This window comes from Lissotriton helveticus, chromosome 9, assembly GCF_964261635.1.
Source record: "Lissotriton helveticus chromosome 9, aLisHel1.1, whole genome shotgun sequence".
Classification (NCBI taxonomy): Eukaryota; Metazoa; Chordata; class Amphibia; order Caudata; family Salamandridae; genus Lissotriton; species Lissotriton helveticus.
Window position 1 is genome coordinate 170,572,846 of NC_136070.1, and position 72,089 is coordinate 170,644,934.

Genomic DNA, 72,089 nt, shown 5'->3' on the forward strand with positions numbered 1-72,089 from the left:
AGGCAACAAGAACCATCAGTCAAAGAGGGGAGGGCTAGTTCTTCTCTACCGGGTTACATTGGGGCGCTACCGGAACTGATCGAATTGGTAGTCTACAGTGTTTCTGGATGTTTCAGACCGAAGCTGGGGTTAGCATGAGAGCAGCACCATTTCGTAGCTCCGTTGTGGCCATTCCGCAACCAATCATGGCAGCCGCTCTTTATCGTTATTTTGGGCGGGGTGGGTGGCGGAGCCGAGCTGTTTTGCAGCCATCATTGTGTGGAGTTCAGTTCATCTCACTAGTTTTGTATTTGTCATGAGGGGTTGTTCCTAATGTTTCTATTTTAGCGAGGTCAAAAAGAGATCCCATTAGTGGCCTACTGATTTTGCTCGATTCCTTTTCTTTTTTTTTACACGATTTTTCGTTATCTGCAAAGACTAAACAGAGTATTGCGACTCTGTGTTTGTTTGTAAATAGAGAATGAACCAAAGAGAACTAATTCTAAAACAGTAAATACTTGGATAACAATCAATCAAATGGAGAGAGAAGCAGGCACGACGGATTACAACGGGGACAAAGGCCTGCGTTAACTACCTTTCACTATCTGCAAAGAGAGAGTACTCCTAATAGAAATGAGGGGGGGGGGGCACCATTCAAAGCAGATCCGTGTGCATAAACACGAAAATGTTTTCACTTACCACGTACTTGACATTCGACAGCTTATGATATTTGCTATTAAAAAACCATTGAAATTCACTGAAAAAACCATAGGTTATAGACCATATATAGTTAGGAATTAGCATTTACAAAACCTTGAAAATTCACTGAAAAAACCATAGGTTATACACCATATATAGTTAGGAATTAGCATTTAAAAAACCTTATTTTACTCACACAAAACCATTGAAATTCCATATATAGTTAGTTGCACTAACTATATATCGCGCACCCGCAATCCACTGCTGATCATGTCACATATTACATCATTCATGACATGGTCAGTGACATCACTGATGACATCACTGATGACATCTCAAATGACATCACTGATGAGATCACTGATGACATCTCATTTGACATCAATGACCACATCACTGATGATATCATTCATGTGACAATACAATGCATCTCCTCACGTTTTAATATAACCTCTGTTTCACCCAGTGTTAAATACAGAGTATAATTTTTGAAACCATTGACACACCAATACTAGTTACTACATACGTACTCACTGATTCCTACGTCTACACACACATTCACTCATTCACCCATACAATCATTCATACATACAATCACTCATCTTTACAACACTATCATATGCACTCATACACCTATACAGACACTTACACTCTGCCACTCATCCATGGAGTTACTCACACACCTAGTCAGTACTGTAAAGAATCAATCACACTTCCATTTTCTTGTCTATACAGTTAAACATAGAGCACCTTACATTTTCAAACATATACTAACACATACTTACTTTCTTATACAATCATTGATACAAGTACACATTGATCTGCACAGAGTCACACACCTCCCAGCCAGCCACTCACACACTCAGTCTCCTATACAAATACTTGGACAATCAATCAATAACCCATATAGTTAATCATATAGCTACTGATCAACACATGCAGCAGTTTACAGAACAACAGACATAATGATGCACAAATTAAGACAGTTTACTCACTAACCCATGCACTCAGTGAGACACATTTAATCACTCACTCATACATTCAGTCATGCACCTACTAAATCCTTCGTCCAGACACTTATACATCTACTCATTCTTCAATATGTAAAACATATTTAAACTTTACAGAAACACACAGTCACTGGATGATGTCATCAGTGATCTCATCAGTGATGTCATTTGAGATGTCATCAGTGATGTCATCAGTGATGTCATTTGAGATGTCATCAGTGATGTCATTTGAGATGTCATCAGTGATGTCATCAGTGATGTCACTGACCATGTCATGAATGATGTAATATGTGACATGATCAGCAGTGGATTGCGGGTGCGCGATATATAGTTAGTGCAACTAACTATATATGGAATTTCAATGGTTTTGTGTGAGTAAAATAAGGTTTTTTAAATGCTAATTCCTAACTATATATGGTGTATAACCTATGGTTTTTTTCAGTGAATATATATATATATATATATATATATTACCTACTGGCGGTCGCCAGTAGGTATATATAGTTAGGATTTTTTCTCTATGGGATTTTTGAAAATTCTATGTCAAATAACTTTAGCGTTTGTGGACGGAATTGGCTGAAATTTTCAAGAAAATGGCACATTTTGTTTCTGAGCAGCCCCTGAAAATTGGGGGGGGGTTCGTCCAGGGGGGGTCGAGAAAAAAGGGGGGTCCCAAAAAGTGTTTTTAACATTGAGTTTTCCATAGGGCGGTTGGCCTCACTTTTAGCCCGAACGGCTGAATGGATTTGCACGAAACTTGGCAAAATTGTAGGGACTGGTAGCCCGATGTGCCTTTTGTAGGTCTCAATATATGTGCTACAGTGGATTTTGAGAAATTAACGTTTAAAAAAAGATATATATCTGTAACAGCGGACCGGGCAGCGCTCCAGTACGCGTACTTTTCGCGCAACGGAGCTTTGTGAAGCGAAGCTGATTGGTTCTCCGGCGTCTGTAAACATTCCAAACAGTCCGTAGCGGCCGCCATCTTGTCTCTCGGTAGGATCGAGAGACAAGAGGAGGCCAAAGCGAAGGGGCAAATGACCATAAGGGGGCATAGTAGATCCTCGCTGACCCCCTAGGTTTGATGTGGAGGTTTTAAAAGGGCCCCGCGGGGCAAAAAAAAATAATAATAATAATAATCGAACAGCTGAATGGATTTGCACGAAACTTGGTAAAATATTAGGGACTGGTAGCCCGATGTGCCTTTGCTAGGTCTCAATATGTGTGCTCCAGTGGATTTTGAGAAATTAACGTTCAAAAAAAGATATATATCTGTAACAGCGCTCCGCTTCGCGTAACGGAGGTTTGCGAAGCTGATTGGTCATTCTGTCACTGGGCTATAGTTGGGCTACATCTGGCTGATATTTGGGCTACATTTGTTTTTTTTGTCTCTGGCGGCCATCTTTGGGCTACATTGGGCTACATTGGGCTTCATTGGGCTTCATTGGGCTACATTGGGCTACATTTGGGCTCCAACATATATATAGGCCAATGTAGCCCAATATATATTTTTCAAAGTTAATTTTCGTAAAAACCACTGGAGCATATATCTTGAGACATAGCAAAGGCACATCGGGCTACCAGTCCCTACAATTTTGCCAAGTTTCGTGGAAATCCATTCAGCCGTTCGAGCTAAAAGTGAGTCCAACCGCCCTATGGAAATGAAGGAAATGAATGGGTAATTTGTAATTAGCAAATAGCTCATCGCAAACTAGGAATGGTAAAGAATCGCTATTTATTCCTTAAAGTTCGCTATTTAGGAAATGCAAAAAACTTTGATGATACATATGGCGGTTCATCTCTAACAAGATAAGAAGCATAGGAATAGATTTATGATGACTGGCGCATCACCAGGGATGTGTTAATCATTCTGTGCCGCTGTTCCGTCACCTATGGTGTGCTGCATTTACAATGCGGCGCATCATGGGGCAAAAACAGCACAGATGCGTGATGTATCTGTGCCGTAAAGGTGGCGCATTGCTGGAGTTGTATCGCAAGTGTGATGAAGCTCCAGCAAGGGTCGGGGGTGCCCCTGTCGCAGGGTTTCTGTTCTCACACAGAACTGTGGACAGAGGATTGGAACCTCGGCGAATTAGGGTGCCCCAAAACTCACCTTAGTAATCAAAAACCCCTTAGCAAGCTAGGTACAGTGTCACATTGGATATAACAAACTCTCAATGTTTAGACAATCCAGAATATGAACTTATAGTACCTCAGGATACGTGGAACTCATGAACAGTCGGTCGTTATATATTTCTTAGAAACCAGAACATGGAGTTAAGAAGAACACATGTGTATTTGAAATGTTTATTTACTAATGCCGTCTTCTCAGGCGTAGTATCTTAGATAATACAAGTACACATATTATCAGTAGCAAAATTACCAGCATAGTTACTAGTACATAAAAAGCGAATGGTGACAGTATGTTAACATGCTGTAAATGAATAAGAGTTAGCAACACTTATAAGCAGCCACGGGCCGTGGAGGGAGTTACGGTGGGGTAGGGAGGCGGGGAGGGGGAGGGGCAGGGTGGAGAGGGCTCCACCCTGCCCCACCGTAACTCCCTCCACGGCCCGCGGCTGCTTATATCTCACCCTCCCTAATACACATATTATATTATTTGCTAAGAAGGTCTCTTTGTGTTGGTTTAGGGCGTGCCCATACTTTAGTGTCTTAGATTTGAAGGAATCACATCAGCATACACCAGCTCTCTCTTCATGTGAACCGCATCAACTCTTGTGTATGTGTGTTCGGCAAAGCAATATAAAACCCGCCTCATGCCCAGAATTGGCAGAAGCTGCACTTATGTTATGAGTATGAAGTCGTGGAGATCAGACCTCATAACAATTCTGTATCGTGTTGTTCTTGAAACTTCAGCACTCGCTGTACAGATATAGTTTAACAAGCAAAGCAGATAGTAGAGCAATAACATATTATTCTCATGTAAACCACGATGAACTACTAGGTTGAAAGCTAAAGCAACAACTAAGTGTCGTGTGCAGAAGTTGCAAAAAAGGAAAAATGGTGTTTAAACCGGTAATGAGCCCATGCTAACTTAACACGGTGTAAAGATATCCAGGACCTAGATGACACCTCCCCATGATCCGGAAACGAACTGAATAAGATAATAGAAGTGCCATCTCATGAGAGCAGATTGCAACTTTATATGTGGACGGTCCGCAAGGTAAAACATTGAAAACTAGGAAAATTTAATGCTAAAGAAAAATAAAACAGCCAAGTACTTTATCGAGTCTTAAGCCAATAGGCAAGCTAAATAATAAAAACTTGACAAATAAGTCAATGAATTGTCAATGAAATGCTAGTACTCAGCATATCAAACATGAAAAAGGTCTATGACATAACTGTGTATGCAAAATAAGCTGCAACAGCCTCCAATAGGAAGTCACCGTCTTCATCCGAAAAGAGTTCAGCCATCCAATTTAAAAGCGGAAAAGAACATACGTGCTCTCCCAGCACCGGATCCTCTATCACCATCAGAGGACAGCTCGGTGGGTTTTCAAGAAAGCTCTGTTCCAAGAAAGACTGTGTTGCCGCCAGTAAATTCCAGGGACCAATTAGTCCATGCATCAATGCCACAGCCATAATCCTTTCGCCAGGACAAACCAACTCGTGAGTAATGATAGGAGTCATCAGCTGATTAAAGTCGACGTCAGGAGAAACCGGTCCGCAGAGACACAAATCAATGGCCCAATCGAAATCACAGGTCAGGCAGTGAAATACAGGCTGGACACAGGTGAAGTAGGAGAATCGAAAAGATAATCCATATGCCGTGCTTAATATCGCCAACGGCATTGTGCCATAATATTCTAGCATGCGATTGCGGAACAGTGTCAGCAGCTGCAGGGCGGGAGCTTGCACAGGAGGGACATCCATATTTAAAAATGTAAAAAAGCACAAGAGCGTCCGCTGGTAATGCAAGTAAAAATGGGAATCCACGAAGCACAGTGGAAAAAAATAGAATGAAAGAAAGCAGGGATGACTCCAAAGATTTTCTCAAATGAAGTCACGAGACCACTGGTAACAACTTTAAAAAAGCGCGCCAGGGCCTTTGTGGAGGACGCGTTAAAGATAGTCCGAACCATCTTGCTGAAATGGAAAGGCGAATCAGTATTGAAAAGGGTCTGCACCTCTGTACGGGTGTTCGCTATGTGAAGCACGAAAGTTTCACGGGCCGAACTCAAGGCCACCTCTCTCTGAGACAAAAGAGCTCTTATTCTTGCCATGCCGTTGAAATCTGCTCCCAAGGTTGGTATTTGTGGCCAGATTGAAAACTCCCTATGTTCATGTGTGGGAGGAAATAGAACATTTCTGCAGCAAATAACCCGTTCACTTACTGTTACGATAAAAGGAATACTTTTAATTAACCCAGAACAATCTTCATTATTGAGCATCAAATAACTACCATTTTCCAACAACTTGAACGTGGGGATGATAGCAGGAACTGGCGTGCCTTGCAACACGCAAGCCATATTTGGTCGGTGTTTGTTGCATGAACCGTGTAACTGTATGTGCCTACACATTAGTGAATGATCTGGCGTCTCAGTGCATTCCTCTCCATTCAGATAAACTTCTTGATCATCTTTGAAACATCTGTATGTGTATGGAAGCGACCAGACCTCATGAAGAAAAGCACTACCTAAAGGTTCATAACGACCTATTGGTATATATTTCATACAATTTGAAAACTTATATAAAGCAAAAGGCAGCGTTATTAAACCGTGGATAAGGCACGTTGCCAAAAAACCCGCAATCCTCTGCTGATGATGTCACTGAGCATGTCATGAATGATGTAATATGTGACATCATCAGCAGTGGATTACGGGTAATAGTATCTCTAGTTTACTCCCCTATAGCTGTCTTTCTTTTAACATAAGTGTCTGTTTCCTTCCCTTATACTTACTGTTCTTTTTAAAAAAAAAAACATTTTGGTTCACTTCCGGTTCGCGTACCGGCGAGCGAACTGGGAAGCGAACTACAAGAAATAGAGGTTGGCACAGTTCCAAATATTGTACCAATTTTTTAATAACGGGGAGGTAGTTCTGAAAAGAACTTTTTTTTTATTGTTTTTGTTGTTTTATATTTTTTTTATTATTTTTCTGAACATTTTTTTACTTTTTTTGAATTTTTCTGAACAGTTTTATATTTTTTGGGGTTTTTCTTGCAGGGGTCAATGAAAACGATTCATTGTAAAGGGCTCAACAGGAGCAACAAAACAAAAAAAAGTATTTATTATTTGGGGCGTTTCGTACAAACTTGCATATGATAGTCAATAGCTCTGTTGATCAGAGTGATGCTTCTTTCTCCGTAGCAAATGAATCCATTGCAATGTACGCAGACGTGTTTTACTTCATGAAATCTCGTTTGAATATTTGGCACCATCTCCCTGCCCTCTGGTCCCGTTACTTCCGGTACAACAGATCTTCTGGCCATAATAGGGAGATTATCTAGGTCGTTACGAAACTGTGCAGCACTGTAGTTGTTAGGATGCCACCTAGTCATATGGCGATGCATTGTGTAGTTTCCGAAACTGTATTTTTTGTCGGTCCCTCTGGACAGTCTATCTTGACATATAAGGCAAGTTACGTATCTTGCATTTACTTTTTTCTGACCTTTGGGAATTTTAAAAAATTGCCAAATGAAGTTTTCTTTCTGGTGAGACGTCCTGGGCTCCTCAGGCAAAAAGTGCCTCTCTTCGTGCTCGTCGTCCTGTTCCTCTTCTTCCTCTTCTTGCTGAATTATAACTTGAGCAGGTGGTCCACTCTTCCTTGGATGTGGTGGAGGTGGTGGGGAAGCACCAGCTGAAGCTACTAAAGAAGCCATTGCTCACTGGTAACAAAGGGTCTTTCTCTCACAATGATGAAAGTCAGAGTGAGGAAAGAAGGAGGGATTTTCATCATTTGGGAAAAACAATAGTTCTCAACCAATGAAAAGTGTTCATTTTAGATTATATGACCTAGTCTTACATCATTAGGAAACCAAAAGTGAAATGAACCAATGAAAAGTGTTATTACCAAGTCACATGACCTGCTGTGTTTACGTTAAGCGCTTTGCAGGGCCTCCCGGTTTGCTTCCAGAAACCTGTGCTTTGCGACTCGGTAAGCGTACCAGTTCGCTAACGTAGCACGTCATATGACGTATCACGCGACAACGCGAAACGTCATGCGGACGGGAGGCGTCACGATGTTGTTTTCTAACGCGGCAGTTGCGGTAAAGAAACGTTTACCGGCTCGCGGTCTATTTCGCGGCATCAAGGTCAGCTAACGGGAAGCTTCCCGATTCGCGAAGCGGGAACGAAGAAAAAAAAATATTTAAAAAAAAAATTATTAATAAACATATAAAATATATTTTTGGATTTAAAGAAGAATACATTTTACAGCTACAGATATTAGCTGTTAAAAAACCAATGAAATTCACTGAAAAAACCATAGGTTATAGACCATATATAGTTAGGAATTAGCATTTACAAAACCTTGAAAATTCACTGAAAAAACCATAGGTTATAGACCATATATAGTTAGGAATTAGCATTTAGAAAACCTTATTTTACTCACACAAAGCCATTGAAATTCCATATATAGTTAGTTGCACTAACTATATATCGCGCACCCGCAATCCACTGCTGATGATGTCACATATTACATCATTCATGACATGGTCAGTGACATCACTGATGACATCACTGATGACATCTCAAATGACATCACTGATGACATCACTGATGACATCTCAAATGACATCACTGATGACATCATGACACACCAATACCAGTTACTACATACGCACTCACTGATTCCTACGTCTACACACACATTCACTCATTCACCCATACAATCACTCATACATACAGTCACTCATTATTACAACACTATCATATGCACTCATACACCTATGCAGACAGTCACACACTGCCACTCATCCATGGAGTTACTCACACACCAAGTCAGTCCTGTAAAGAATCAATCACACTTCCATTTCTTCATCTATACAGTTAAACACAGAACACCATACTTCAGTGACATCACTGATGACATCACTAATGACATCTGAAATGACATCACTGATGACATCTCAAATGACATCACTGATGACATCATGACACACCAATACCAGTTACTACATACGCACTCACTGATTCGTACGTCTACACACACATTCACTCATTCACCCATACAATTACTCATATATACAGTCAGTTATTATTAGAACACTATCATATGCACTCATACACCTAGTCAGTCCTGTGAAGAATCAATCACACTTCGATTTCCTCATCTATAGTTAAACACAGAACACCATACTTTTCACACATATACTAACACATACTTACTCTCTTATACAATCACTGATACAAATACACATTGATATGCACAGCGTCACACACCTCCCAGCCAGCCACACACACACTCAGTCTTCCATCCATCCAGTCATTCTTCAATATGTAAAACGTATTTAAACTTTACAAAAACACACAGACACTAGATGATGTCATCAGTGATGTCATCAGTGATGTCACTGACCATGTCATGAATGATGTAATATGTGACATCATCAGCAGTGGATTGCGGGTGCGCGATATATAGTTAGTGCAACTAACTATATATGGAATTTCAATGGTTTTGTGTGAGTAAAATAAGGTTTTCTAAATGCTAATTCCTAACTATATATGGTCTATAACCTATGGTTTTTTCAGTGAATTTTCAAGGTTTTGTAAATGCTAATTCCTAACTATATATGGTCTATAACCTATGGTTTTTTCAGTGAATATATATATATATATACACCAGATTCCTAGCAAAAGGATTTTGATGCGCACTCAGATAGAGGGTAGAAAACACCAAGTTTTATTTTCAGTAGTCGCTACGCGTTTCGAGACCCACCGGTCTCTTGATCACACGATACTTTCATGTCTACCGCTGCATGCACAAATAAAGTTTCAAAGTGAGTAAACATAAAAGAGGCATTAACAACCATACGATGTTAGCTCTATACCATGGCGGCCATCTTGTATGAGCGCTATTTATCAATCGTAGTGCTGACTATTGTACACCTTTGATTGATTGTTTTGTTGTATTTCAAATATTATGCTTCATATCTTATACATCATATCTAATTCGACCAGTGTCCATATTATGTGCATATCAACCGTGCCGAGCAATAACAAATTAATTTTTGTAACTGTTATTCCATTCCTTGCCTCTACTTTGCGCGAGTACAACATTGCATGTATTTGAAGCGGATTGGTGTCACTACATCGCGGTTTTTTACAACGCATTCCGTTACATCGGAATTTTTACAACGCAGGATCCATTACATCGGATGCCATTACAACGCATGGCATTACATAGCAGATGCTATTACAACGCATGGCATTACATCGTAAGTATAGGTAAGTATAAAAAATGTAATTAAGTTAATTTAATTAATTTAATTTAATTAATTGAATTAAAATACATTTTAAAATAGTAATTAATTTTATTTAATAAATTTAAATCTATTTATTTAAATTAATTTTAATAAAAATTGTAATTAATTTTATTTAATTAATATAATGAAATTAATTTAATTTAAATATTTTTTTAATTGTAATTAAATTAAATTAATTAAAATATTTATTTTATTTAATTATTTTAATTAAGAAATGTAATTAATATAATATAATTAATTTAATATAACCTAAAAACACCCCTGTACCCCAAAACCCAAACTCTGCCCTGAAACCTAAAAACACCCCTGTACCCCAAAACCCAAACCCTGCCCTGAAACCTAAAAACACCCCTGTACCCCAAAACCCAAACCCTGCCCTGAAACCTAAAAACACCCCTGTACCCCAAAACCCAAACCCTGCCCTGAAACCTAAAAACACCCCTGTACCCCAAAACCCAAACCCTGCCCTGAAACCTAAAAACACCCCTGTACCCCAAAACCCAAACCCTGCCCTGAAACCTAAAAACACCCCTGTACCCCAAAACCCAAACCCTACCCTGAAACCTAAAAACACCCCTGTACCCCAAAACCCAAACCCTACCATGAAACCTAAAAACACCCCTGTACCCCAAAACCCAAACCCTACCCTGAAACCTAAAAACACCCCTGTACCCCAAAACCCAAACCCTACCCTGAAACCTAAAAACACCCCTGTACCCCAAAACCCAAACCCTACCCTGAAACCTAAAAACACCCCTGTACACCTGTACTTATTTTAAAAATTACTTTAATTAATATAATAAATAATAAATTAATAATATTAAAAAACATAAATAAATATATTTAATTATAATTAATATTAATAAAATTAAAAAAAATTAAATACTTACCTATACTTACGATGTAATGCCATGCGTTGTAATAGCATCTGCTATGTAATGCCATGCGTTGTAATGGCATCCGATGTAATGGATCCTGCGTTGTAAAAGTTCCGTTGTAAAAGACTCCCGTTGTAAAAGTTGCGATGTAACGGTGCATCACCATTTGAAGCTATGTACATAATAGTATTTACATCAACAGGTGTTCCTATTTACTGTTCGGTCATGCAATACAATAACAATTAAATATTCCATTTGGTTATTTTAACCACATTGGATCAATCTAGTACGCGCAAATTTTGGCATGGCCAGGTTATTTAGCGCTAGTGATACCACTTTCTTGAGGTTTGAAAAAAACATCTTTCCTATATACGGACTAGTGCCATAAAATGAATTGCATCATTAGAAAAATATACATAACAGTACTTAAATCAACATGTGTCCATATTTTCTACATATGATCATGCAATGCAGTAACAAAAAAATGTTTACTCCACTAGGTTATTTTGACCAAATTGGATCCATCTAGTTCGCGCACTTTTGGCATGGCAAGGTCGCTAGCGCTAGAGACTCCACTTTCTAAGCTATTGAAAGAAACCATCTTTCCTGTGTTCGGACTAGTGCCCTTAGATGATTTGTATAGAAAACTGTATACATAACATTAGGCTCGTTAGAGAGCAGTACTATATACCCTTCAGTATTTGGTCGTAAATTGTGCCTCTTGTACTATAAAATTAATATAGAAATACACCCATAGAATTTACCACTGCGCCCAAAATTGTGATGATTTTGTGAACTTTTAGACCTATATTATACAATATATTCATTCACAGTGAACATAATTGTAAAAGAAAATTAAAAAAATGGTGCTGAATTGTAACCCTTCACTTCTTGTCCTGGACTTAGCCGTAGGTTAAATCTTATGAAGAAAAAGGGTAGGAAGCCGTGCATCTTTATAAAAGTGAGTAGTGAAAAGGCACCTTCCTTTTCCTCCTGTAAATTAAACAGAATGACAAAATTGTTAAAACCATATTAAAACCTATGTATTCATATAATCATCACATTTCATGTAAAACAGACTTATTTCTAACAACAGGATTTAGACTTTCATCATGTATCACGTAAGTGGGTTGCTAGCTCTTCATCAAGATTGTGCCCGCCTGGAAATCTAGTCTCGAGCTGCATTATCCAGTTAGATTCTCTCTTTCTCAAGGCAATGAGTCGGTTGCCCCCTCTACCACTTGTGTGTACTTGTTCTAAAACAAAGTATTTCAGAAGAGCATTATCAGACTGATGATGTGTCTGAAAGTGACGTGCTATGGGGTAGTTTTTGTCTATATGGGTAATCGCACGTAAATGTCCACGTAGTGGAGTAAACATTTTGTTACTGCATTGCATGATCATATGTAGAAAATATGGACACATGTTGATTTAAGTACTGTTATGTATATTTTTCTAATGATGCAATTCATTTTATGGCACTAGTCCGTATATAGGAAAGATGTTTTTTTCAAAACTCAAGAAAGTGGTATCTCTAGCGCTAAATAACCTGGCCATGCCAAAATTTGCACGTACTAGATTGATCCAATGTGGTTAAAATAACCAAATGGAATATTTAATTGTTATTGTATTGCATGACCGAACAGTAAATAGGAACACCTGTTGATGTAAATACTATTATGTACATAGCTTCAAATACATGCAATGTTGTACTCGCGCAAAGTAGAGGCAAGGAATGGAATAACAGTTACAAAAATTAATTTGTTATTGCTCGGCACGGTCGATATGCACATAATATGGACACTGGTCAAATTAGATATGATGTATCAGATATGATGCATAATATTTGAAATACAACAAAACAATCAATCAAAGGTGTACAATAGTCAGCACTACGATTGATAAATAGCGCTCATACTACTCCACTACAAGATGGCCGCCATGGTATAGAGCTAACATCGTATGGTTGGTAATGCCTCTTTTATGTTTACTCACTCACTCACTTTGAAACTTTATTTGTGCATGCAGCGGTAGACATGAAAGTATCGTGTGATCAAGAGACCGGTTGGTCTCAAAACGCGTAGCGACTACTGAAAATAAAACTTGGTGTTTTCTACCCTCTATCTGAGTGCGCATCAAAATCCTTTTTCTAGGAAGCTGGTGTTTATACAAACTTTACCGGCGTAATGGATCCTGCCGGAACATGCGCCACCTGACTACGGGAACCATTCAGGAAGGATCCTCTATGATGTTTTGGATATATATATATATATATATATATATATATATATATTCACAGAAAAAACCATAGGTTATAGACCATATATAGTTAGGAATTAGCATTTACAAAACCTTGAAAATTCACTGAAAAAACCATAGGTTATAGACCATATATAGTTAGGAATTAGCATTTAGAAAACCTTATTTTACTCACACAAACCATTGAAATTCCATATATAGTTAGTTGCACTAACTATATATCGCGCACCCGCAATCCACTGCTGATGATGTCACATATTACATCATTCATGACATGGTCAGTGACATCACTGATGACATCACTGATGACATCTCAAATGACATCACTGATGACATCACTGATGACATCTCATTTGACATCATTCTTGTGCTAATACGATAAACCTCTTCAGACTCTAATATAACCTTAGATACACTCAGTGTATACAGACACTCACACACTGTCACTCATCCATGGAGTTACTCACACACCTAGTCAGTCATGCAAAGAAACAATCTCACCTCCATTTCCTCAACTATACAGTTATACACACCTTACTTATTCAAACATATACTAACACATATTTACTCTCTTATACAATCCCTGATACAAGTTCACAATGATCCATACAGCCACTCACACATTCAGTGGCTCTCATGCACAGTTATTTATATATGCCAACTCTCACATGTACTGTGTTTTACATATGTACTTACTATGACATGTAGCATTGAGATATCCATTCACTCATCAATACACTCATGCACACAGTCAACCGCCCATGTAGCTTTTTCCACATGCACTCTTGAACTCATACACCTAGTGAATCAACTGCTCACACATCTATGCACAGAGTCACACACCTCCCAGCCACCCCCACACAAACTCAATCTCCCATAGAAATACTTGGGCAACCAATTAATAACACATATAGCCTCTCGTATAGCTAATGATCAACACATGCAGCAGTTTACATCACAACAGACATAATGATGCACAAATTAAGACAGTTTAGTCACTAACCCATGCATTCAGTGAGACACATTTAATCACTCACTCATACAGTCAGTCACGCACCTACTAAATCCTTCATCCAGACACTTATACATCCACTCATTCTTCAATATCTAAGACATATTTTAACTTTACAGAAACATACAGTCACTGGATGTTGTCATCAGTGATGTCATTTGAGATGTCATCAGTGATGTCATCAGTGATGTCACTGACCATGTCATGAATGATGTAATATGTGACATCATCAGCAGTGGATTGCGGGTGCGCGATATATAGTTAGTGTAACTAACTATATATGGAATTTCAATGGTTTTGTGTGAGTAAAATAAGGTTTTCTAAATGCTAATTCCTAACTATATATGGTCTATAACCTATGGTTTTTTCAGTGAATTTTCAAGGTTTTGTAAATGCTAATTCCTAACTATATATGGTCTATAACCTATGGTTTTTTCTGTGAATTTCATTGGTTTTTTAACAGCTAATATCTGTAGCTGTAAAATGTATTCTTCTTTAAATCCAAAAATATATTTTATATGTTTATGAAGAATTTTTTTTTTTAATATTTTTTTTTCTTCGTTCCCGCTTCGCGAATCGGGAAGCTTCCCGTTAGCTGACCTTGATGCCGCGAAATAGACCGCGAGCCGGTAAACGTTTCTTTACCGCAAGTGCCGCGTTAGAAAACAACATCGTGACGCCTCCCGTCCGCATGACGTTTCACGTTGTCGCGTGATACGTCATATGACGTGCTACGTTAGCGAACTGGTACGCGAAGCGAGTCGCAAAGCGCAGGTTTCTGGAAGCAAACCGGGAGGCCCTGCAAAGCGCTTAACGTAAACACAGCAAGTCATGTGACTTGGTAATAACACTTTTCATTGGTTCATTTCACTTTTGGTTTCCTAATGATGTAAGACTAGGTCATATAATCTAAAATGAACACTTTTGATTGGTTGAGAACTCTTGTTTTTCCCAAATGATGAAAATCCCTCCTTCTTTCCTCACTCTGACTTTCATCATTGTGAGAGAAAGACCCTTTGTGATCACTGAGCAATGGCTTCTTTAGTAGCTTCAGCTGGTGCTTCCCCACCACCTCCACCACATCCAAGGAAGAGTGGACCACCTGCTCAAGTTATAATTCAACAAGAAGAAGAAGAAGAGGAACAGGAGGACGAGCACGAAGAGAGGCAGTTTTTGCCTGAGCAGCCCAGGACGTCTCACCGGAAAGAAAACTTCATTTGGCAATTTTTTAAAATTCCCAAAGGTCAGAAAAAAGTAAATGCAAGATACGTAACTTGCCTTATATGTCAAGATAGACTGTCCAGAGGGACCGACAAAAAATACAGTTTCGGAAACTACACAATGCATCGCCATATGACTAGGTGGCATCCTAACAACTACAGTGCTGCACAGTTTCGGAACGACCTAGATAATCTCCCTATTATGGCCAGAAGATCTGTTGTACCGGAAGTAACGGGACCAGAGGGCAGGGAGATGGTGCCAAATATACAAATGAGATTTGGTGATGTAAAACACACCTGCGCATTTTGCGATGGATTCATTTCCTACGGAGAAAAAAGCATCACTCTGATCAACAGAGCTATTGACTATCATATGCAAGTTTGTCCGAAACGCCCAAAATAATAAATACTTCTTTTTTTTGTTTTGTTGCTCCTGTTGAGCCCTTTACAATGAATCGTTTTCATTGCCCCCTCCAAGAAAAACCCAAAAAAATATAAAACTGTTCCGAAAAATTCAAAAACAGTAAAAAAATGTTCAGAAAAATAAAAAAAAAAGTTCTTTTCAGAACTACCTCCCCGTTATTAAAAAATTGGTACAATATTTGGAACTGTGCCAACCTCTATTTCTCTTAGTTCGCTTCCTAGTTCGCTCGCTGGTACGCGAACTGGAAGCGAACCAAAAACAGTAAGTATAAGGGAAGGAAACACACACTTATGTTAAAAGAAAGACAGCTATAGGGGAGTAAACTAGAGATACCATTACCCGTAATCCACTGCTGATGATGTCACATATTACATCATTCATGACATGCTCAGTGACATCATCAGCAGAGGATTGCGGGTTTTTTGGCAACATGCCTTATCCACGGTTTAATAACGCTGCCTTTTGCTTTATATAAGTTTTCAAATTGTATGAAATATATACCAATAGGTCGTTATGAACCTTTAGGTAGTGCTTTTCTTCATGAGGTCTGGTCGCTTCCATACACATACAGATGTTTCAAAGATGATCAAGAAGTTTATCTGAATGGAGAGGAATGCACTGAGACGCCAGATCATTCACTAATGTGTAGGCACATACAGTTACACGATTCATGCAACAAACACCGACCAAATATGGCTTGCGTGTTGCAAGGCACGCCAGTTCCTGCTATCATCCCCACGTTCAAGTTGTTGGAAAATGGTAGTTATTTGATGCTCAATAATGAAGATTGTTCTGAGTTAATTAAAAGTATTCCTTTTATCGTAACAGTAAGTGAACGGGTTATTTGCTGCAGAAATGTTCTATTTCCTCCCACACATGAACATAGGGAGTTTTCAATCTGGCCACAAATACCAACCTTGGGACACGTTTCAACGGCATGGCAAGAATAAGAGCTCTTCTGTCTCAGAGAGAGGTGGCCTTGAGTTCGGCCCGTGAAACTTTCGTACTTCACATAGCGAACACCCGTACACAGGTTTGCCTTTCAATTTCAGCAACATGTTTCCGACTATCTTTAACGCATCCTCCACAAAATCCCTGGCACACTTTTTTAAAGTTGTTACCAGTGGTCTCGTGACTTCATTTGAGAAAATCTTTGGAGTCATCCCTGCTTCCTTTCATTGTATTTTCTGCACTCTGGTTCGTGGATTGGCATTTTTACTTGCATTACCAGCGGACGCTCTTGTGCTTTTTTACATTTTTAAATATGGATGTCCCTCCTATGCAACCTCCGACCCTGCAGCTGCTGACACTGTTCCGCAATCGCATGCTAGAATATTATGGCACAATGCCGTTGGCGATATTAAGCACGGCATATGGATTATCTTTTCGGTTCTCCTACTTCACCTGTGTCCAGCCTGTATTTCACTGCCTGACCTGTGATTTCGATTGGGCCATTGATTTGTGTCTCTGCGGACCGGTTTCTCCTGACGTCGACTTTAATCAGCTGATGACTCCTATCATTACTCACGAGTTGGTTTGTCCTGGCGAAAGGATTATGGCTGTGGCATTGATGCATGGACTACTTGGTCCCTGGAATTTACTGGCGGCAGCACAGTCTTTCTTGGAACAGAGCTTTCTTGAAAACCCACCGAGCTGTCCTCTGATGGTGATAGAGGATCCGGTGCTGGGAGAGCACGTATGTTCTTTTCCGCTTTTAAATTGGATGGCTGAACTGTTTTCGGATGAAGACGGTGACTTCCTATTGGAGGCTGTTGCAGCTTATTTTGCATACACAGTTATGTCATAGACCTTTTTCATGTTTGATATGCTGAGTACTAGCATTTCATTGACAATTCATTGACTTATTTGTCAAGTTTTTATTATTTACCTTGCCTATTGGCTTAAGACTCGATAAAGTACTTGGCTGTTTTATTTTTCTTTAGCATTAAATTTTCCTAGTTTTTAATGCTTTACCTTGCGGACCGTCCACATATAAACTTGCAATCTGCTCTCATGAGATGGCACTTCTATTATCTTATTCAGTTCGTTTCCGGATCATGAGGAGGTGTCATCTAGGTCCTGGATATCTTTACACCGTGTTAAGTTAGCATGGGCTCATTACCGGTTTAAACGCCATTTTTCCTTTTTTGCAACTTCTGCACACGACACTTAGTTGTTGCTTTAGCTTTCCACCTAGTAGTTCATCGTGGTTTACATGAGAATAATATGTTATTGGTCTACTATCTGCTTTACTTGTTAAACTATATCTGTACAGCGAGTGCTAAAGTTTCAAGAACAACACGATACAGAATTGTTATGAGGTCTGATCTCCACGACTTCATACTCATAACATAAGTGCAACTTCTGCCAATTCTGGGCATGAGGCGGGTTTTATATTGCTTTGCCGAACACACATACACAACAGTTGATGCGGTTCACATGAAGAGAGAGCTGGTGTATGCTGATGTGATTCCTTCAAATCTAAGACACTAAAGTATGGGCACGCCCTAAACCAACACAAAGAGACCTTCTTAGCAAATAATATAATATGTGTATTAGGGAGGGTGAGATATAAGCAGCCGCGGGCCGTGGAGGGAGTTACGATGGGGCAGGGAGGCGGGGAGGGGGAGAAGCAGGGTGGAGCCCTCTCTACCTTGCCCCTCCCCCTCCCCGCCTCCCTGCCCCACCGTAACTCCCTCCACGGCCCGCGGCTGCTTATAAGTGTTGCTAACTCTTATTCATTTACAGCATGTTAACATACTGTCACCATTCGCTTTTTATGTACTAGTAACTATGCTGGTAATTTTGCTACTGATAATATGTGTACTTGTATTCTCCACCCTGCTTCTCCCCCTCCCCGCCTCCCTGCCTCACCGTAACTCCCTCCACGGCCCGCGGCTGCTTATAAGTGTTGCTAACTCTTATTCATTTACAGCATGTTAACATACTATCACCATTCACTTTTTATGTACTAGTAACTATGCTGGTAATTTTGCTACTGATAATATGTGTACTTTTATTATCTAAGGTACTACGCCTGAGAAGACGGCATTAGTAAATAAACATTTCAAATACACATCTGTTCTTCTTAACTCCATGTTCTGGTTTCTAAGAAATCTATAACGACCGACTGTTCATGAGTTCCACGTATCCTGAGGTACTATAAGTTCATATTCTGGATTGTCTAAACATTGAGAGTTTGTTATATCCAATGTGACACTGTACCTAGCTTGCTAAATAGTTTTTGATTACTAACGTGAGTTTTGGGACACCCTAATTCGCCGAGGTTCCAATCCTCTGTCCACAGTTCTGTGTGAGAACAGAAACCCTGCGACAGGGGCACCCCCGACCCTTGCTGTAGCTTCATCACACTTGCGATACAACTCCAGCAATGCATTCGCCGAGGTTCCAATCCTCTGTCCACAGTTCTGTGTGAGAACAGAAACCCTGCGACAGGGGCACCCCCGACCCTTGCTGGAGCTTCATCACACTTGCGATACAACTCCAGCAATGCGCCACCTTTACGGCACAGATACATCACGCATCTGTGCTGTTTTTGCCCCATGATGCGCCGCATTGTAAATGCAGCACACCATAGGTGACGGAACAGCGGCACAGAATGACTAACACATCCCTGGTGATGCGCCAGTCATCATAAATGTATCCCTATGCTTCTTATCTTGTTAGAGATGAACCGCCATATGTATCATCAAAGTTATTTGCATTTCCTAAATAGCGAACTTTAAGGAATAAATAGCGATTCTTTACCATTCCTAGTTTGCGATGAGCTATTTGCTAATTAGCCGAATGTAGCCCAATGAAGCCCAATGTAGCCCAATGTAGCCCAAAGATGGCCGCCAGACACACAAAAAAACAAATGTAGCCCAAATATCAGCCAGATGTAGCCCAACTATAGCCCAGTGAGAGAATGACCAATCAGCTTCGCAAACCTCCGTTACGCGAAGCGGAGCGCTGTTACAGATATATATCTTTTTTTGAACGTTAATTTCTCAAAATCCACTGGAGCACATATATTGAGACCTAGCAAAGGCACATCGGGCTACCAGTCCCTAATATTTTGCCAAGTTTCGTGCAAATCCATTCAGCCGTTCAATTATTATTATTATTATTTTTTTTTGCCCCGCGGGCCCTTTTAAAACCTCCACATCAAACCTAGGGGGTCAGCGAGGATCTACTATGCCCCCTTATAGTTATTTCCCCCTTTGTTTTGACCTCCTCTTGTCTCTCGATCCTACCGAGAGACAAGATGGCGGCCGCTACGGACTGTTTGGAATGTTGACAGACGCCGGAGAACCAATCAGCTTCGCTTCACAAAGCTCCGTTGCGCGAAAAGTCCGCGAACCAGTGCGCTGCCCGGTCCGCTGTTACAGATATATATCTTTTTTTAAACGTTAATTTCTCAAAATCCACTGGAGCACATATATTGAGACCTACAAAAGGCACATCGGGCTACCAGTCCCTACAATTTTGCCAAGTTTCGTGCAAATCCATTCAGCCGTTCGGGCTAAAAGTGAGGCCAACCGCCCTATGGAAAACTCAATGTTAAAAACACGTTTTGGGACCCCCCTTTTTTCTCGGCCCCCACTGGACGAACCCCCCCCAAATTTTCAAGGGCTGCTCAGAAACAAAATGTGCCATTTTCCTGAAAATTTCAGCCAATTCCGTCCACAAACGCCAAAGTTATTAGACATAGAATTTTCAAAAAACCCATAGAGAAAAAATCCTAACTATATATACCTACTGGCGACCGCCAGTAGGTAATATATATATGTATATATATATATATATATATATATATATATATATATATATATATATATGTCCCCATCTTGGACAGTTTGGGTATTTCCATGATTGAGAAACATATTAGCAAATAACAGGTGCTTTATATAAAGATAGAATGTTTTTGCTGAGTTAGCGACTGTAACAGTCACAGGTGTTGTTGGGTTGAGCAAGCATTGCATCATTGTGCTATAAGCTGGTTGCTTTTAACAAAACAATGTGTTATCAAAGTTCCCAATTTTCATGGTGTGGGCCTCAAGTGAGTTGCTGAGGCCTCTTTCTTCATTCAGTATCACAAAACTTAGCAAGACAAGACAAATCCCATATATGATAGAAAAATATAAGTCCACAGTATTGAGTCGAGTCCATGATCACACTATAACCCCCTGAGGCTTTCTGCACCTGTTCTGTAATAACATATGAGACTTTGCTCCTGAGCAGAAACATGCAGTATTGCATTCTTTTCTTCTACACTAAAAACCCCGCCTAACCGCACCTCCACTGATTGCTAGTGTGTATGGTGTGATTGCACGGTCCTGAGGCGTAAGCCAGGACTAAAAACTCTACGATATTGCTGTTATTTGTTTTTAAAAAGCCCTATATAATTGCCGCTGATTTTAAAAGCGCTCTTGCACTTTGATGTTTTAATATTGCACAGATTGCACACGGTGGTCTCGAACCAGAGCCAAATCCCCCCGTTGGTCCCGCCATATTTAGTGAGGAGCTGGTCGATCAGACTAGTGCTCCGCCCCTCCCGCCCCTACTCGCATAAAAACCCCGCCTAACCGCATCTCCACTGATTGCTAGTGTGTATGGTGTGATTGCACGGTCCTGAGGCGGAAGCCGGGACTTGAAGCTCTACGATATTGCTGCTATTTGTTTTTAAAAAGCCTGATATAATTGCCGCTGATTTTAAAAGCGCTCTTGCATTTTGATGTTTTAATATTGCACAGATTGCACGCGGTGGTCTCGAACCGGAGCCAAATCCCCCCGTTGGTCCCACCATCTTCAGTGAGGAGCTGGGCGAGCAGACTAGTGCTCTGCCCCTCCTGCCCCTACTCGCATAAAAACCCCGCTTAACCGCACCTCCACTGATTGCTAGTGTGTATGGTGTGATTGCACGGTCCTGAGGCGGAAGCCGGGACTTGAAGCTCTACGATATTGCTGCTATTTGTTTTTAAAAAGCCCGACATAATTGCCGCTGATTTTAAAAGCGCTCTTGCACTTTGATGTTTTAATATTGCACAGATGGCACACAGTGGTCTCGAACCTGAGCCAAATCCCCCCGTTGGTCCCGCCATCTTTAGTGAGGAGCTGGGCGAGCAGACTAGTGCTCTGCCCCTCCCACCCCTACTCGCATAAAAACCCTGCCTAACCGCACCTCCACTGATTGCTAGTGTGTATGGTGTGATTGCACGGTCCTGAGGCGGAAGCCGGGACTTGAAGCTCTACGATATTGCTGCTATTTGTTTTTAAAAAGCCCGATATAATTGCCGCTGATTTTAAAAGCGCTCTTGCACTTTGATGTTTTAATATTGCACAGATTTCACACGGTGGTCTCGAACCGGAGCCAAATCCCCCTCGTTGGTCCCGCCATCTTTAGTGAGGAGCTGGGCGAGCAGACTAGTGCTCCGCCCCTCCCGCCACTACTCGCATAAAATGGCACCCTTTCCTAGGAAGCGCAGCGGGCGCGCCGGCGGCGTGCCGAAGGCTCGCCAAAGGCGAGCCCGTCTGCGCCCGTCCGCGCCGGACCCGCACACAGAGCCATAACCCCTGGTCCGCTGCCACTGAGACGGACTACTCTTATAACCGTAACACTCTGTTGGCCTTACGTGGCAACGGCAAGCATCCAGGCTGCATTACATTAGAATTGCGGGAAGATTGGCAGACCACTCACCATTTCTGCACAAACTGTAAGCAGGCTCTTCCCAATCTTCTATGGCATACCAGCACACTTACCACGGCTTCATCTAAACCCTTAGAGAAGAAAAAACATACCGCGGTAAAATGTCTGCTACTTATTGCCAGATCGCTGGTGAAACACAGCATAGAACTGGCGGATCTAATACAGGAAACCAAAGTTACGATAGCTTTCATAACGGAATCCTGGACAGACGCTGCCTCAGGCCCAGATATTGTTAAAGCTACCCCCCTGACTACGAGTGTTTTGCCCAAAACAGAGAAAAGAGGAGAGGCGGAGGGCTGGCCATAATCTATCATAAATCGGTCAGAGGGTCCTTCCAGCCCCGCACCACCGACTTATTCAAAGCCCTAGATTTTAACTTCACTCTATCTAACCATCAAACCCTCAAAGGTTGTCTCATGTACAGGCCCCTGGGCCCAAAACCCCTTTTCTCACAGGACTCACTAACCTGTTAGAAGAAGCGGTATGCGCCAATACATTCACTCTGCTAGGGGACTTCAATTTTCATCTGGAGAGTGACTCAGACCCAGATACCCTGGATCTCATTGAACTTCTGCATGGGGTAGAACTAAAACAAATGGTCAGTGGCTCGACCCATAGGGCGGGACACACCCTAGATGGGATTTTTTCAAACCATCCTTACCTTGAGATGACGGGTGTTCGCCCGGTCTCCTGGTCGGAACATGCTGCTATCCACTTTGATATTAGCCTAGCCCCCCCTACCAGACCGAGCAAGGTCAAAAACCCACCCAGAATAATTAGGAAGTGGAAAAGCATAGAAGGGAGGACACTGGAAGATTTGTTGAGAACCTCTATGGTGCCCCCCCCAGTTATGGTGGAGGAAGCAGCCACCACTTACACAAGCTGGCTGGAGGCTGCTTGCCTACACTTAGCTCCCCCTAAAATGTATCACTCTACACGTTCAAGTCCTTCAGCCCCCTGGTTCTCTGAGCAAATTAGGGACCATAAAGTACTCTGCAAAAAACTTGAAAGATCCTGGCGGAAAAATTATAGAGAGGAGGACAGAAGACTACTCAACGCTGAGCTGAGAGTGTACAAACACTCGATTCAAAAGGCGAAATACGCTTATTTTACCAAACACATCAAGGAAGCAAGTAACTCCCCTAAGGAACTATTTCATGCAGTATCATCCCTGGTGGCCCCCAAACCAGCGGAGATTCCCCCAAGCCGCGAATTATGCGAAGACCTGGCCAAGTTCTTCCGGGAAAAGGTGGAAAGATTTTCCTCCCGCTAGACAAGCAAGTCAAGATTGGAACCCCAGAAACTGACCCTGAAAAAAACAGTAACAAAGTGATGCTACTCCGCATGGATTCCGGGCGGGGTACAGCACCGAATCCGCACTGACTAAATCAACAGAGAACATAGGAACGGTGATGGATGCAGGGGGCAGAGCTGCCCTGATCCTGCTAGAACTGTCTGCGGCCTTTGATACGGTCCATCACAAGTTACTGGTGGACCGACTGAGGGCCTGTGGGATTCAAGGAAAGGCACTTAAAATCCTTCCTTTCCGGCAGGACTCAGAAAGTGGCTTTAGGGGCCTTTGAATCCGACCCTTTTGTGCTCCCCTGCGGAGTTCCTCAGGGGTCCTCCCTGAGTCCAACTCTTTTTAACGTGTCCGTTTCCACCCTGGCGCCAGTGATCAGATCCTTTGGCTTCAACCTAACGTCATACGCAGATGACACACAGATAGTGGTGTCACTGCTACCGGGTGAAACTGACAGCACAGCTGATAGGTTCAGAGGCTGCATGCGCGAGGTCAGCAACTGGATGGCTGAAAACTGCCTTCAATTGAATTCAGCAAAAACTGAAGTGATGCTGTTTGGGTCCAGAGATAACTTCTGGTCCCCACGCTGGTGGCCAGAGGAAATGGGGACCCCCCATCACAGGTCATGAAGGTGAAAAACCTGGGTGTACTGATGGATGACTCACTATCCTTCAGGCCTCAAATAAATGCCCTTTCCTCAACTACCCACTATGTGCTAAAAACCATCCGGAAAGTCTTGCCGATTCTTGCGGAGGACAACATATTTAACAACAAGGGGTGGTGATGAACAGAGTTTCTGAATTAAGCAGAATACTCTCACCCAGTCAAGAGATCAGGGCTAGATCCAACACCGTTTTTTTAGCTCACTGCAGCATCCCAGTTCAGAACCCGGCTATATGCAAATTAGTCTGTTCCTGTCCCAGTGCATGATGGGAACAGGGCAAACCAAACTACCAAGCCAATTCTTACACTGGGAAGGAAACAAGCTTCCGGGGACCAGTTTCTGGCATTTCAGCCGTCGTCGGCCCGGCTTGCTTAAATCCTGATGGTGCAATGAGCAAGCGACTCACATCTGAGTGCTTGACAATGAGGCCCCTCTCTTTGCCCTGATGCATTGACCTAACACACGTCTTAATGTGTTCTTCTCCTTGGAAAAAACGTTGAAGCTCTGTCTCCTACCTGACCTCTGAGTTACCTCCATCCATTATATCATGAAATGCAGTGCACTAGTAGTAAAAAAAGATTGCATGCACAGAAAAGCTGCACTCCTGGCCAATAAAGACATTTATGACTTATCTCAAGAGTATGATCCTAATTTAATTACCAATAGGCCACTGGAGACTTTCAATGTTCCCAACATTGAAAACACTAGATTGCAAGTATTGTTCCGCTGTGTCAAAGGTGTATAACACAAAAACCTAATAAAATAAAATACTCACATATTTAGCATGATGCAATCCCCCCCAAAATTCACGATACACAACTTCATGCTAACATACAAACATAGCCTTAAAATTACTGACTTTATAACCTTAAAAAACTTGGACTTAATGATTCTGCATAAACCGTCTCTTAATGAATCCTCTCAACAAGGATTAGGCATTCTCGTATCACCAGGGTATTCTATCCTCTTTCAAGTTAGAATGGATAAAACCAGTGGTAAGATTGCATTGAACCATGAACACTAAATTAAAATGTAGAATTCCACCAAACAAACCATTATTCAGTATCTGTCCCAAAAATGTAAATTAATGAAGCTGATTCCTACCCAACTCCATAAGATTTACATTAGTGACAGGAAATTATTTCCAACACAGCTGAATGTATTGCTCAGGTACAATGTTATCATCCAGTAACAATTTTATTTTTTATGCAATACAGTACAATAGGAAGTTCTGAAAAAATCTGCTATTCTATTACTGTCTTTGTTTTTACTCAATAACGGACTTCTCACATTGTAAATGATTAACAGGCATGCCATAGGCTCTGTTCTAGACAATGCAAAGGAAGGAGTGCTTATGACTAAAATTCTGATTCCTGTAAACTGATTTGAATAGTTTTCATGTCTCTCTCTAGCCATACCTCAAAAATGATCAACATTGGGCATAAACGACCAAACTAGTGCGTCAAAGACTTAAAAACATGAGCACTGCCATGTTTCCTTAAAACTAACTTTTTCCTTACAATCGGTTCATCACAAGCTTGACCAATGCTCCTAACACTCTGTACATTGAGACTTTGACTGTAGTCATAAATACAATTGCCCTAAAAAGCTTAAAAGACAAAAATTTAAAGATTGGTACAATGGTACTCAAATAAACAGAATGAGGGTAGAAGACTCCGAATGGTAAACAGTAAAATTAAATTAACAGAAAAAGCTAGAGAAATTAAAGGCATTGTGGCAACTGTGAAACAACTGTGAAACAATTCATTCTCCCCTTAAGATTTGATCATCAACATCCCCAAAAAGATGGAAGAAAATCTCCAACTTAAGAGTGGAGTAGGTGAAATTCAGAAAATGTTGAAAGACTATGACACATTCCATAATCTAATGTCAATTGGTTGCTCTTCAAAGAAGATATCCAAAGAATTACTAGATGCCAATGTCCCAACTATGCATTCCTCCCAGTACTCTCTTCCTTCCCTGTCAACCTTTTCAAAGAAATCACCTCCTCCATTGCACCTTATTTTTTAATCTTATTAAATGCTGTCTAAAGAACAGTCCCAGCCTGCCTAAAGTTAGGCAAGGTATCACCATTAGTAAAGGAAAATGGAACAGATCCAGACACTTAGAACAATTTATTTTCAGTCTCTACATTCTCTAGCTCAATTCTTACATTTGCGTGGAGTTCTAACTCAAACTGTTCATAGAACAAAATAGCCTCCTAGATGAGCTTCAATGAGGTTTCAAATCAATCATAATTTAACATGAAGACCATGTATTCAAAAATAGCTGATGACCCACTTTGGGAAAAGGAAACGACTTTATACTGCAGGTCCCTATTCACAGTGTTTCTCTTGATCTCCACTTCTAAATGTTCTGATGATGAACTGTAGTCCTTCTCTAGTTGAATGCAGTACATTAATCAAACTTCAGCATTCATAAATTCACACATTAAATGCTTATGAGGATTCAATATTTTAATCCCAAACCTAGATTTCATACAAGAGGTTCAAACACTTGCGCTCTCAAAATTTGACTATGGTAACCTCTTATTAATGCGTATTCCTAATCTGCACCTTGCTCCTCATAAAGCAGCCCTTCATTCTGGTTACTAACAGACTTCAGAGAGTTTGACTGCATATCACCATTGGCAAGTACACTCATCAAAATACCATATACCACATATAAGTCAATCATCTTAGGCACTCAAAATATATTTCACAGAAACTGATCACAGGAGATCGATTTCACCAGTGGAAAAGGCATTTGTTTTCCAACTTTGGACCTCTCATTTACCACCTGGGCTGTGGTGTGAAACTGCCGATTGTAGCCTCTCTCGCAGTAATGCTCCTTGAAAATGTACTATGAACTGTAACTTCCATTGCCCACATTTTAGCAAAAGGTGAGGAGGTGCCTATAGAGTGATGGGATAATGGCTCTGAGTAGGTTGAGCTTGGCATGTGAAAACACTTGTTCATGAGTTGGATGAGTAAGGACGATTGCAGTCTGAATCAGCCAGTAATCTATGCACAGTTAGTCATGTTCAGAGATAGGAACCTTTTCAAGTTGTATGTGGCCTTTCACATGGTGATGCAAAAAACTTATATTCAGCCCATTTGGTTACTAAATTATAATGCACTTTTCAATTTCTAGATAAAGTGTATAATTTGTAGGAGTTTTTTTACAACTGCACACTTTATGTCAAAAATGTTTTTAATTATATGTACAACAATGTGGAATATGTTTTGGTGGGTCTATAATTCAGATATAAGGTCAGTTTGATGCTAATGAAATTCACGTTTGAGATGCCTTGCTGGTTGGAGATAATTGTTGTTCCCCCCAGGTTGCAGATTGTTAGCACTGTGAAACAATAGGTCCATTCCTGGAGATACTAACTCTCTTGCTGGAGAAAGGAGATGAGATGGGGAACTTCAAGAGCTATTAGCAGCAACTCACTGGTAAATAGGCCTGTGGATGTTCCAAGCCTGACAAATGAAAGAACGGCAAGCTCAAATCTCCAGTGCCCACCAGAAGTTATGGAGGGAAGGGGAGGCCTGCATAGGCAGTGATAAGCACAGCAAAGCTGATATGATCCTATGTGAGAATAGTTAACCACATTGAATATTTGCAGGGGTAGGACAATCGGCCTGGCACCTTTGATTTTAGTCACATTTCAAGGATTTAAGTGGCAATGTGATAACATACTGAAAAGGCAATAGCACAGGCCCAGAGCCCTTACAAAAAAAGCTGTTGTTGCCAAGAGGAGGCAATAGTGGTGCAGAGATTGTGATGGAAAGCCTGGAGCAACAACCAGACCACAGACAACATGACTGCCCTCAAGCACGCCACCCGCAAACACCACCAGCTGATCCGCACCACCAAGAAGACAGCATTCAAGGAACGACTGGACAACAACGCCCACAACAGCAAGGAACTCTTCAGCATCGTCAAAGAGCTCTCCAACCCCAGCGCCGGAAGCAACGACATCACTCCCTCGCAAGACCTCTGCGACTCACTCGCCTCGTTCTTCCACAGCAAGATCGCCGACATACACAACAGCTTCGGCGCACAGACCACGCACCCAACCACCAAGCCAACGCCCTCCACCACCACCCTCTGCGCCTGGACTCCGGTCAGCACCGAAGACACCGCCCGCGTGATGAACACAATCCACTCCGGATCACCAACCGACCCCTGCCCCCACCACGTCTTCAACAAAGCCGACTCCATCATCGCACTTCAACTCCGGGAAATCATCAACACCTCCTTCAACACCGCCACCTTCCCGGAGAGCTGGAAGCACGCCGAGCTCAGCGCCCTCCTGAAGAAACCAACAGCGGACCCAACCGACCTCAAGAACTACCGTTCCATCTCGCTCCTCCCTTTTCCTGCCAAGGTCATCGAGAAGACCTTCAACAGTCAGCTTGCCGCCTTCCTCGAGATGAACGGATCCCTCCACCACTTGCAGTCTGGCTTCCGAGCTAACCACAGCACCGAGACCGCCCTCATCGCAGCCACAGACGACATCAGATGCCTGCTCGACAACGGGGAAACGGCGGCCCTCATCCTCCTCAACCTCTCCGCAGCATTTGACACGGTCTGCCACCGCACCCTAGTACAGCGCCTCAAAAACATCGGAATACAAGAGAAGGCACTGGAATGGACCATCTCGTTCCTCACCGGAAGAACCCAGAGGGTCCGCCTCCCCTCGTTCAGATCCGAGGCCACCCAAGTCATCTGCGGCGTACCACAAGGATCATCACTTAGCCCCACCCTCTTCAATGTCTACATGAGCCCCCTCGCAGCCATCGCACGGCAACACAACCTCAACATCATCTCCTATGCCAACGACACCCAGCTGATCCTCTCCCTCACCAACGACCCCGCCACAGCCAGAACCAGCCTTCACGAAGGGATGAAAGACGTCGCAGAGTGGTTGAAGAACAGCCGCCTGAAACTGAACTCAGACAAAACGGAAGACCTCATCCTGGGATCATCGCCCTCCGCCTGGGACGACTCCTGGTGGCCCCCTGCCCTGGGCACCGCTCCCAAGCCAACGGACCACGCACGTAACCTGGGCTTCATCCTGGACTCCTCCCTCTCGATGACCAGACAAGTCAACGCCGTCTCGTCGTCGTGCTTCAACACCCTGCGTATGCTCCGAAAGATCTTCCGTTGGATCCCCACCGAAACTAGGAAGACGGTCACCCAGGCACTCGTCACCAGCCAACTGGACTACGGAAACACCCTCTACGCCGGAACCACAGCCAAACTTCAGAAAAGACTCCAACGCATCCAGAACGCCTCCGCACGACTCATCCTGGACATCCCCCGACACAGCCACATCTCCGGACACCTGAGAGACCTGCACTGGCTCCCCATCAGCAAGAGGATCACGTTCAGACTCCTCACCCACGCACACAAGGCTCTCCACGACCTGGGACCCAGGTACCTCAACAACCGCCTGACCTTCTACACTCCCACCCGCCAGCTACGTTCCGCCAGCCTCGCCCTCGCCACCGTTCCAAGCATCCGCAGAGCCACCACCGGAGGAAGATCCTTCTCCTACCTGGCAGCCAAGACATGGAACTCCCTCCCCATCCACCTCCGACTGACACAAGACCACCTTTCCTTCAGGAAGCAACTCAAGACCTGGCTCTTCAAGCAGTAGCCCCTTCCCAGCGCCTTGAGACCCCTCCGGGTGAGTAGCGCGCTTTACAAATACCATGATTGATTGATTGATTGATTGATTGATTGATGGACAGAAGACACCCTCTAAACTGCGTAACTAAAGGGAAGGAGGAGTGTTTAGCGAACGTTTTGGTCCTATTTGCTTCTAGTCCAGGACACCTGTAACTAAGATCTGTGAGAACCTCAGGAGGTTCTCTGAAACAAAATGTTTCCAACACACCACAAATCCAAACAGCAGGAACTGAGTTGCAGCATTTTGAACATCATAAAATTGTCAACCTTTCAATTGGTGCTCATGTTTTCTTTCCCCACCATTGTCACTGTCATTGCCTAGGTATCCTCACATGCAGGAACTAGAAGACCACTGTAGATCCTTAACATACTCCTGTGACAGAACAGAACATAACATAACACAATAGAAAATCACAAATCAACATAAGAAAACAACTAAAGCATAAAGGGACAGCACAGCAGAGCGGGCAAAACAGAAAGTGAAACCAATTTTCAAGAAATATAATGTTTGGTCTAAAAATGTGCAACTTAACACAACTACAGTCAACCAAACACAGCACTAAAAATGACAAAACTCATCAGGGAATGCAGCATAGCAACACAATACAGATCCAGCCACAGTACAACACAATACCACAATAGCACACCACATTAACAAATGAACTCAACACAAAAATGCAACGCAGGTTCATTGATGTATTGTTGTTGTGCAGTGTTATGCTTTGTTGTTTTGTTTTGATGTATGATTCACCCAGCGTGGCATGTAGGAGAGTGCTCACCTTACTTTTCGCTGATGACACTTTGTTGATTTCTAAAGCACTAAAAGGTCTACAGCAGCTCCTGAACAACTGTAATCACTTTTGTAAGGAGCATGGGTCAGAGCTTAACAGCCCCAAAACAAAATTCATGATATTTAATCATGCAAAAGGTAAGATCTGTAAATGTAATTGGTATGTTAACAATACCTTTATAGAGCAGGTTTCCAATTTTTATTGTTTAGAGATAAGACCTAACCTAAACCAAACTTGTATTGGTCGATGCAGTTTCAGAAATCACACTGCTTTTTGCTACGTCATACATCTAGACTGTTGAAGAAGTTTAACAAAACTAGTTCCAAGAGAGCCACACCAGTCACTGAGATTTACAATGTGAAGGCACTAGAAGCCGTTTTGTATGGCTTCGAGATTTCCGGTCATGCTAACTGGAACATCTGAACATTAGTTGAAAATTGATTTCTTAGGTCTTTCTTTGCTCTCCTGAAGAGTTTGCCCTGATCCCACTATATCGTGATATGTCATTCACAAAAATCTCCTGCAAAGTCGAGTTTAGGCTGCTGCTCTATTGGCAAAGGCTCTGGATGTAGCCAGCCTCAGAATTAGGTCCATAAAATAGCATGGCTAATGCATGTTAGAATAAATCTTAGGAAGTTGCAAATGGAGAAATTGTGGTAACAGCAGGGGGCCTAATGTAATAATCAAATGGTAGAGAGAGGAATAATGTGGGACTTCATAAAAAAAACTAAAGGTTTTTCCTCCTGACATGGACATCTAGCTTCCACTAATAAGCTAGTTCGCATTGATATTTACCAGGAGGAATCTAAACCCATCTCTAAAGTGTATATCAAAGTGGCATATTGGGAGTAAATATCTGCAGAAACTATTCGCAGTAGTAAAGGCATATTAACTAATGAATTTACTAACTTTAAAATGATCCTTGAGTATGAAAGGACAATTGATGGGATTACGCTCCCCGACTCGGAAACTCTTTTTACAATTTCGGTACCAGTTCCTCCCAACCAGAGCCTTCTTGACAAAGTAGGTCAATGACCAACGTGTGGGCGAAGAGTGTGCAGCATTTGGAGGGCCCTTGGACAATATACCACATATTTTATTCTAAGGAACTTTTGAGGACAGATTGCTCCAGGTTGGTGGTATTATTTGTTTCAAGATACCTTATGGCTGTCTGGATCTGGCATTCAAAGTGTACCTGAGAAAGCAATTAGGAATTGTTACGGCAGTGAAAGGGCCAGGCCCATAAGTTCTAGACTATTCTAGAATCCCACTCTGATGGTTCTTTTTTGGAGCATGAATGTGTAGAGGGGAGAGAAGTCATCAAGATTTCAATCAATTAGACAATAATTCAACTACTTAAGGTTAGTTCATTTATTACAAAGCCAGGAATAACTGAACATAGAGACACCTCAACACAAGAGTATTTATGGACTGAGGAATCAGCATGAAGCCAAATCTGCACATCCCATTTAGAAGGTTCAGCATAAGGAAGACAATTAGACCAAGAAATAAAATATAGAAAATCAAGAAGCATGGGTCCAAATTTCCCTTCATCGAGGGTTGTTGAATAAAAAGCATTAAATCTATCCCTACTCTAACGCTAAGGTGACATCTCTAAATAAGTATTTTCAGGGGGAAGGATTTTTAGGTGTCAGTACGATGAGTCTTCCTAAGAAGTCTCTCCATGATCAATGGATCAACTAGTATAAAGCTACCAAAGACCAGAGCTTGTTCAAGATACTCTCTCTCAGAAGGCAAAAAAGAAGTGGTGCACTATCCCTAATTCAAACATACAATTATTCTGACGTGGCACTCCCATGGTGCACTTCAGGTCATTTTCTCACAAAATAGGAGCTCAGAGGGAAACATCGGACCTAGGTGCCCTCCACTCATATCATCATATTCACAAAACCTGCTCCCAATATACATAGGCAATATGTTCCCTACTATCTCCTGTTGACTCATTAGTGTGGTTACACTTAACCTTCCACCCAGGAGTTACAACAAGGTGTGCCTGTCTTTAAAATGTCCTCGCACATACTGTGTGTGTTACTCCATGTGTGTCTATAGTCCCTACTCTCAGTCAAAGCTCGTGCAAACCCATGTACGGATACAGAGAGAGGTAAGTCAGAATAAATCAGAAAAAATGTGTGGATGGTAAGAAGGAACCTCACGGGAGCAACCACCTGGGAACTGCTGACTGGTTCTCGTCAATGTGTTCCACTTCTCATCATTGGCTCCTTCCCACCGAAAACAAACAAAATGGAAAGTAGGAAAAATTATCAAAGTAAATCTTAATCAACTCAAAGGTGCCTGTCCCTAAAGCACTGATGTGCATCTACCCCCACGGTATCAACACCGCTACTCAGTGTGATGCCGTATTTAAAAATGGAGTTAGAAGTCCCTAGCTATTCGGACAATTTTATTCTATGCTGGGTATCTACTCCCACTAAAACCAACACTCCACCGTTGTGCTTCGTTTTGTATTCTATGAAGTCAACATGTTTCATTGCCTATCTAAATTCGTCGGCAACTTCTTCAGGGCTGGGGGTATTTTCTTCTCCACACATCTGGGCACTGGCAGCATTTAAATCTGTAGACACAGTGGTACAACCACACAGACAAAAGACATAAACAACATAAAAAACATAGTGTGACACACCTTAGTTTGGTGCCCATTTCCTCTGAGTGTACTTAAAATCCAACTGTTTCAGGGACATATTTAGAAGTATTACCTTCATTTCGGTGCCTACTGGCATACCTGGGGTTCTTCACACCCTCTTATGCAGTTCAGGTCCACCTTTTAATTACATTTAGTGGTCGCTTCTCGTCGACCTGTAATCATACGCACAATTAGTACATGGCTTCCACTTCCTAACTGTGCCCCTTCTTCCCCCTTATTTTTGGATCTCCGGCATGACTTGTGCCCCGCTGTCATCTAGGCTCCCAGGGGTTACTGCCGCTCTTACCCCTCCAGTGTCTAATGCATCTATACATGCCCTTTTATATTGCGTAAGTCTCAATTCTGGCACGCATCTTTACGTCTCCTGTATAATACCTCTCGAGATATGAATTCTTAAGGTGTAATCATGCAACTAGCACGAGTCTCTGCATCTACCGTCTAATGACCCACAGGATGTAGATACTTCTAGTATGCTCATAGCCCTGGTCCCACTCCTTACCGTCTGTGCTGTAGATGTTAGTTTTGCTCAGGGCTCCTGTTCCCGCTACCGCAATCCGTGTTCTCGCCGGCTTACTAAAGTTTGGCGTGTGACGTAGCGTGTCACATGACCTGCTGCAACACGGCGGCCATCTTAGAATGGGAAAATCTCTCGTAATGTGTACAATTTCTTGAATATTAAACACTTGAATGCAGTTACGTGTCGATATAGATGACAACATGCTAATAAGTTTATCTTCTTTTAAAAAAACTTTTTTTTTAAACGGAAACTTTATTTAGCATTCCATAGGATACTACCCCAGTATGCTCCAAGTGTCTATGTGTACAATTGCCTTATTATTTTTCTCGATGGGTAAGCATTTCTAGGATTGTGTCATGTAGCAGATTCTCAACTGATTATACCTACAGGAGATGTATTAGTTTCCCTTGGTGTACTGCAGCCTCTCATGGAAGAGATTACTCAGAGGACCCTCCTATCAGTGCTCATTTATCTTACAGATATCTTATTCCATTCGATAAGGTCATTGAGTCCAACTTTCTCTGCCCTCTCTTGATAGATCCAGCGAGCTTCTTTTGACATCAGCCTGGTTTCTATTGTTCTTGGGTCCCCCATGATTTTTTCTAGGATCACCCAGCGTATCTCTTTCGGTTGATGTTTCGCTAGTTTGTAATGCTGTACCAGCTTGGTCGTTAATCGTCCTGCTCTCAGTGTGCTGAGGTGTTCTTGAATGCGGACCTTGGCCTTTCTAGTTGTTAGCCCAATATAATGTAGTCCGCATGGGCATGTAAGCCGGTATATGACATTAGCTGTATTGCAATTAGTCAGGCTGTTCAAATTCCATATTCTCCCATTCATCAGTTGGACGCTCTTCGTCTTTTCAGTAAGGCCACACACCGAGCAACACCCGCAAGGATGATGCCCAGCAAGTGCCTGTGGTGCTACAAATTCCTGTCTGGGTCGTGAATGCACTAGTCTGTCCTTCAGATTTTGGGATCTTCTAAAGGCGAAACGCGGCGGGGGCATCTTGAAACTGCTAGTGCTCAAAAGGTGCCAGTGTTTTCTTAAGATCAGGCGGATCTTTGAGGACAGCGGATCAAAGGTGGTGACCACCGGTAGACATTCTCCTGTTTCCTTTGGTACTCTCTCAAGGAGGGTTTCTCTGGGAGTGTTCAGTGCTCGCTTCCTTGCAGATTTCACTATTCCTTTAGGGTAGGCGCGTCTCTCCAGTTTCGCCATCAGATCACTCGCTTCTTCCACATATTTCTCTCTAGTGCTACAATTCCGTCTATACCGGAGGAACTGCCCTACCGGCAAGTTGTCACGGAGTGCAAGAGGATGAAATGAGTTATAGTGGAGCTACGAATTATCAGTCGGCTTCTTGTGCACTTGTGTGGTGAGTAGATGGTCCTGGGCTGCTATATCGAGGTCCAGGTATACTGCTGTCCTCCTGTTGTAATGCCATGTAAATTTCAAACATGGATCCAGATTGTTCAGCCATGCGAGGAACTCCTGTAATTTAGCCTCAGACCCAGTCCACACACACAGGAGATCATCAATAAATCGATTCCAGAGACAGTTGTTCTTCTGGTACGGGTTCAATGAATGATGAATATAGTGGGTCTCGAATTGTCCCACATAGATGCACGCTAGACTGGGGGCAAATGTAGCCCCCATCGACGTCCCAGATATTTGTAAATATAGTTGATCTTTATACTGAAAAAAGTTTCGGGTAAGTGCTATCTCAATGCATTGCAGGACAAAGGATGGAGGTGTGTCGAAAAACCACTCTCTCCCCTCCAGGGCCCGCGCTGCTGCCACCAGCGTGGCTTCCTGGGGTATGCTTGTATACAACGATTCTATGTCGATTGTTACCAAGAATTGTCGGTCCGGGTCATATTCCATGTCCGTAAGTATGTTTAGAACATCAGTCGTGTCCTGTACGTATGATGCTTGGGTGATGACACATTCCCTGAGGAAGAAGTCCGCAAATTTAGACAATGGTTCCAGTATAGACTGGATGCCGGACACTATAGGTCGTCCCGGTGGTGGGGACTGGGCCTTGTGGATTTTCGGCACAATATAGAATGCTGGAGTCTTTGGTTTTGGATTGATTAAAAAATCCATTTCCTTCGCCGTGATCCACTTTTTTTCTTTGGCCTCTGTTACTAATGCTGTAATTATCGTGAGCAGTTCAGCTGTGGGGTCACGCATTAATGGTTGGTAATTCTGGCGTGTACCTAACAGGCGATTAATTTCTGTTTTCATCATCCATCGAACCCGTACCAGAAGAACATCTGTCTCTGGAATCGATTTATTGATGATGTCCTGTGCGTGTGGACTGGGTCTGAGGCTAAATTACAGGAGTTCCTCGCATGGCTGAACAATCTGGATCCATGTTTGAAATTTACATGGCATTACAACAGGAGGACAGCAGTATACCTGGACCTCGATATAGCAGCCCAGGACCATCTACTCACCACACAAGTGCACAAGAAGCCAACTGATAAAAATTCGTAGCTCCACTATAACTCATTTCATCCTCGTGCACTCCGTGACAACTTGCCGGTAAGGCAGTTCCTCCGATATAGACGGAATTGTAGCACTAGAGAGAAATATGTGGAAGAAGCGAGTGATCTGATGGTGAAACTGGAGAGACGCGCATACCCTAAAGGAATAGTGAAATCTGCATGGAAGCGAGCACTGAACACTCCCAGAGAAACCCTCCTTGAGAGAGTACCAAAGGAAACAGGAGAATGTCTATCGGTGGTCACCACCTTTGATCCGCTGTCCTCAAAGATCCGCCTGATCTTAAGAAAACACTGGCCCCCTTGAGCACTAGCAGTTTCAAGATGCCCCCGCCGCGTTTCGCCTTTAGAAGATTCCAAAATCTATAGGGACAGACTAGTGCATTCACGACCCAGACAGGAAGTTGTAGCACCACAGGCACTTGCTGGGCATCACCCTTGCGGGTGTTGCTCGGTGTGTGGCCTCACTGAAAAGACGAAGAGCGTCCAACTGATGAATGGGAGAATATGGAATTTGAACAGCCTGACTAATTGCAATACAGCTAATGTCATATACCGGCTTACATGCCCATGCGGACTACATTATATTGGGCTAACAACTAGAAAGGCCAAGGTCCGCATTCAAGAACACCTCAGGACACTGAGAGCAGGACGATTAACGACCAAGCTGGTACAGCATTACAAACTAGCGAAACATCAACCGAAAGAGATACGCTGGGTGATCCTAGAAAAAATCATGGGGGACCCAAGAACGATAGAAACCAGGCTGATGTCAAAAGAAGCTCGCTGGATCTATCAAGAGAGGGCAGAAAAAGTTGGACTCAATGACCTTATCGAATGGAATAAGATATCTGTAAGATAAATGAGCACTGATAGGAGGGTCCTCTGAGTAATCTCTTCCATGAGAGGCTGCAGTACACCAAGGGAAACTAATACATCTCCTGTAGGTATAATCAGTTGAGAATCTGCTACATGACACAATCCTAGAAATGCTTACTCATCGAGAAAAAGAATAAGGCAATTGTACACATAGACACTTGGAGCATACTGGGGTAGTATCCTATGGAATGCTAAATAAAGTTTCCGGTTTTAAAAAAAAGTTTTTTTAAAAGAAGATAAACTTATTAGCATGTTATCATCTATATCGACACGTAACTGCATTCAAGTGTTTTATATTCAAGAAATTGTACACATTACGAGGAGGGAGCAGAGCCACGTCTTAGGGAAAGAACGAGAGATTTTCCCATTCTAAGATGGCCGCCGCGTTGCAGCGGGTCATGTGACACGCTACGTCACACGCCAAACTTTAGTAAGCCGGCAAGAACACGGATTGCGGCAGCGGGAACGGGAGCCCTGAGCAAAAGTAACGTCTACAGCACAGACGGTAAGGAGTGGGACCCGGGCTATGAGCATACTAGAAGTATCTACATCCCGTGGGTCATTAGACGGTAGATGCAGAGACTCGTGCTAGTAGCATGATTACACCTTAAGAATTCATATCTCGAGAGCTATTATACAGGAGACGTAAAGATGCGCGCCAGAATTGAGACTTACGCAATATAAAAGGGCATGTATAGATGCATTAGACACTGGAGGGGTGAGTGTGGCAGTAACCCCTGGGAGCCTAGATGACAGCGGGGCACAAGTCATGCCGTAGATCCAAAAATAAGGGGGGAGAAGGGGCACAGTTAGGAAGTGGAAGCCATGTACTAATTGTGCGTATGATTACAGGTCGACGAGAAGCGACCACTAAATGGAATTAAAAGGTGGACCTGAACTGCATAAGAGGGTGTGAAGAACCCCAGGTATGCCAGTAGGCACCGAGATGAAGGTAATACTTCTAAATATGTCCCTGAAACAGTTGGATTTTAAGTACACTCAGAGGAATTGGGCACCAAACTAATGTGTGTCACTCTATGTTTTTTATGTTGTTTATGTCTTTTGTCTGTGTGGTTGTACCACTGTGTCTACAGATTTAAATGCTGGCAGTGCCCAGCTGTGTGTGGAGAAGAAAATACCCCCAGCCCTGAAGAAGTTGCCGACGAATTTAGATAGGCAATGAAACATGTTGGCTTCATAGAATACAAAACGAAGCACAACGGTAGAGTGTTGGTTTTAGTGGGAGTAGATACCCAGCATAGAATAAAGTTTTCCGAATAGCTAGGGACTTCTAACTCCATTTTTAAATACGGCATCACACAGAATAGCGGTGTTGATACCGTGGGGGTAGATGCACATCAGTGCTATAGGGACAGGCACCTTTGAGTTGATTAAGATTTACTTTGATAATTTTTCCTACTTTCCATTTTGTTTGTTTTCGGTGGGAAGGAGCCAATGATGAGAAGTGGAACACACTGACGAGAGCCAGTCAGCAGTTCCCTGGTGGTTGCTCCCGTGAGGTTCCTTCCTACCATCCACACATTTTTTCTGATTTATTCTGACTTACCTCTCTCCGTATCCGTACATGAGTTTGCACGAGCTTTGACTGAGAGTAGGGACTATAGACACACATGGAGTAACACACACAGTATGTGCGAGGACATTTTAAAGACAGTCACACCTTGTTGTAACTCCTGGAGTGGGTGGAAGGTTAAGTGTAACCACACTAATGAGTCAACAGGAGATGGTATGGAACATATCGCCTATGTATATTGGGACCAGGTTTTGTGAATATGCACTTCAGGTCATGCCATCCACTCAGGGCACAGTCCTGAAGGAAACTTTCCACAATGTCGACGGTGTACCTTCTTTGATGCAGTTTGTCCTTGGTTCCCAGACCTTCTTCCATGTGAAACATAATGACCGACTCAAACCACGCGATAGTAACTCCTTCTCTCTTTGCCTGACTAGTAAAACAAAGACAGTATTCTACCTAAATAAGCGATTCTTTACCTACATTACAAAACGTGAGAAAGAACAGATTCCACATCACACATGAAATCCAACTGTTATTCCTAAATCAAGAGTTCTAGAGGTTAGCAATGCAGGCCTATACTTTCAGCTAACATAAGAAAACAACATATAAGCTTTACGAATTCACATAACATTCATAACATTCCAACTAGTATATTTACCTTTATATAAGATATCGTAATTGGTGGACACACTGAAAACATAAATAAGTTGTCATGTTAATGTTTCCTGGTAGTTACATTTAATTTCTATATTCATTTTCCATGCTGCTTGCAAATTGCCTAATGTATACTAACCCTGCTCGCGGTCCTCAACGTCAAGTTGGCAACCGTGAGCGAGCAAAATGACATCCAGGCAAGACTTTTTCCTTGTGCACGATCAGCAACATCAAGTTGCCAATCGCGAGCGTGGAAAATAAACCTCCCGGCGAGATTCTCAACTCAGGGAGGTTTCTCATTGCGAGTGGTCGCGTGTGCTCGCAACCGCTCGTGATGAGAAACTACCAGTTCACATCGATAAAGCTGCTGCTCGTGTAGAAATCTACTCGAGAGGCAGAAAATAACCGCTTGCACTGTGCAAGATGCGGTTTGCACTGATTGCAGACAAGCATCCAGTGCGAACAGCATTTTGCACAGTGCACTATGCAGTTGCAGTTCACGTAGCTTGCGTAGTGCGAAGTGCACTTCACGTAGCTACGCGTCGGGCTACTACGCGAACTACGCCCAGGGTTAATATACACACATATTCTCGTTAATACATTTCAAAATTCTAACACTTCACGTTAAAGCAACAAATGATTATATGCAGGTGTGCTCTAAACATGATTATGATGCTCCCTACATTTAAAGTGACATTTCAGCTTCATCAACAGATGAGTTCCTCTCCATTTCACTCTTAATTACATCTCTCTGGCAAATAGTTAGTTCATCAGGTATTTCAACTGCTTGCACTTATCCATGTTTGTAAGACGTTTTTTAATATTAGTTTTTTAACTCGTATTAATATTTTAGTAGTGATTTAACTCAAATTTCTTGGTACATTTTACACACTAGCCGAAAAGCCAAAATGATGAAGCCATCACAAACTGCTATGGCCCACTGCTACTTTGCACATCCCTTGGGAACAAATGTTTTATTGTTTTGAGCACATGTGTGGGTATTCGAAGAACTTGCACTTTATTCTAACATTTCCACTGATAAAACAAAAAATTGCCCATTAAAGGACTTATTACAATGTGATTCGTAAAGGCTCCGGCCTACGGTCAGAGCTTTTATGGCCGCATCATAATAGGCTGCTCAGTTTCCTTTCCAACTGCTTCATTACGATGGAGGCGATCGGAAAGGAAAAGGGTTGGTCATTCCGGCTGGCTTGCGACGGGCTCAGAGAGCCCATTCACCAGTCGGAATGCAGACAGTAATCTCAAGAGCATGCCTTTCCGCCCTTGAGATTACGATGACGGTTTCCGGTCTGTCAGACATAGAAACCATGTCGGAAAGCGTTTTTGGGGCCCCCAACAGGGCCCCCTTTGGTGCACAGCCTCCGGTTGGAAGCCGAGGGGGCACCCATGGTGTCCCCTGTTGATCCCTGCACCTTGAGGTGCCTGACACGGGGTGCAGGGATTACCAGCACCTCCCATTTCACTATGGGAGCATGCATTAGGGCCGGTTTACAACCGGAATGCATGCTCCCATAGTAAAATGTAGGAATGCGACCCGAAAGTGGGGGATTCCGGAAATAAAAAGACTTGGAAGTGTGTATTGTTTCAATATATTTATAACTAAAAATTCCATGTGAAACATGAATAACACACTGTTTATGCAAATATGTAAAAGCCATGTTAACGGATGTACAAATCAAGTTAAAATACACAGAAATAAGATCTCTGACATTCCGAATTCTTCCCCACGGTGAGCCAGCACATCTACAAAAGTTTAAATAAGCTGTTTATCTGCACCTTTGAAGACAGATACGTTATATATCATTAAAACTATGAAAGACGCTGGTGGCTACTTTAGTAGCATTTCAAAACCCCTGCCAGCTGATGTAATATTTATGATCTAATGCCCACAGCATGAGTCCCCATTGTACATCATTCTAAGAAGATAATCTCTCATAGAATATACAATTGGGCCAAATAGCTGGTTGATTATTTGCAGTAGTAGAACGGATGTTTATTCTGAGTGCATAATCTTTATTAATCTAATATAGATCAAGCAGCATTACTGCAAATAAAATAAAGATACATCATAAAATAAGTAATAATCATTTGACCAACCTGAAGTAAGCAGACGTACTTCGCAGTATAGGAATGGCCATCCATCTATTTTTTAATTAGAATGACAATGCATACCACTGATTTGTATTAATTAATTGGTGCCCTTAGTAAAGTAAAAGTGAAATTTAGATAAACAGAGTACATTTCTATGCGCCATATTGTTACATCTAATATTGTTCAATCTAGTTTTTTGTTTAATCAATACATTTTTATTTTTAAAAAGAATCAATACAGCAAACAAAATCTATATATTTTGGTAGCAATCCAATAGAAAAAAGAAATTCCATAGCATATGACTAGATAATACATTTCAATCCTAACCACCCTATTTGGGTACTTTGAAGAATGCCCATAGCTGTCTGGCTTACCCATAGCTGTCTGGCTTACCGTTCCCAAGGAGCCTGGGTTGGCATCACTTGCTGCTGGAAACCTAGCACGTGCAATGCATATAGCTATGGCCAGCCTTCATTTTATAGAGAAAACACATTTTTCATGTTAAATCCATGCTTTAAAATGGCAGAAACATTAATAATATGAATGTAGTAGTTAGAAGTTGGAAAGAAGGTGACACAGCACACATTTATTTAAACGTGAATATGACCCAAATCAAGTGTCTGATTTATCTACTATCAGCTTCTAATTGCTAATTACAAAATCTATCTATTTTACATGTAATATGATTGGCATTGAAGTGTTAATGAAAAAATAATCTGATTTAGTGCCATTACCACAGTAGGAGACCCAGATCTTATAATGTGTGCTCATGCAAATATGCACCTGTAGTACAGCGCATTAAAAGACTTTCCGTTTTGATTTTGTGGAGCAGCTATTTTCTCTGGAGGCACACAAACCAATAGTTGGTCTATCAAAAGTTATACAGAGACAACAATATAAGTTGAATCTATTAAAAACTCTGGGGCATATTATCAAGGGGGTTTATCTCCGCTTTTTTGGCTTTAAAAGCCAAGAAAGCGGAGATAAAATTATCTACCTATTACCTAGCTGTCGCTAACACCAGTTAGCGACAGCTAGTAGGAGATAGCGACCATCTTGGGCCCCGCTTTGCATGTCAGTGAAATTTATCACTAATGACATGCAAAGTGGGCGTGCCAAGATGTTAACGACTGGAAACAGTCGCTAACATCGCTATCTCCTATTACCAACTTTTGGAGATATTCGCACTAAGCACGAATATCTCCAAAAGCTAACACCTGCCCCTGAGCAGTTCTTAGCCATGTTATCCAATGGTAAGTGAATAACATGGCTAAGAGCATTAGCTCGGTAATGCATGAATATCGCTGACTTTTCAGCGATATTCATGCATTTCGGCCGATTTTTATCGCTTAGGAGATAAACCTTGATAATTGCAAGGTTCCTAAGCGATAAAAATCGCCGCAGCACAGCGATAAAAATATTGCCGCTAAGCCAACATAGCGATAATTATCGCTAGTTGTTGGTAATATGCCCCTCTGTGTGGTTTAATTTTGACAAAGCCTATTTGTTACTTGCTTGTACATAGCATAGAAGCATGTAGTTGCCTTTCATGAGTTGTTAACAAACGTCTCTGTTTGGTGTCCGTGGTCTGTGCCTGGGAAGATGGCTGCCTGATCCAGGAGTTCCGCCACTGAAGAACTAACACCAGAGCACAACACCCCTTGAATGCTTTGAAACAATGCAGGAAACTCACGACAGGAAAACAGAATCTATACACTGTAGATTTGTATGATTCTTTTGAGGATTCCTCGTCAGAACAGTTACCCACCACCATACTCTGACTCTGGAGCGCTCTACCAAGCCATGCTGCCCTTTGGGAGAGAGGGAGGCAGACCAGACAAGAAACCATTTTGTGTGTCAAAAGGCCTGTTTATTGAAACGGGTGCACATTACAATATTGTACCTGGCAATTTCCTTACAAAACTAAAACCTTGCTATACATTTGATATCTAACACCTAACCCCGCCCCGTCCCCTCCGATTTCCTCAACATAGGCCCCAGCCTGCCATTAACTAATTACCAACATTACAATGTATTGCAGATAAAATATACAGTTCTATCAATCCAACATCCTATGCCTGCCTTTCTGAAACTGTAACTAACCAAACGTCTACAACTGACCCTTAAACTACCTGCCTACACTTTCGCAGCCCATGTTCCCAACTTTCAACGCTAACCAAACTTCTGCCAACCCCTGGCAATCTTTTCAACCCCTGCCAAGCACCTGTTTCAAGCGACAATACAATATACCCCCGGCACACCTGTCCCAACCAAAGCTCGCCGAAAAAGACCTGAAAAAATGTCACTCCTGAAGACCAAATTACAAAAACTAGGGACGGGATGGAGGGAGAAAATCTTTGCTACTCTACACTCCGATCCCAGCAACCAGGTCACCAAACCTAAAATGTTGACTGGGAGCCCAAATTGCCTGTCCCTTATACTGTGGGCTACTTTGGGCTATGTTTAACAAGCCCAAAGGGGGCCTACTCTGACTACAAAATGGCAAGCCAACTGGCCTGCCACCACCCGTCCCAATTTGCCCAGTTGGGCAACCTCGGATAGGCTGCCCCCCAAACCCCCTTGTGAAAGAGGGGGGCGAACCAGGCAAGAAACCATTTTGTGTGTGAAAAAGGCAGCTTTATTGAAACAGGTGCACATTACAATATCATACCTGGCAACTGCCATGCAAACTAAAACCTCAATATACATTTGATATCTAACACCTGACCCCATCCCGCACCTACTAACCCCTCAACATAGCCCCACCCTGCTGTTAACATATTACCAACAATACAATGTATTGCAGTTAAAATATACAGTTCTATTATCCAACATCATATACCTGCCTTTCTGAAACTGTAACTAACCATACATCTACAACTGACCCTTAAACTACCTGCCTACCCTTTCCCTGCCCATGTTCCGAAGTTTCAATGCTAACCAAATTTCTGCCAACCCCTGGCAAACTTGTTAAACCCCCACCACTCGGAACAAGGGAAAGGGGGGGAATACCACCCTCTCCTTTTTCTGCCCCCCCGCTCTGATTTATCTAACGGTCTCTCTGCTCAAGAGCCTCTGCACATTCTGTGTCCTGGCCAACACTTCCCAAACTTCCAAGAGGTATAAATCCATGCCCATCCTGGAAAAGTGAACCCCATAATCCCTGAAAAATGCCACCGCATGAAAGAGGATTTCCGAGTTGTAAATTGTGCCAAAACCCAAGGTTCTACAAAAACGAGCCATTCAGTATTGATCTTCCTCCTTGCCCTGTCTACTGCACCTGGTTTAACAGCTCAACGCCACACCCTGTATGGCACAAACTTGGTCCATATGACAAAACAACCTGCCCACTGCTCCTTTAGCAAAGCTAAATCCTTTTTCATGCTCCTCATCAAATCCAGATTCTTTTCTTTATATCTATTGTTCTCGCCTAAATGCAATACCAAAATGTACGGGCACCTGCCGCCCACCAACAGTCTATTTAAACAAGGGACCAGTTCCTTCCAGTACATGCCCCCCTTGCCATACCAAACAACTTCAAACATACGCTTGTTAAAACCTAAATTTTTTCAGAAGAACCCTTTTTATGAATGAGAGCCCCATGACCCAAATAGTCATCTTCTCCACCTGGGGCCTGGACACAGAACCTTAAACGAGAAAATTCAGCGTGAGCTTTGTGCATTATCATTCACCGCACGCGCATCACCCTCTTCCCTTCTCACTTACCACTTGTAACAATCCGACGATTGTAGGAGAGTAGGATCTGCTTACTATGGTTACCCCCACTTTTTGCTGGTGTTTCACTATTTTTTTACTTTAGTCTGGCTGGGGCCCTCCTATCCAGGACCCCAGCCTAACTGCTTCCTCTCTAAATTGATTGTATGTACTATAGGTACACTCCAGTTTGGTTACTGGGGTACCCTTGTGAGTCCCAAGTATATGGTGCACTAGATTGTAAGGGCATAGGTACACCAGAGGCCTACCAGGGGCTGCAGCATGTAATATGCCACCCCTGGGAAGCCTTCCAAAATGACACCAGAGGACTGCTACTGCAGCGTGGGTAAGGTGGTGTATGCAATCCTTATTAAGATATAGATTACCCATATCTACCTTTAATCACTGACACTTATAAACCTATCAGTCACTCCTATGGCAGGCCTTATCAATCCTGAAGGCAGAGTGCTTGGTTTTGTGTGAGAGGGTGCCCATGCAGCTTTCGGAATCTATTCTCTAAGGCTGTTCTGTGATGCTGCCAGACCATATACTCTTAAGTGCATTATAACCTTGCGGTAAATGTTAACTTTGGAACCGCTGTATGGAAACGTGTCGTGTTTGGTGTCAAACACTTTGGAATCGTACCCACCCGCCAGTCCTGGCGGCGGGGGTAGAATTTCACCATTCAAGGGGGAGAGACATGTACACACTGGTCTACCCAGTAATAGTTTAAAAGAGCCCTGGCATCACAAAATGGATGCTGCAGCCACAGACACTTTGTCTGACCTCCTGCTGCTGGATAAAAGTGCGGCAGGGGTGGCCTGGACAATAGGTTTCCTGTCACAGGGAGGTGTAACCACCTCCCAGACAGGCTTTAGTGTATTGGGGCTAGGTGGGTGCACTCTGAGAGTTACCAGACGCCCTACTAAAGACTAGAGGACTGAAGAATCCCCCTTGGGGTCAAGGAGTGACTCCCCTGCTCAAGCAGGCACCAACAAAGACTCTTGCCGGTCTGCATTTCCGAAGCGCCAGCCGGACTCTGAAGTAGTTGCGACACAGGAAGAGGATTTCCAGACTTCGCAGAAGCCGACCCAAGTCTCCAGCAAAGCTGAGACCCGCAGCCCTCACGAGTGACGTGGAACTGGACACCGTGCACATTTGCTAGTACAATGACTTCTTGACATTTCTTGAAGTTGTACTTTGTTTTACTTGTAGCCCAAGCCCCGAGCACCATCTGCACGAAAGATTGAGGGCCTACACTCCATGACTGTTCCGTGAACCTGCTTCTTGCCTATCCGCTTGAGGCTCCTTCACGATCCCTGGTCCATCGACTGGTGGGTTCCCTCGAAGGTAGCTCTACTTTTCCTTGGGCTTTCCTGGTTGCCCCAGATGTGCTCTGACTCTCCACCACGTGGTGAGTCTCTCAGACCTTGCTGGTCTGCACCAAAGCATTTCTTTAATTCCTGCATGGGTTGCTGTAGCCAAGGCTTGTTGGGTCCAACCCAGCACCGACACTGCAGCACTCTACATCCTTTTTGGGACAGCTTGATTCCAGATCCTGGTTGTCGTCAACGCCTCCTGGTCCGCGTGGCTGAAGAGTCAAGCTTCACCTTCTTTACGTGAAATCACCGACATTGGTGGGCATTCGACTATCGTGCCCCTGGTCACTGGCAAGTGACCCAGACTCTGTACCCTCTGATTTCAGGTTCTTCTCATCCCCTATCCAGGCTTGGATCACCCCGGACACTTTCCACTTGGACGCCAGCAGCACTTTGCAGCAGATCGCCATTGGAAATGACAATGAAACCCGACACCAAGAGACACCTATGCACCCGTCTTCCGTGGGTGAAGTAACTCGAGTACTCCGGTGCTCCCGTGGGTGTTGACTCTAGAAGGGGTTTGCTCCAAGTCCTCTTCTAAGTGTCATTTATCTTTAAAATTCCAACCGCGACTTTCCCATAGAAGTTAATGGTGATTCACACACTGCACGCGTCACTACCTTGGGTGGTTCCTGGTGGCCCCAGCGGTTCTACAGGCCATAGGCATTGTGTCTATGCAAGTTGTGGTTCTTATACCACTTTCTTAATATATGGTTTGGTACGCCCCTAGGGCTCAACGTATATTGTGCTAATTTACTGTGTGATGTTAAGTTTTCCTTGTGTACTTTTGCCTCTAGCCTCATAAAGAGACTAGATGAGATGTGTTTAGAATAAATACATATATTTTATATATATATATATACCTGGTGTGGTTCTCCTTTCATTTGGTCATTCACGAGATTATAGACTGTTAAAACAAGCTACTTTACATTCCTCCAAGACTTAGTCTGAAGGCTGCTCTCCACAGCTACCACTAGGATAGCTTTCTAGAAAGGTTGTCTGTAACCTACCATCAATCAGGGGTCATTTGGACTGGTGCAAGGTGCCCACTAGAATAGTGGACAGAATATGCCAGGCCAGCTTCTCACAATGACCAACGTTCCAAGAGCCTAATTTGATCCTGATCCCACCCTCTGTTACTTGCCTATGATGCTGCCCCAATGCGAAATGAGTGCGTGCCGTAATCAGCTCTGTCCACCCCTATCTTTTTGCAAGGCTTTTCACAAAACTGCCAGCAATTCAAATGATGTTACCCTGCCTAATTTTTCATGCTTAAATACCGGCCCCTATGCCTCCCGACAAGGTAGACCAATGTAGTGCCCACCTAAGTGGGCAAGATGTTGGGGGATCTGTTGCCTGTAACATAATCCACTTTTCTATGCCCTTCTGGTCTATCTTAGACCTACTTAACCAAATTTGCACTCCAGATCTATGAGTGACCACGTCTTGCCACAACACCCCCCTCTCCTTTTAGTGTCCAATAACTCTGATACTTTCAAAGCCCCAAAAAACATCCAAATCATCAACATGGAAAACAGACGTTTCAAAATCGTCTCTACACATCTGCGGCAGTACAGCCAGCACCTGACTCAGATATGCAAGGACAGTGGTTTTCAACATTTTCGCCCCAAGCCTTGCTCCCTCGCCCATCCTTCCAAAATTCTCATCCCCAATTCCTCTGACCCAGGCTAGTATCCCCATAGTAGCTTACCCATGAAGGCAATCCCAGCTAGCTCTCTGGCGAATGTGACGCTCGACAGACCTTTATCACTGAGATCCAATATGAATTGAATGACATCTTCTGGCCTGCGCCAACCCTCGGTGCGCCATTGGGTGGCAGACCGCAGGAACTCCTCCCATGCTAAACTGTAGGACATCCTGGTGGATTCCGCTAATGACCCTACCACCAATTGTAGCATTCTACATTGCCTACGTACCACAGATGTGGCAGCATTGGCGTCGGGGTCCTGTCGGCTTCCTTGGCTAGCCCTCGGAATCTCTCTCACTGTAAATGAGACAAAGCATCTGCTATGTCATTGTCCACACCCAAAATGTACAATGCTCTGAAAGCTATGGCATGTCTCAAGCAGCCCAACACAAATACTCTGAGTAGTTTCAACACCTGTTCATCCCTTTCAGACTGGGGGTTAACTATTTCCACCACTGCCATGTTGTCCACCCAAAAAAGAAACTTCTTATTAGCTAATTCTCCCCCCCCGTGTTACCGCCACCACTAAGGGAAAGAACCCCAAGAAAGCTATGCTCCTGCCCCCATCCTTCCAATTTCTAGGCCATCGTTCCGGCACATCCTACCCTGCCAGCATTAGGCAAAAGCCAAACTGCCTGCTGCATCTGAGAATATCTGTACGTCCCATGTTAGATCTTCCTCCCTTGCCAGAGGAATCCTATTAAAGGACTTTAAAAACACAGTCCAAATCCTCAAGTCCTCTTTTACTCTGACAACCGAATGTGGTTGTGAGGTAAATGGTGTCCCAACAATGCTTGCCTCAGCCTCCCAAAGAATGTCCTTCCTGCCCTCACTACTCTACATGCAAAGTTTAGATGACATAAAAAGGACCTGTATTTCCTTGACATTAACTTTTTCCTGGGACTACATGTTCTGTAGTATGCCCGCATTGCCCTAGAATCTATCTTGATTCCCAAGAAAGACAGTGCCGTGCTGGGGCCCATTGTCTTCTCTGGTGCTAGTGGTACCCAGAGCTTGCTCTTCAGCTGTTGGAAACTTTCCAGTGGCTTCTGGCATTCTGAGGAGCCGGGGGACCCCACAAAGAAAAAGTCGCCCAGCTAATGTGTCACCAGCTGGTGCCCTGTGTATCATGAAAATAGCCACTGTAAAAATGTGCTGAAGCATTCAAACAACACACACAAAATAGAGCATCCCATCAGCAATGCTTTGTCCACGTACCATTTCCCTTCAAAATGGATACCCTGAAGATTCCAATCATCTGGATGGATTGGAAGCAAACGAAAGGCCGATTTGATGTCACATTTTGACATTGGTGTGGCTGTGCCTGCGGTCACTATCACTGACATGGCCATGTCAACCGATGAGTAAGATACGGTAGCTGCCTCCTCCACGACAAAGTAATTCACTGATGACCTTTCTGGCCATGACAAGTGCTGTATACGTCTAAATTGTCTTGGATCCTTTTTTGGCACTACCTCAATGGGGAAAAAGATCAACGTCACCATAGGCCAGTCATCAAAAGGTCCTGTCATCCCACCCTCCCTCACTTCTTTCTCCAACTTATCCCCCACTATCAGTTAGTGCTCAGCATCTGATCGCAAATTCTCCGCCCATCTCCTATGTCTTGGACCGGTGTACCCCAAATGAAACCCCACCTAAAACCCTCTTTTAAAACCTGTTCTGCTCCCTGATCCTCCTATCCCCTCAACCCTGCTTCCACTTTCTCCAATTAAACCAGAGTACGAGCCCTTTGGCGCAGACCCCTGTGGTCCCTTACCCCCACTGTCCGGCAAACTGTTGTTGGTGTCCCTCGGTATTCCCACTCCTTTGTTGCCATTGCTGGCCTCCTTGATGATAGCCCCAAAGCAGTTGACCAGTTCATGTCGCCCACCACACTTCAAGTATTCGTGGCAGAACTTACAGAACTCGTGGGTATACAACCCCTTGTTGAAATCCCAGCAAAATAACACTGTTCCTCTCTGGCTCTTCCCCGTGCCTCCCACCCTTCCCCAGGTTGGCCTCCCCTGAAAGGCCCGGTAAACTATACACAGTCCGCTGGCCGTAAATATGCTTTTACCCCTTTTCGCCTCTCCCATTGTATGCTGCCACAAGTCTGTGTCCAGTTCCCCCATTTGCTTTGGGGATCCCATGCTAGGCACGCTTTAAATTCCTCATCGTATTCCCCTTCCATGATTTGAGCCTTCCTAATGGCATCCATGTATTTGAATAATGCTACACAGAGCTCCGGGTATTTTTCGCAATATACATTTGAGCATATCAAGAACACTGTTGTCCAGTTCTCTATTGTTCACAGGACTTTTGGCCACCTGGCTAACACGTATTTCTCCTCTTTGGACCCTTCTTGGGACCTCACTTCCCTATGCAGCAGCTTAAGCATTTCCACATATTCCCCCTTCCAAACAAACTCTTTCGTTGGCAGCATCAAGTGCACCCCTAATGGTTTTGTCACCCCCATTTATGGTAATTTCTTAATTTTAAGTTCCTTACTCTCTGGCCCTTCCTTCTTGGCACCTTCTCAGTATTCGTGCTACCCTCAGCCTTTGTCCCCTTTATTGCCCATTCTCACTTGTGCCCACTCCGATGTCTGTGATGTAGCTACCTCTTCGCAGCCTACCCTCACCTCCCCCCAGCCACTCCTCCCATTCCCACTGACACCATCTCAGGCTTTTCATTTGCACCATTGGTCTTATCTGGCTCCAAGGAGGGTGACCGTATTTTTGCAGTCCTCCTTGCCAGTGGCCCGCACTCTGAAATGTCCTTGCTGGCCTCACAGCAGGCCCGACGTCTTCCGTGGCCTATCTGCCGGAGCCTGAAACATACTAGCTGAAACAGTAATTTGCCCCCCATCCCTTTCATTCTTTCTCATCCTCTCTCAGCTTCTCTCACCTTCTTCAAGGCTTTCTTCTTCAAGATCTAATTCCTCTTGCACCGACTCCTAGGGCCATTCATGATATGCCTCTTTTCTCAGGCCCCACCAGACCCACATCTTCCCGCCTCAGGAGGGGCTGACTGTACCCGTCAGTACTCCTCCGGGATCCTCCATCTGTTACTGCTCTTCTGTGGCCCAGTGGACCACGTGACCTGCTGGAAGTTGGGGCCAGCGAGGTCATTCTAAGCCTTCTTATGCTGGCCGCGATGGGCTCCCCCGGCGATTTCAGGCACGCCTTTCTGGTGTCCACCCTTGCTTTGCCTCAGCACCCCTGAGCCACTCCCAGCTCTGCTGAGTTTACTGTGCTGCTCCTCCACCTGCAAAATAAAACTCTGGTCTGGTGTGCTGGTTGCTTGCCAAACCCCTACCTGCTCTCTCCTCCTCTTCTTACCTTGCCACTAAACTTCTTGCACCTGCCTCTCAAACCCCCCACTTCCATCTCCCACTCCCTAACCTCCACCCCCCCTTCCTTCTTCTCACACCACTCCAGTATGGCCACGACAACCGCGGATGCTAGACTCTGAACTAGCCCTCGCCTGATTTTCTCCTGTGTCACTGACCTGGGCTTATCCCTGTGTCCTGAACCTCCCTGTCCTCCCTTAACCTGTCCCCTGACCCTCCTTTCCCCTTGCAGGGAACCACCCCAGGCCATGTAAGCATCTATTTGCCCAACCCTTTCCAGCCCCCTCACCTCCTCATTCCAGGATGTAAAAATGCCCAGGCCTTCCCACGCCTGCATGCCCCCTGCTGGCTCAAGCTCCTCTGATATGCCCTCTTCCTCCACTTCTACCTGATCCCATAGCTCATCTGTCCACCACCCCACCTCGCCCTGATCTTCATCCCTGCTTCAGGGGCCCTCACCCAAATCTTCCCCTGCCCCCACACATCCTATCCGGGCCTGTTTTACCCCCCTCCCTCCAACAGACCAAAAAGCATCCTAACCATCACCCACCTTCCCTGCTGGCTGATCCTCAGCATGAGCAAAGCACTTGTTCTCACACTGAGGCCTGCTCAGTATGCCCCGTCCTCTGCTGCCTCTGCGGAAGCACGCGCACCTGAGCCACTTCTGCTGGCAGCCACTGACCAACACTCTTCGTGCCCCGGGGCTACCTCAACCTTTTTGCCCTGCAGGTCCTCCCCTCCCACACAATGCTGATTAGCCCCACCTCACTTTCGGCCCACGCCTCCAATAGCGCAGCCGCTTTCAGGTCGCTCTCCTGACTTTTGAGTGCCCCCATTCACTCACCACACTCGCCTTTCTCTTCTTTGTGATGTGTATGCCGCAACCACGGCAGCCACCCACCACGGCAGCCCCTAGCCTCAGACACCACGAGGTCCATCCTTCCAGCCTCGCTCAGGAGCCCCATAGCTTCCAACACACTGTAATCCTCCATAATTCTACACTACCACATTAACTAATCACTATTCTAACCTACCTAAAAGCTTCTCACAAACATTTCTTGCCAGAAAAACTTTGCTGCTCTACACTCTGCTCTCAACCACCAGGTCACCAAACCTAAAATGGTGGCTAGGAGCCCAAATTGCTTGGCCCTTATACCGTGGGCTACCGTGGGCTATGTTTTAAGAAGCCCAAAAGGAGCATACTCTGACTACAAAATGGCAGGCCAACTGGCCTGCCCCCACCCCTCTCAATCTGCCCAGGGGGGTAGAACTCCCTCCGGTCGGCTGGCCCCCAAACCCCCCATAAGATGGCTACCGGGGTCACACAGGCAGCTAATATAAACTAGATAGAGGTCACGTGAACATAATCCATGCCAAGGCGACTCCCATTGCTTACGCTGATCCAGTTTGACAAGATACCCCATAATGATCCTATACACAGAGTGAAAGTAGCTACAAAAGGGCAAGTGTGAGACATAATCAAAAAGGCACGCACCAAGACATGCCCTGAGATCCGAGCGAACTCTGGCAGCAATCCTAGCAGTCCACTCTGTTACGAAACACTTGTTTACATGTTCCTTTCTCACCCATCGTCGTCGCTTGATTTCCATCTGAATACCAGAGACAATTCAAGCAACTTGTCCTATTTCCTTGGAGCTGTACACATACCATTGTACTACAAATAGACCGGCTTTAGCACTGGCGGCGCCTGGTTCGACAATCTTTTTTGGCACCCCCCTCATAACCACTTCATCGGATTCTCTCAATACCACCTGACAAAAGTGACCATCATCTCTCCATGCCCCATTTCTCACAAACATTTAATTTTTTTAAAGCCCTGGTAAAGGCAAGCTTTACTGATCCACTTGGCTAACCACATAAAATACAGATCTGCTCTTTGCAGCAGGCATATTAACCTTCTGTGCCATGTTATGGCGAGTCAAAATTGCCACTAGACAAAACTTCGATCTCGAAGAGTTATCTTGACATTTTTATTGCTGCCTTAAAGGTGGATGCACAAGGAACTCTAGTTGTTGCTAAACACATCGACCCCCCTCCCCCCCCCGAAGTCAGTGCCCCCATCCAGGTCAGCGCCCAGTGCGGCTGCACCAGTCGCATCACCCTAAAGCCATCCCAGTCTACAGATCATTGATTGAAACCTCTTCTGGCAGTAAACGTGACTACAGCAAACACTCATGATATAGTAGACCCTGCTCCCAGCACTACCTAATTTTACAACAAATGCTCTTCTACACATCTTACACCTCATCTCCAGTGAACAGGTCAATGTAAAAATGGTGGAAGCTAAATATAAGATTACAGAAATTAGAGAGCATAAAGTAGTAAAATAAAATCAAAAAAGGAACCTCCAACTCAGACTCTGCTATCAAAGGGAATTCTGATACTCCATACAATGTGGAGCTAATCCTACAGCATTTGAACACACTATAGGCCATGTGTTTGAAGCATTTTTGGGTGTCCCTTCCAAATAGCAATTTCCAGTGCAGTTGTAAAACCTTGAAAATTTACCACCAACTCAAAGGTGGTGATAATGCATTTGCAAATTGGAAGGTGTTCCCATGGGACTGCCTCCTGTTTATGAATATTGGTAAAACATTTTTTAAGACCGAGCAGTGGTTCCACGGACTACTGCCTACTGTGAAAAAATGAAAACAAAACACTTAAATTTTTATTATTGAAATGCATTATGTTTTCATTTAGGGAAAACTGATTGTATTTCAACAAAAAAAGAAACTTTATATATAGGCAATTACAGACCTTGTGGTCTGCTGACATCATCAGGCCACCATCCCTATGATGACAAGCATTCCTAATGGTTCACAAACAGACACCTACCTCAGTAATATTCATGAGGTAGGTCGATTTGCGACCTACTAGGAATCACTAGTTTGAAACTGTAAAGTTTCATATGTAAGGAACAGCGATTTCCAAATAGCAATTCAGATAAAATCACTATTTGGAAATCGCTTTTCCTACTCTTAGTATGTCTGGCACTATATGACTTACCTCAGAGTACTAAAAATAACACTGACATTCTACACACCGCAAGCCGAAATGATGTGCCTCAGAAGTGATTTGAAGACATTCTCAAACAGACTTAAAGAGACAGAATCAAAAATAGGCAAAGCACCTACAACACTCACAAATCAACTTCTAACAACAATCTACTTTCTAAAAGTGCTTCCTTTCCGGAGAGACCTATGCCAGAAACTGCATATGTTTCTCCTCGAGTCTTCAAATCATCAAACGACCTAGAATTTCAAGGGTACAACCAGGTTACAACACAAAACACTGCTTGCCACCAGAGAACACTGTGAAACCTTGTTGTTCTTCTTCTACTGGTAGACTACTACACACAGTTATACCCATCAAGTAACATGCTTCCACATGCTACTTCACTACCTAAAGCTAATATTCTTAAACACTAGCAGCCTTTTTAACTCCTCATGTTCTGCTTATATGCAGTCAGGTTTTATGTTAAGAAATACTCTGAATTGATGCTCAATGATACTTGACTGTATACTGACTTCATGGTCTGCGGTAAGTTAACTCACATTTAGGTCGAGCCATCCTGACAGTATTTTCTTGTCAGGGAAGGATAAGTCAGCCTATGATAACGCATGCTACAATAATGTGGGTGAGTATTTCTCTTCCATTCTAAATATGACTGATTCCCTATGATCTTTGAAGTTGTACTTTGTGTTACTTGTAGCCCAAGCCCCGACCACCATCTGCACGGAAGATTGAGGGCCTACTCTCCACGACTGTTCCGTGAACCTGCTTCTTGCCTATCTGCTTGAGGCTCCTTCACGATCCCTGGTCCATCGACTGGTGGGTTCCCTCGAAGGTAACTCTACTTTTCCTTGGGCTTTCCTGGTTGCCCCAGATGTGCTCTGACTCTCCACCACGTGGTGAGTCTCTCAGACCTTGCTGGTCTGCACCAAAGCATTTCTTTAATTCCTGCATGGGTTGCTGTAGCCAAGGCTTGTTGGGTCCAACCCGGCACCGACAATGCAGCACTCTACATCCTTTTTGGGACAGCTTGATTCCAGATCCTGGTTGTCGTCAACGCCTCCTGGTCCGCGTGGCTGAAGAGTCAAGCTTCACCTTCTTTACCTGAAATCACCGACATTGGTGGGCATTCGACTATCGTGCCCCTGGTCACTGGCAAGTGGCCCAGACTCTGTACCCTCTGCTTTCAGGTTCTTCTCATCCCCGATCCAGGCTTGGATCACCCCGGACACTTTCCACTTGGACGCCAGCAGCACTTTGCCGCAGATCGCCATTGGAAATGACAATGAAAGCCGACACCAAGAGACACATATGCACCCGTCTTCCGTGGGTGAAGTAACTCGAGTACTCCGGTGCTCCCGTGGGTGTTGACTCTAGAAGGGGTTTGCTCCAAGTCCTGTCGGCTTCCTTGGCTAGCCCTCGGAATCTCCCTCACTGTAAACGAGACAAAGCATAGCTATGTCATTGTCCACACCCAGAACGTACAATGCCCTGAAAGCTATGGCATGTCTCAAGCAGCCCAACACAAATACTCTGAGTAGTTTTAACACCTGTTCATCCCTTGCAGACTGGGGGTTAACTATTTCCACCACTGCCAAGTTGTCCACCCAAAAAAGAACCTTCTTATGAGCTAATTCCTCCCCCCTGTTACCGCTACCACTAAGGGAAAGAACCCCAAGAAAGCTATGCTCCTGCCCCCATCCTTCCAATTTCCAGGCCATCCTTCCGGCACATCCTACCCTGCCAAAATTAGGCAAAAGCCAAACTGCCTGCTGCATCTGAGAATATCTGTACGTCCCATGTTAGATCTTCCTCCCTTGCCAGATGAATCCTATTAAAGGACTTTAAAAACACAGTCCAAATCCTCAAGTCCTCTTTCACTCTGACAACCGAACGTGGTTGTGAGGTAAATGGTGTCCCAACAATGCTTGCCTCAGCCTCCCAAAGAATGTCCTTCCTGCCCTCACTACTCTACATGCAAAGTTTAGATGACATAAAAAGGACCTGTATTTCCTTGACGTTAACTTTTTCCTGGGACTACATGTTCTGTAGTATGCCCGCATTGCCCTAGAATCTATCTTGATTCCCAAGAAAGACAGTGCTGTGCTGGGGCCCATTGTCTGCTCTGGTGCTAGTGGTACCCAGAGCTTGCTAATCAGCTGTTGGAAACTTTCCAGTGGCTTCTGGCATTCTGAGGAGCCGGGGGACCCCACAAAGAAAAAGTCGCCCAGCTAATGTGTCACCAGCTGGTGCCCTGTGTATCATGAAAATAGCCACTGTAAAAATGTGCTGAAGCATTCAAACAACACACACAAAATAGAGCATCCCATCAGCAATGCTTTGTCCACGTACCATTTCCCTTCAAAATGGATCCCCAGAAGATTCCAATCATCTGGATGGATTGGAAGCAAACGAAAGGCCGATTTGATGTCACGTTTTGACATTGGTGTGGCTGTGCCTGCGGTCACTACCACTGACATGGCCATGTCAACCGATGAGTAAGATACGGTAGCTGCCTCCTCCACGACAAAGTCATTCACTGATGACCTTTCTGGCCATGACAAGTGCTGTATAAGTCTAAATTGTCTTGGCTCCTTTTTTGGCACTACCTCGATGGGGAAAAAGATCAACATCACCATAGGCCAGTCATCAAAAGGTCCTGTCATCCCACCCTCCCTCACTTCTTTCTCCAACTTATCCCCCACTATCAGTTAGTGCTCAGCATCTGATCGCAAATTCTCCGCCCATCTCCTATGTCTTGGACCGGTGTACCCCAAATGAAACCCCACCTAAAACCCTCTTTTAAAACCTGTTCTGCTCCCTGATCCTCGTATCCCCTCAACCCTGCTTCCACTTTCTCCAATTAAACCAGAGTACGAGCCCTTTGGCCCAGACCCCTGTGGTCCCTTACCCCCACTGTCCGGCAAACTGTTGTTGGTGTCCCTCGGTATTCCCACTCCTTTGTTGCCATTGCTGGCCTCCTTGATGATAGCCCCAAAACAGTTGACCAGTGCGTGTCGCCCACCACACTTCAAGTATTCGTGGCAGAACTTACAGAACACGTGGGTATACAACTCCTTGTTGAAATCCCAGCAAACTCCCACTGTTCCTCTCTGGCTCTTCCCCGTGCCTCCCACCCTTCCCCAGGTTGGCCTCCCCTGAAAGGCCCGGTAAACTATACACAGTCCGCTGGCCATAAATATGGTTTTACCCCTTTTCGCCTCTCCCATTGTAGGCTGCCACAAGTCTGTGTCCAGTTCCCCCATTTGTCTTTGGGGTCCCATGCTAGGCACGCTTAAAATTCCTCATCGTATTGAGCCCATGCGTATCCCCCTTCCATGATTTGAGCCTTCCTAATGGCATCCATGTATTTGAATAATGCTACACAGAGCTCCGGGTATTTTTCGCAATATACATTTGCGCATATCAAGAACACTGTTGTCCAGTTCTCTATTGTTAACGGGACTTTTGGCCACCTGGCTAACATGTATGTCTCCTCTTTGGGCCCTTCTTGGGACCTCACTTCCCTATGCAGCAGATTAAGCATTTCCACATATACCCCCTTCCAAACAAACTCTTTCGTTGGCAGCATCAAGTGCACCCCTAATGGTTTCGTCACCCCCATTTATGGTAATTTCTTAATTTTAAGTTCCTTACTCTCTGGCCCTTCCTTCTTGGCACCTTCTCAGTATTCGTGCTACCCTCAGCCTTTGTCCCCTTTATTGCCCATTCTCACTTGGGCCCACTCCGATGTATGTGATGTAGCTACCTCTTCGCAGCCTACCCTCACCTCCCCCCAGCCACTTCTCCCATTCCCACAGACACCATATCAGACTTTTCATCTGCACCATTGGTCTTATCTGGCTCCAAGGAGGGTGACCGTATAGTTGCAGTCCTCCTCGCCAGTGGCCCGCACTCTGAAATGTCCTTGCTGGCCTCACAGCAGGCCCGTCGTCTTCCGTGGCCTCTCTGCCGGAGCCTGAAACATACTAGCTGAAACAGTAATTTGCCCCCATCCCTTTCATTCTTTCTCATCCTCTCTCAGCTTCTCTCAACTTCTTCAAGGCTTTCTTCTTCAAAATCTAATTCCTCTTGCACCGACTCCTAGGGCCATTCATGATATGCCTCTTTTCTCAGGCCCCACCAGACCCACATCTTCCCGCCTCAGGAGGGGCTGACTGTACCCGTCAGTTCTCCTCCGGGATCCCCCATCTGTTACTGCTCTTCTGTGGCCCAGTGGACCACGTGACCTGCTGGATGTTGGGGCCAGCGAAGTCATTCTAAGCCTACTTATGCTGGCCGCGATGGGCTCCCCCGGCGATTTCAGGCACGCCTTTCTGGTGTCCACCCTTGCTTTGCCTCAGCACCCCTGAGCCACTCTCAGCTCTGCTGAGTTTACTGTGCTGCTCCTCCACCTGCAAAATAAAACTCTAGTCTGGTGTGCTGGTTGCTTGCCAAACCCCTACCTGCTCTCTCTTCCTCTTCTTACCTTGCCACTAAACTTCTTGCACCTGCCTCTCAAACCCCCCACTTCCATCTCCCACTCCCTAACCTCCACCCCCCCTTCCTTCTTCTCACACCACTCCAGTATGGCCACGACAACCGCGGATGCTAGACCCTGAACTAGCCCTTGCCTGATTTTCTCCTGTGTCACTGACCTGGGCTTATCCCTGTGTCCTGAACCTCCGTGTCCTCCCTTAACCTGTCCCCTGACCCTCCTTTCCCCTTGCAGGGAACCACCCCGGGCCATGTAAGCATCTATTTGCCCAACCCTTTCCAGCCCCCTCACCTCCTCATTCCAGGATGTAAAAATGCCCAGGCCTTCCCACGCCTGCATGCCCCCTGCTGGCACAAGCTCCTCTGATATGCCCTCTTCCTCCCCTTCTACCTGATCCCATAGGTCATCTGTCCACCACCCCACCTCGCCCTGATCTTCATCCCTGCCCCAGGGGCCCTCACCCAAATCTTCCCCTGCCCCCACACATCCTATCCGGGCCTTTTTTACCCCACTCCCTCCAACAGACCAAAAAGCATCCTAACCATCACCCACCTTCCCTGTTGGCTGATCCTCAGCATGAGAAAAGCACTTGTTCTCACACTGAGGCCTGCTCAGTATGCCCCGTCCTCTGCTGCCTCTGCGGAAGCACACGCACCTGAGCCACTTCTGCTGGCAGCCACTGACCATAACTCTTCGTGCCCCGGGGCTACCTCAACCTTTCTGCCCTGCAGGTCCTCCCCTCCCACACAACGCTGATTAGCCCCACCTCACTATTGGCCCACGCCTCCAATAGCGCAGCCGCTTTCAGGTCGCTCTCCTGACTTTTGAGTGCCCCCATTCACTCACCACACTCGCCTTTCTCTTCTTTGTGATGTGTATGCCGCAACCACGGCAGCCACCCACCACGGCAGCCCCTGGCCTCAGACACCACGAGGTCCATCCTTCCAGCCTCGCTCAGGAGCCCCATAGCTTCCAACACACTGTAATCCTCCATAATTCTACACTACCACCTTAACTAATCACTATTCTAACCTACCTAAAACCTTCTCACAAACATTTCTTGCCAGAAAAACTTTGCTACTCTACACTCTGCTCTCAACCACCAGGTCACCAAACCTAAAATGGTGGCTTGGAGCCCAAATTGCTTGGCCCTTATACCGTGGGCTACCGTGGGCTATGTTTTAAGAAGCCCAAAAGGAGCATACTCTGACTACAAAATGGCAGGCCAACTGGCCTGCCCCCACCCCTCTCAATCTGCCTAGGGGGGTAGCACTCCCTCCGGTCGGCTGGCCCCCAAACCCCCCATAAGATGGCTACCGGGGTCACACAGGCAGCTAATATAAACTAGATAGAGGTCACCTGAACATAATCCATGCCAAGGCGACTCCCATTGCTTACGCTGATCCAGTTTGACAAGATACCCCATAATGATCCTATACACAGAGTGAAAGTAGCTACAAAAGGGCAAGTGTGAGACATAATCAAAAAGGCACGCACCAAGACATGCCCTGAGATCCGAGCGAACTCTGGCAGCAATCCCAGCAGTCCACTCTGTTACGAGACACTTGTTTACATGTTCCTTTCTCACCCATCGTCGTCGCTTGATTTCCATCTGAATACCAGAGACAATTCAAGCAACTTGTCCTATTTCCTTGGAGCTGTACACATACCATTGTACTACAACACATACCGGCTTTAGCACTGGCGGCGCCTGGTGCGACAATCTTTTTTGGCACCCCCCTCATAACCACTTCATCGGATTCTCTCACTATCACCTGACAAAAGTGACCCTCCTCTCTCCATGCCCCATCTCTCACAAACATTAAATTTTTTTAAAGCCCTGGTAAAGGCAAGCTTTACTGATCCACTTGGCTAACCACATAAAATACAGATCTGCTCTTTGCAGCAGGCATATTAACCTTCTGTGCCATGTTATGGCGAGTCAAAATTGCCACTAGACAAAACTTCGATCTCGAAGAGTTATCTTGACATTTTTATTGCTGCCTGAAAGGTGAATGCACAAGGAACTCTAGTTGTTGCTAAACACATCGACCCCCCCCCCCGAAGTCAGTGCCCCCATCCAGGTCAGCGCCCAGTGCGGCTGCACCAGTCGCATCACCCTAAAGCCATCCCAGTCTACAGATCATTGATTGAAACCTCTTCTGGCAGTAAACGTGACTACAGCAAACACTCATGATATAGTAGACCCTGCTCCCAGCACTACCTAATTTTACAACAAATGCTCTTCTACACATCTTACACCTCATCTCCAGCGAACAGGTCAATGTAAAAATGGTGGAAGCTAAATATAAGATTACAGAAATTAGAGAGCATAAAGTAGTAAAATAAAATCAAAAAAGGAACCTCCAACTCAGACTCTGCTATCAAAGGGAATTCTGATACTCCATACAATGTGGAGCTAATCCTACAGCATTTGAACACACTATAGGCTATGTGTTTGAATCATTTTTGGGTGTCCCTTCCAAATAGCAATTTCCAGTGCAGTTGTAAAACCTCGAAAATTTACCACCAACTCAAAGGTGGTGATAATGCATTTGCAAATTGGAAGGTGTTCCCATGGGACTGCCTCCTGTTTATGAATATTGGTAAAACATTTTTTAAGACCGAGCAGTGGTTCCACGGACTACTGCCTACTGTGAAAAAATGAAAACAAAACACTTCAATTTTTATTATTGAAATGCATTATGTTTTCATTTAGGGAAAACTGATTGTATTTCAACAAAAAAAGAAACTTTATATATAGGCAATTACAGACCTTGTGGTCTGCTGATATCATCAGGCCACCATCCCTATGATGACAGGCATTCCTAATGGTTCACAAACAGACACCTACCTCAGTAATATTCATGAGGTAGGTCGATTTGCGACCTACTAGGAATCACTAGTTTGAAACTGTAAAGTTTCATATATAAGGAACAGCGATTTCCAAATAGCAATTCAGATAAAATCACTATTTGGAAATCGCTTTTCCTACACTTAGTATGTCTGGCACTATGTGACTTACCTCAGAGTACTAAAAATAACACTGACATTCTACACACCGCAAGCCGAAATGATGTGCCTCAGAAGTGATTTGAAGACATTCTCAAACAGACTTAAAGAGACAGAATCAAAAATAGGCAAAGCACCTGCAACACTCACAAATCGACTTCTAACAACAATCTACTTTCTAAAAGTGGTTCCTTTCCGGAGAGACCTATGCCAGAAACTGCATATGTCTCTCCTCGAGTCTTCAAATCATCAAACGACCTAGAATTTCAAGGTTACAACCAGGTTACAACACAAAACACTGCTTGCCACCAGAGAACACTGTGAAACCTTGTTGTTCTTCTTCTACTGGTAGATTACTACACACAGTTATACCCATCAAGTAACATGCTTCCACATGCTACTTCACTACCTAAAGCTAATATTCTTAAACACTAGCAGCCTTTTTAACTCCTCATGTTCTGCTTATATGCAGTCAGGTTTTATGTTAAGAAATACTCTGAATTGATGCTCAATGATACTTGACTGTATACTGACTTCATGGTCTGCGGTAAGTTAACTCACATTTAGGTCGAGCCATCCTGACAGTATTTTCTTGTCGGGTTGGATAAGTCAGCCTATGATAACGCATGCTACAATAATGTGGGTGAGTATTTCTCTTCCATTCTAAATATGACTGATTCCCTATGATCTTTGAAGTTGTACTTTGTGTTACTTGTAGCCCAAGCCCCGACCACCATCTGCACGGAAGATTGAGGGCCTACTCTCCACGACTATTCCGTGAACCTGCTTCTTGCCTATTCGCTTGAGGCTCCTTCACGATCCCTGGTCCATCGACTGGTGGGTTCCCTCGAAGGTAACTCTACTTTTCCTTGGGCTTTCCTGGTTGCCCCAGATGTGCTCTGACTCTCCACCACGTGGTGAGTCTCTCAGACCTTGCTGGTCTGCACCAAAGCATTTCTTTAATTCCTGCATGGGTTGCTGTAGCAAAGGCTTGTTGGGTCCAACCCGGTACCGACACTGCAGCACTCTACATCCTTTTTGGGACAGCTTGATTCCAGATCCTGGTTGTCGTCAACGCCTCCTGGTCCGCGTAGCTGAAGAGTCAAGCTTCACCTTCTTTACCTGAAATCACCAACATTGGTGGGCATTCGACTATCGTGCCCCTGGTCACTGGCAAGTGGCCCAGACTCTGTACCCTCTGCTTTCAGGTTCTTCTCATCCCCGATCCAGGCTTGGATCACCCCGGACACTTTCCACTTGGACGCCAGCAGCACTTTGCCGCAGATCACCATTGGAAATGACAATGAAAGCCGACACCAAGAGACACCTATGCACCCGTCTTCCGTGGGTGAAGTAACTCGAGTACTCCGGTGCTCCCGTGGGTGTTGACTCTAGAAGGGGTTTGCTCCAAGTCCTGTCGGCTTCCTTGGCTAACCCTCGGAATCTCCCTCACTGTAAACGAGACAAAGCATCTGCTATGTCATTGTCCACACCCAGAACGTACAATGCCCTGAAAGCTATGGCATGTCTCAAGCAGCCCAACACAAATACTCTGAGTAGTTTCAACACCTGTTCATCCCTTGCAGACTGGGGGTTAACTATTTCCACCACTGCCAAGTTGTCCACCCAAAAAAGAACCTTCTTATGAGCTAATTCCCTCCCCCCCCCCCGTGTTACCGCTACCACTAAGGGAAAGAACCCCAAGAAAGCTATGCTCCTGCCCCCATCCTTCCAATTTCTAGGCCATCGTTCCGGCACATCCTACCCTGCCAAAATTAGGCAAAAGCCAAACTGCCTGCTGCATCTGAGAATATCTGTACGTCCCATGTTAGATCTTCCTCCCTTGCCAGATGAATCCTATTAAAGGACTTTAAAAACACAGTCCAAATCCTCAAGTCCTCTTTCACTCTGACAACCGAACGTGGTTGTGAGGTAAATGGTGTCCCAACAATGCTTGCCTCAGCCTCCCAAAGAATGTCCTTCCTGCCCTCACTACTCTACATGCAAAGTTTAGATGACATAAAAAGGACCTGTATTTCCTTGATGTTAACTTTTTCCTGGGACTACATGTTCTGTAGTATGCCCGCATTGCCCTAGAATCTATCTTGATTCCCAAGAAAGACAGTGCTGTGCTGGGGCCCATTGTCTGCTCTGGTGCTAGTGGTACCCAGAGCTTGCTCATCAGCTGTTGGAAACTTTCCAGTGGCTTCTGGCATTCTGAGGAGCCGGGGGACCCCACAAAGAAAAAGTCGCCCAGCTAATGTGTCACCAGCTGGTGCCCTGTGTATCATGAAAATAGCCACTCTAAAAATATGCTGAAGCATTCAAACAACACACACAAAATAGAGCATCCCATCAGCAATGCTTTGTCCACGTACCATTTCCCTTCAAAATGGATCCCCAGAAGATTCCAATCATCTGGATGGATTGGAAGCAAACGAAAGGCCGATTTGATGTCACATTTTGACATTGGTGTGGCTGTGCCTGCGGTCACTACCACTGACGTGGCCATGTCAACCGATGAGTAAGATACCGTAGCTGCCTCCTCCACGACAAAGTCATTCACTGATGACCTTTCTGGCCATGACAAGTGCTGTATAAGTCTAAATTGTCTTGGCTCCTTTTTTGGCACTACCTCGATGGGGAAAAAGATCAACATCACCATAGGCCAGTCATCAAAAGGTCCTGTCATCCCACCCTCCCTCACTTCTTTCTCCAACTTATCCCCCACTATCAGTTAGTGCTCAGCATCTGATAGCAAATTCTCCGCCCATCTCCTATGTCTTGGACCGGTGTACCCCAAATGAAACCCCACCTAAAACCCTCTTTTAAAACCTGTTCTGCTCCCTGATCCTCGTATCCCCTCAACCCTGCTTCCACTTTCTCCAATTAAACCAGAGTACGAGCCCTTTGGCCCAGACCCCTGTGGTCCCTTACCCCCACTGTCCGGAAAACTGTTGTTGGTGTCCCTCGGTATTCCCACTCCTTTGTTGCCATTGCTGGCCTCCTTGATGATAGCCCCAAAACAGTTGACCAGTGCGTGTCGCCCACCATACTTCAAGTATTCGTGGCAGAACTTACAGAACACGTGGGTATACAACCCCTTGTTGAAATCCCAGCAAACTCCCACTGTTCCTCTCTGGCTCTTCCCCGTGCCTCCCACCCTTCCCCAGGTTGGCCTCCCCTGAAAGGCCCGGTAAACTATACACAGTCCACTGGCCATAAATATGGTTTTACCCCTTTTCGCCTCTCCAATTGTATGCTGCCACAAGTCTGTGTCCAGTTCCCCCATTTGGCTTTGGGGTCCCATGCTAGGCACGCTTAAAATTCCTCATCGTATTGAGCCCATGCCTATCCCCCATCCATGATTTGAGCCTTCCTAATGGCATCCATGTATTTGAATAATGCTACACAGAGCTCCGGGTATTTTTCGCAATATACATTTGCACATATCAAGAACACTGTTGTCCAGTTCTCTATTGTTAATGGGACTTTTGGCCACCTGGCTAACATGTATTTCTCCTCTTTGGGCCCTTCTTGGGACCTCACTTCCCTATGCAGCAGCTTAAGCATTTCCACATATACCCCCTTCCAAACAAACTCTTTCGTTGGCAGCATCAAGTGCACCCCTAATGGTTTCGTCACCTCCATTTATGGTAATTTCTTAATTTTAAGTTCCTTACTCTCTGGCCCTTCCTTCTTGGCACCTTCTCAGTATTCGTGCTACCCTCAGCCTTTGTCCCCTTTATTGCCAATTCTCACTTGGGCCCACTCCGATGTCTGTGATGTAGCTACCTCTTCGCAGCCTACCCTCACCTCCCCCCAGCCACTTCTCCCATTCCCACAGACACCATCTCAGGCTTTTCATCTGCACCATTGGTCTTATCTGGCTCCAAGGAGGGTGACCGTATAGTTGCAGTCCTCCTCGCCAGTGGCCCGCACTCTGAAATGTCCTTGCTGGCCTCACTGCAGGCCCGTCGTCTACCGTGGCCTCTCTGCCGGAGCCTGAAACATACTAGCTGAAACAGTAATTTGCCCCCATCCCATTCATTCTTTCTCATCCTCTCTCAGCTTCTCTCAACTTCTTCAAGGCTTTCTTCTTCAAAATCTAATTCCTCTTGCACCGACTCCTAGGGCCATTCATGATATGCCTCTTTTCTCAGGCCCCACCAGACCCACATCTTCCCGCCTCAGGAGGGGCTGACTGTACCCGTCAGTACTCCTCTGGGATCCCCCATCTGTTACTGCTCTTCTGTGGCCCAGTGGACCACGTGACCTGCTGGATGTGAGGAAAATGAAATTTTGCCTGACCAAGATGCCCCCTACGTGTACCCTATGTTACATGTATGTGCATGTCACCCATGCATATTTCTCTCAGTGGCCTGAATCACAAGGCCTCTGCAATCACGTCCTGCATTAAGGTGCCTGTCATCAAGTTTCCCAAACGTTAAGCTAACATGAAGGCCCATGTATTTGCATTGTGCACTTTTAAATAAATATCGTAATAAACCCTTTTTGTGGTTCAGTCTGAGCCACTTTCTGAATTAGGGTTTTCATGACTCCTGACACACTGAAAGCTGCAGTTACGTATCTCTGACCTCTCATACTTCTAGCTCAGCCGAAAGAGACCCAGCAAGGGTTGCCAAGATAGTATTATGAATAACAGTTATCTGCCTGCTGTACAGAGTCACATTCCTGCCCAGTGAGGAAGGTAAACAGAACCCGTCCGCGGAAGATAGGGCCTAGCCTCTCTGTCTCCATTGAAGTAAATCACAGTGCTTGCATCCATAGAAAGCTCACAGCCCCCACGCAATGAACGGAGAAATATATGCTTTTTCTGATTCTTAGCGATGAGCAACCTTTGCTTCAGATAATACATCCCCTGACTTAAGATATCAGTTAGTACCAGACGTGCTGGTCGCCTTGACACTAAAGATCTCTCTACTAGACTGAAAGTCAGCTCTCCTCCCAGTTACACGTCAATTGCACGTCATGCTCAAATTGCGTGCACAAGTAGGGCAAAGTTCCAGCCTGCCATGTAACTCCTCCTCTATGTAGCCACCCACCTATCACCCACCTGTGACTCCCCAAGTATACACCCTCATGCACGCTCACATGCTCTTATCTCTTTCTTTCATGCTCTGCCTGGAGCGCTCCTCCCTATGTACAAGGAAAAATGTATATATGTGTTGTTCTCTGTAAATAATGTTAGAAGACCCTTCCTGAACCTCAGTGGTGATGGAACAGATTCTCCCTTAACTCGAGTTATTGGAATAAAGCCCTTTTAACTTGGACACCACGGACTCTCTGCCTCTCATTTGATACATGCTAATTGTTAATGCCTAGAAATTATGCCAGGGTAATATTTTATTTACCACATTAATTTGGCGCCCTTACAGGGACATATCCTTTTCCCCACGCGCCGGAGTTGTAGGTCCAGCTTTGCCCCCTTCTACAGCCGTGACGGACTTTAAAGTGTACATGCCATTGGGATTTCCCGTTACTCCCTCAGGCCCAGGAGGAGGACGGACTGTGACCAGGCATCCATACGAGGCGGTGAGGATTGCGGATCGTCTAAACCAGAGCCCGACTTGTGAGAGAGCAAGGTCCGAGGTTTCCAGAGGTCCACCCGTTCCGAGGCGCATGCGTAGACGTAGACGTAGATGCGTAGAAGTCCGAGGCCTTCAAGTTTCAAGTTTTGCTTCTCGGTGAGTACCACTATGGGGAATGCATAAAGTTTCAAGACGGGTTCATTTTATATGAACGCGGTCAAGACGGGTCCACGTTATTCGTGGAAACGGTAAAGACGGGTTCACGTTATTCGTGAAAACGGTAAAGACGGGTTCGTTCACACGAGCACGGTCAAGACGTGTCTTATTTTTGAGACCGGTATGGTTGTACTGTATTCCAGTGCATATAGTTTTTCAAGTACATGTTTAGTTCTCTGTATTGGTTTAGATCATGTTTGTTTTAATGTTATGATGTTTTAGTATGAATGATTGTTGATTGTTTCAGTCTATTTTTGTGTATTGTATTTCCATTGTGTTGGTTTCAACATGCCACTGTTTTCAAAATTGCGTCAGATAGGGACCAGAAAAGATATACTAGAAGAGTCAGTTAACATCCCGCCTAGAGACACACCTGGTCATTATATGTATAATAAGCATGGATTAGACGCCATCTTGTTTTTAGATTTATGGGTAGACTATACAAAGGACCTGGAGGAAAAGTATAGATGGCCTATCTCAGGAACTTGGGATTCAGAATGCATTATGAGAGTAGAGGAAGCGCTATGGAAAAAGAAATCAAGACCCTCTCAGAAAGATGCCATTGAATTGTGGCGCAAAGAGTCACACAGGAGAACAGAGAAAGAATTCAATAAAGCAGAGAGAACTAAACAAGCAGAGGAAAAAGCCAAAGAAAAAGAACTACGGGAGGAGGGGGAACGGGTCAAAACAGAACAGACTGTTAGAGAAAGAAACGCCGTCGTTACTGGTATTTATCCCGTCCTCTCAGAAGAACTAGCTAGAGTGACCACCTCAGAAACACCCAGTAGGTCGCGAACGCCACCACCTGTACCCTTTAGAGTATGTAGAAAGAAGCCGACAGTATCAGAGGCTTTTATTTCCTCCTATCTAGAAGAGCCCGCCCCCATCGGCCATATAAGTTTACTGTGTAGTTCCTTGTAAATAGCTCCTTGTAAATATGGTTTATGAAGAGCATGTCATTATTATAACTTGTTGAGTTTCTTGTGAATATGGCTTGTGAATAGCGCCATGTGGTTATGGTTTGTACAGAGCATGTTATCATTACGTTAGGCAGGAGAGAGCTGGATCTTTTTCAAGTGCTTGGAGAAAACGTTTTGGAGATGTGCGTACGTGTTATGAGATAACGTAGAGAGATGGGTTCATGACTTTCCCATGTACTGCAGTCATTGGGGAAAGATTGTGCTTCAGCTGCCAAAGAGTTAATATCTTGTATTGAGAAGGCAGTGTTTGTTTTAACATGCTGTTTAACATGCATGGTTATGTGAGCTGACACTAAAAGTCAGTGAGTGTTTTAGATTAATGATGGTTTGATTTAACTTTTTTCATTGGTTGTTGGGTCTGCCTATGTGCTTTGTCAGTTTGCTGACTGAATGGTAACATCTTGCATGGAGAGTAAAGAATGGTAATTTAACATTCTATTTCAAATGCGTCCGTGTATTTGTGTGGGTTTGCCTTGGAACACTTGATTTAATGTGTTTGACTCAGAGGTGGGTAAGCTGTAAATAAATCAGTCGGATTGAGATAAGGGTTTGCACGGAGGGTGCTTTAATGTTTTCACGGTTGAGAAGGACATATAAAACAGACCCATCATAGAATGTGCTTTTAATTAGTGTAATGCAACCGTGTGTTGTTTTTTTTTAATTAGAATTTGTTCTACAAAATATACATTATTATTTTTCCCAATACAAGCTGCCCTTTAGAATAGCGTGTGACAGTTAATCCACTCAATTAGAAACAATGGCCTTTTGAAAAATAATGAATCTGGCCCTTTTTATAGGTAGAATAGAAGAGCTTGCACACTTAATTATGAAAATCTTGGTTCTGCAATGCAAAATGCAAAATTATGGTGTTTCACATGTTATTTTCAAAAAGTAAAACGTGATGTGTTTCCATGTCATGTTGTTCTGTTTCTTTTTTTCCTTTGCAGCTAGTAACAATATTTTATGATATAATTATTTTAAAATGCTAGCATGTGTCTTGGTTACGAAATAAAATATGTCCTTATTAATTACTGATTTTAGGATGCTTTTTATCACGTTTTAAATTTACTTCAGTTAAGTTAGAGGATGTTGGTTAGCTCTCTGGCCTGGGTTCAGATGTGTTTTGAATTGCAGAGAATGTGTTTTTCGACCTTGAAGTGGCCTGACTCCCAGGGAAAGATATTTTGTAAAGGGAGGGCTTTTCCCTCTTGAAGCTCCGAGCAGTGCCTGTCTTGTTATTATTGGCCATACTCCAATTCTTTTCCGCGGACATTTGTTGATATAAACTGACAGCCCTGTGGGTGACATCACGATGAAAGGGAAGGCAGTGTAGAGAAAAAAAAAACTTGATGAGCCGCAGAGAAATGTTTATGAAAGGAGGGGGTCAAGTTGCTCTTCCTTACAGCCAGCACAGAAAGCTTCATTGACTTCAGATAAGAGCATGCTTGCAAATGAATAGTTTTTCCCTCGTAGTGTAAACAGAATAATTGGCAGGGGTTTCGCTCTTGCAATGAGTCCTAGCGTTTACAGTCAGGCATTAAAAAGACAGCTAGACAGTGTTCACATGCCTCCCAACACTGCTCTACTACAGTACGTAGATGACATCCTAATTACAGCACGTTCAGAACTAGAATGCGCAAATGCATCACTGACAGTTTTACTCTTTCTGGCTGACAAGGGGCACAACACAAAGTGTCCCCTTCCAAGTTGCAATTCTGTGAAAAGCAAGTGGTGTACCTTGGACACTTACTTTCCAAGGAGGGTAGACAACTAACACAGGAACGTATACATAGCTCATTTCTAATCTTTCACAGCCCAAGACACAAAAGGAAGTACGGGCCTTTATTGGCCTCACTTCATACTGTAGGCAATGGATTCCCCAGTATGCCTATCTAGCCAAACCACTCATACAGTTAACAACACAGGAGGCAGCCACTTCGACTGTCCTCCCTTGGACACAAGAACATACCTTGGCATTTGAGGAATTAAAAAGAGCATTATGTCAAGCGCCAGTTCTAGTCCTAGTTACAGTAAGCCTTTTATGCTTTTCATAACTGAACGGGATGGAACAGCGTTATCTGTCCTCACACAAGATCAAGCAGGAAAACACAAGCCTTGTGCTTATTTTTCTAGTGCCTGAAATCAGTTGCAGCAACAGCCCTAGCCATAAGACAAAGTGACTCGATAGTGTTGGGTCACCCTCTGACAGTACAGGTTCCACATGCAGTGGAGGTTCTCTTAAACAGGACACAGACACAACATTTGACTGTAGCAAGACTGACAGGATATGAACTGACATTATTTCAACCACACATAGAGATCAGACATAGTAATATTCTGAATCCTGCAACACTTTTGCCCTCAAGTACAGTAAATGCACCGCCACACGACTGTGTGGAAGTAATGAATATAGTGACGAAACCAAGACAAGACCTGACAGATATTGCACTTCCAGACCCAGACTTAACGCTCTATGTAGATGGATCCTGCATGAGAACGAGTGCAGGAGAATTAGTAGCAGCATATGCTGTGACCACTGCTACTAATGTCATAGAGACACAGAAAATAGACACACTATCAGCACAAGCAGCAGAGCTCATCGCTCTGACACATGCCTGCATAAGAGCTAAGCACTTAAGAGTGAACATTTATACAGATTC